Raw genomic sequence first — 71,413 nt, 5'->3', positions numbered from 1 at the left:
GTCATTTTGGGTGGCTTAAATCTATTCCCTGCTGATATTTTTCAAATCTTAAAAACAAGACAAGTGGGACATTACTACGATCAGAACCAGGCAGATGTATTGGCTTAAGGTTTGAGTAAAAACAGGATTTCTGTGGTTCTTTCTTGTTTGAGTCTTTCTTTTGGAGCTGAACAGAAAGAGGATGTGATTTATTGTGAAGGGAGGAAGTTGCTTAAACCTAAAATTGAGGCTAATGTCAAGCGTTTCTACTTCAGATAATAAATTTATCATCATAATTTTATTCATAAGAGATAATAATTTGTATTTTAATTATAAAATTGCTGGTCGTACTTAAAGAAAAATCTAATTACTAATTTACAACCATTTTTGTCATCTTGCTAGGTGCTATGTGTATCTCTCTGTATTGTTTACATGTTGAAGCCGCACGATTTTAACACCTTGTGCGTGCTGCAAGCTGTGTCATCAGTTCAAAACCACAAAGAAATAGTCTTATTTCACCTAAATAAATGATGCATATTGTGAAATCAGGGGTAACGAGTATGCTGTAATGAGCCTTCCAAAAAGCCCGGTCAAGCATTAGTGGGGTCAAAACGCCAACCCTGCGTGCTACTGCTACCGTGATAAAATTACCAAGTGCTGTAATCAGTCTAGCCAGACCAGAACATAACTGCACTTTAAGTAATTAAGTACTTTACATGTGTGCTTAGTCCAACCAGAGCTCTGCTACCAGTGCCTGTAATTACTTTCTCTTAGACTAATAACTTAAACTTATATAATATAGTCCTTTGCCTCTCAATTCTGTAAATAATTAGGCTTTATATAACATGCACTTCAGATAACTGTGCCTTCATATAGCCTATACACAGTTTACTTTTAATTAGCATACGGCATATAACTCGCCCATAAAATAGATAAAACATTTTTGTAGACTATCAGGGCTATGATCAGGACTATTATTTAAGAAGATACATATTGATATATTTTCATGTAGCTACTATTTGAAGTTCAGTTTCTGGTAATTACAGCAATTAATGGCAAAACGTTGGTCTTTAACATTGGTTTAGGTTTTTTTACTAAGCTATCCAAGGTCTGCTGCCATGCTGGCAGTAACTAAGGACGCCTTGTAGCACCTACCAAGATGGCGGCACGACTTCTGTCCTCATTCACATAGACTGTGCTAAAGTTCAGCAATTAAATTTTAGCCCTCTGGCCGACCCTCGACTCGATCCTGACCAGAGACAGGATGTTGGTTTGTTATGTTTGTCTGAACCACATGGTCGAGGAGCCGCTCTCCCTGCTGGATCTGAGCGGGGCATTTGGCGTAAGCACTGGCTGATATGCAGCTTAAAATGCTTTGGCTTGTAAATAATGTGGACCTACTCTGCTCACAGGAATGTAAATGCATTGTGATATTGAATTTTACATATATATATATATGACACTTTTTTATGCAAAGAATGGCAGTTTGATATGACACAGCCCTATTTGAAACCCATTTAACAGCTTTTAAAACACACAGGAGGCCTGATTGCTCAATGGAGGCTCGCACTCGTCGCACTTTGACAGCACGCAGTCGCATTTTAAATCAGACACACATCCCGATAATGGACGGGCGATGGATGGAATTACAGATTTGGCCTTAATGTGAGACTGTAACATCATAAAACCCTCTAATTCCTCTCTGTCTGCTCCAGTCGAGGGCTGATTATCATCAACAGTCTGCAGTCATGTGACCGACTCCGCTGCAGTCCTCTCCAGCAGCACTTTGGACAGATGTGACTCTTTCATGCAAGAGGGTTTTAAAAAGCTGCCACTCAAAAGTCACATTGTTCTCCTCTGTTTTAATACTTTCTAAAGGGTTACTTAAAATAGTGGGACAGATCTAGGCCAGCGCTAGACTCAGATAGCTCTAAGCAGATATGTTTCTTTTTAGAAAAAAAGAGGGTTAAAAGCATAAAAAACCACATTGGTTTCGGGGGAATTACTGCATTATAAGATTTTAGCCGTTATGACGCCCCAGGAAGAGCTTTGTGGATCCATTAATGTTCCTGAGATCTTGAAGGAAGAAGTGGTCCTCGAAGACACATAATCCTTGAACTAAAGCACATAAAGCAACAGCAAAACTTTGAAACTTCTGCTGCCTGTTTGTATTTTCTTTTATCAGGGCCAGTAAAACCTCTCTGAGTTTAGCGTTCCACGCTTCCACACACGATAATTGCTCGTTTCTCAGGTGATTGGTGTTATTGCCGGTGTGCTGCAGTCGTGGCTCTTTGAGGCTATTCTTGAGCTTTTTCCTCCTTTTTCTCTGGATAGCTAAGTTGCAGTGCACCCACGCCAAGCCTCGAATTGCATCTAAATAGGAGACATTACACCTACACCACACAGTGAGAGTGTGGAAAGGAAATAAAGGTTGCTCACATCTCAGCCTTAAATCCTCCCAGTAACACAACATATTAACAAAGACTAAAGTGAAATCTGTTGGTGTGACACTTATCCAAATATTCTTGTAAATAAAAAGCAGGATTTCCAAACAATGAAATATGTCTGTCGGTCCAAACCGGGGGGCTTGACATAAGCAGCATTGAAGATAAGCAGGCGAATTTGAATTTAAAAAGAGGCTCGTTAGTCTGTGTGTGATTCAGAGTGTAGGAGGAGCAGCGTCCAGTCGAGTAAGCGGCATGTAAATGGACTCACTGGGTGGACCCGATGAAGACCAGCAGATGGTTTTTCCTCACTGTTGGGGTGCTGCAAAGTGCCACCTCCCCCAAATAATACAAAAAATGCAAAAAAGCTTCTCTTAAACATCAACACGGCCCTGACGCCCTGCTTGGGCCCCATCCTCATCATCTCCACCAACACCATTAGTATGTAAATGATAGCTGGGCCCCTTTGGCCTCAGCTGTCATAGATTGCACCGTACCTCCAGCTTCTCGGCGCATTAATGTGATTTTCTGCATTGTTGTGGGATTATGGAGTGGGTGGGTGCAGGTCGCAGGGAGGTGAGGCTAGTTGGAGTCTTATATATGAACGAGGAAGATTGTATGCTCACAAAAACATGAGGAGATATGAAAGTAGCCCTAAAGCAGGATGTTATTGCAGCTTCCTTTGACTTGCTGATATAAGTTTTTTAAAATCTTTAGCTGCATCTTTGTACTGCAGAAAGATGTGCTCATGGAAATACAGAGCCTATATAAACCCGTGGCCTTCTTTAAGTGATCCTATCAGATGTTTGTTCCACATTCCGCATTGTTCCACATTTCTAGTCAGACTAAAATGTATTGCTTTAATGCACAGAAGTACATTAAAAGTTAAAGTACTTGAAGGGATTTACACTCAGAGTCACATATCCTTGATGCAGAAAGTGGGGGAAACATGACTACCTTTAGGTTTGATCAGTTTCTTTTTCAACATCTCGACAGTGAACTCAGTTTTACCTTCACGCGTCTGCTCATAGTATAATATCTGGAAGGACGCTTGCCAAAGCAGCCTTTATTCTTCACTATATATAATGTGTCCTCTAACTTGCAGCTGAAGAAATGTTCTTGTTTTGTGACTGAGGAGTTTCTAAATGCACGTTTAAACAAAGAAGTAGTGGAAAATCTTTCAAAATCCACACAGAAATTCCCATTTGATTCACACCTGTCTCCAAATTCTCCATGATCTGCAGTTTTGGATGTAAAATCTTTATTTTTCTGTGTTTAAGACCAAGACAAAAACCTTAATGCTTAGCAGTAAAACTCCGAAGCACTGTTGTCACAGTTGTCCTAATTATTTACAACTTAAATGCTTAATGATTAAATATTTAAAACAGAATTTGTAAAAATTATGTAGTTTGCAAACATGTTCAGATCTTCAGTAAAATCATTTTAATTGGGGCGTCTTTGGGGAAACTGCTGTTTCTCTCTAAATGTGATGAAATCTGCCTCAGCACCTTTAAAATGATCCCATGAAGGCATTTTATCTTCCTGGTGAAATGAAAACTCACGGTTTCGCTTTCAACCTAAAGCTTTTGTTTATTGTTTGGAGACTGGTCCTTCTTTAGTCTTCGTGCAAAATTAATGAGCTGTTTTATGTAGCTCTGCATTGCCCAGCACGAGAGGTTATTTCAGTCTGGTTTAGCTTGTGCCACATATGAAAAAAATGCATTTATTTTCCCCAAAATTCCCAGTGAACAAAGCACACATGCTTTTAAATGATCCACGTTTTTAAAACATGTTTTTAAAAACGCTTTCCGTGAATCGTCATTTTTATTGAGTTAAGGTTGTTGCATCATATCATCATTTAAGACTCAAGCTCCATAAGTGTCCTGATTAAAAACAGTTTTTGTTGTTGATTTGTTTTCTCGTGTAGATGATTTTATTGCCTTTTGTTATTTCCCGTGTCATCCCATATGCTCACTTTTTGTCTTTGTGCAGCGAACCTTGTGAGCATCATTAAAAGAAATTAGGACAAAACACTTTTTTTTTTCAAACAAACTAAAAATGCACAGAGCTACAAACACACACAAATGCACATTAAAAGAGTGCAATTAGTTTTAATAAATCTTGAACTCAGCTCTCCTGCAGTTGGAGGCCTTATCCAGGCAGCATTAGTCATCAAGTTGAACAAGTAAAATGATAAAAAGCAACATTTCATTTTGAGAGAAATGTCTCTGTGTTTAGCTCTGCTCATTGAGATTTCCCCTTGAGCTCTGCACAAACACAGATAGATGAAGCCCTGTTCCCTTCCATATGACTGTGAGGACACACATGAGGTCAGTGGTTTTATATAGCTGGATGACACAGAGCCTTTAGGTTTTTCTCAGTGCATGCTTCTGTCCTTCACTGCTCTGAGCTTGCTGGGCTTGCATTAAATTATTTAAAAGACAGCAGTCATCCCAGAGGAAAGCCAACAGACTTTGCACCGCCTCCCGTCAGCCCATGGAGATGCAGCCAGGGGAGCTGGGGGCACTGCTGCCTGAAATAACACAGCAGAGACATGTGCATGTTGTGACTTCAAAACTTGGATCTCGTTCAGAGGCAGCTGCAAACGAAGCCTGTGTGAACAGATGAGGAAGGTGCTGATACAAGAAGGTTTCTTCATAAAGAGCAGGCAACACTCAGTTCCTGTCTTTGACCACTTCAGCCTTCTGGTCCCTCCCCCTCCATCTCCCTTCTCCCCACACAGAGAGGTCTGCGCTCTGCAGGCATGACCAATCGGCTCTGAGAGGAGTGATGGATGATCACTGACTCCTGACACTTCTGCTTTCACCATCGCTTCAAAACAGTCCTTAGTTATCAACCGGAAAGTCCTCCAAACCCAAACTACACACAAACAGGTCAGAGCAGCCTTTGCATGACAATCGATAGATTCAGAGAACCTCGGAGCTTCATGAAATCGATTATATTTCAGTTTGTTTCTCTTGCTTTTTGTTTGTTTCTGTCATTCTCTCTTTTATCAAAGTCTTTGATTTTTTTATTCCATTATCTGTGTAGATAATTAAGATTATATGAATGTGCAATATTTGTAATCGCCCTTTTAATCACAAAATGACAACTTTATCAGATTTTGTCTTTACTTTTGATATATTTTGGCTCTATCCTCCCCACTTTGATTTTAAACTGGAAAAAAACAATTCTTCTATTTTGATACTATTTTTATTCAAGCATCAGCATCCTTGACAGTCCAAAGTGTTTTACCAATGTTCTCTATTCTTCTAACCACATCAAACCTCATGCACAGTTTTAACATTTGAGCTCATTTCCCAAATTATTTTGTCTGACTTTGTTGTGCTCTGCATTTTATCACATTTAAAAAGCCCCAACCTGCAGAAGTGTGTCTCCAGTTCAGTTTTCTGCTTTTGTAAAGGCAGATATGCAACCAAATCCATTTAAAAAAATGTGTCATCATATGAAAATATGGTCAATTCTGCCTTCATAAAAATAAAAGCAAACGTTCAGAACGAGACTTTAGAGTGACTGTTCCCCATCGGGTGACACTGCTGCAGCAATGTCTTCTTCTTATAAGAAAAAGCCAACTGAGGGGGTGTCAAGTGACTGCCTGGGGCCTGCTGTCATCCTTCAAACTCCACATAATCATCACCCATCAACCTTCTCTCAATTTGGATCCATCCTGTCAAATCATTTGTCTGCATTTGTGCTACCTTCAGAAGCTCGCTGCCTCGAGCTGTATGCAAGCATGCTCCAAAGTTTGCTGTGGAGCTATGAGATATTAACTCAAAATTGCTTCTGGTAGGATAAAAAAGCCCCAATAATGACTAAACTGTCAGCTTTTTGTTTTCTGAGCTTCTTTTCATTGCTAGACAATAAAGAATGCTATTCAGACATAAACAAGCGCCTTTTCTCAAGGCCTAATGTTTCTTGACGGATTGCATATCGCTTGCAAGCTTTTCATGCCAGAGTTTTAGACTAAGATTATCAAGGCAAAAGAGGGAAATGATGGAGTTGTAGTCGAACCTTAAAAATAAGTTTATGCACAATCTCACACTCCGAGTATGTGTGAATGACTCACATACTACCACATCAAATACTCGCTGATTATCTGTAAAAATGACCGAGTTACAGCCATTTCTGTGTTTGCAAATGCTGATTAGCTGTGGAGGCCATCCTGAATCAGTTTGTCTTTGACTTTTGTGGTTTACAAGATATTTTGCTAACAGGCAAACAAATACACAGACACAGGAATTTACATGATTGCCCATGTTTCATGCCAGCAGGCAATAATGATACTATGGCTGTTCTTTCTGTGCATCATGGTGCCTTTATTATGCAAATTCTAGTATAATAAGCATTTTCTGCCTGAGACTGTGGAACTGGGAAACTCACATATTTCATCATATTCCTCTGGGACAGAAGCGAGGCTTATTTTTTTCATCTAAGATACAACTAGTCAGGCTCATTTTGTGCTGTGGGTGACAGCATCGCCTTCTCTGGAACCACTGTTAGTGACTGTTCTTTCCTTTTTTGTTTCTGAAATCTCCAATTTACTCCACCGACGGGGCAGGAAGCTCAGATGGAAACAGTCACGCCTCGCAGCAGGACTTCTGCTGCCGTCGTTTGTTCTTCACACAGTCTGGTAAGAAAACTGATGCAGGATTTCAGCCGTTTATTCCCACACTCCATTAAGCAACTTGATTCCCTCCTATCCTAAGATGAATGAGTTTTGTTTTGCGTTGTGTTTTGCTCCTTCAGGAATCATTAGAGGTGGTGTAATGAACCTCAGCTCCAGCTTTCATTTACTCTCCTGTGTGTGGCTTCTGAAAATAAGTGCGTTTTTATCTGTTGCAGACACTTTTGGCAACACTGATTATTTAAAAGAGAAAGAAATGATTAGACTCCGGCTGTTCCCCTTTTCTTTTTTTTTTTCGCCACCCACAGATGTTCAGATGTTTTAGAGTCACACATCTAAGAAGAAAAGTCCAACAATTTGAAAATAAAGAAGGAAAACAACGATTCACATGGACAGGAGTCTTTTTGCTGCTTTTAAAAATCCTGACAGCATGGTGTGCTACAAAACAAATATCAGACTAAATTCTACAGCCACAATTTCACAACAGTTTCAACACCTTTAAAGAACAAATCATAAAGTGAATGTTGGATTTGTCTATTTTTGACTAATAGATAATAAAATCTGTGATGGTTTCTCCCATTTAGAACAATCCAGATGAAACATAGCAAGACAGTTTGACCACAAAGAAAACAAAATTCATTACATTGTTCAAAAACAAGCCAGCAAAGAACAGGCAAGAAGCAAAGTCTGTGAAGAGGTGGTCCTAAAAATAGCAGGAAACCAAAGAGCATAAAAATAATTAGTAAACTGATCAATCAAAACCCAAAACCAGGAAAATGACAAAAACACAAAAGACAAAAGTGCTAAAATAGTCTTGCAAAACACAAAAAATCTGCAGTGTATAGACTATCTTTAAAAATAATCAATACGATCATTGACCACATTATTAGATACACCTTGCTAGAACCAGATGAGAACCCATTTTGCCTTAATTCTTCATGGCACAAATTCATCAAGGTGTTGGAAACACTCTTCAGAGATCTCAGCCCATATTAACATGATAGCATCACACAGTTGCTGCAGATTTGCATCCATGACGTGAATCTCCTGTTCCACGTTGTCCCAAAGGAGCTCGACTGGATTGAGATCTGGTGGCTGCGGAGGCCATTAGAGTCCATTAAATCCAGACTCACCGCAGCAGGCTTTCGAACCTCTTATTGTCCAGTTTTGGTGAGCCTGTGTGAACTGTCGCCTCAGTTTCCTGTTCTCAGCTGACAGGAAAGCGGCACTCGGTGTGATCTTTCGCTGCTGTAGCCCATCTGCTTCGAGGCTGGACATCCAGAGATGGTATTCTGCTGACCTTGGTTGAAACGACTGGTTGTTTGAGCGACTGTTGCCTTCCTGTCATCTCAAACCAGTCTGCTCATTCTCCTTTGACCTCTGACATCAACGAGGCACTTTCCACCACACAACTGACACTCATGAGCTATATTCTCTTTTTTGGACCATTCTCTGTAAAGCCTAGAGATGGTTGTGTGTGAAACTCCCAGTAGATCAGCACGCTGGCACCAACAACTGTGCTGCATTCAAAGTTTCTTAAACCCCCATTCTGATGCCCAGTTTGAAGTCATCTTCATCACATCTAGTTGCCTAAAGGCACTGGGTTGCTGCCAAGTGATTAACTATGTGGGTTAACAAGCAATTAAACAGATGGACCTAATAAAGTGGATGTCACAGGGGTCAACTGAAGCTTCATTTTGACAGCAGAAAGGTTATTTTTAGTATGACAAGTTTTTACTTAAACATTCCTTTATTTCCACCTATGACAAAAATTGACAAATATTTTTATATATATTTTACCACTAAAAATGGATGAAGCATAACTCTTTTTAGAGAACTTTTCCTTCTTTTTGTTTCAGTGAAGCCTGCAGCCCTGAATGTCTCTGACTCCCAGCAGCTTATTTCTGTTTGTCTCAATAATTCAGTTCTTGTTTTTTGCTTTAATAAATGAACATCGGTTGTACCTTCCATGTCAACTAATTTGCTGTTAAAAATAAAAAAAGTTTGTTTTTGCTGGGATGACAAAAATGTGACACAATATCCTGAATCCCAAAGGGCACATTGGTCTCTGTGATTCAGTTGACAGCTTGACCTTCTGTCTTCATCAAAGGCTGGGAACTGCAATAACCGTTAATCTGTTTATGCACTTGATGAATGCCCTGTCGTGCTCACCAGAGGATAAACCCTGGACAGTGATGCCTTTTTTCCAGACTCTAAAATATTTGCTGCACCAAAGAATGGCTGTTCATTGCTTATTCAGGTGTGCATGGATGGAGCACATTCTAAATAATTTGTGATGTGTCTTACAGACTCTTTCCATCTCTTTTTGCAACAACCAGCCTCTCAAAAACTCAAGCAGGGTTTTATCCTCTAAAGCCTTTCTTTTGGCTTGCATTGTCAACATGGGTTATTTATTCTCATAACTTCACGGTGCTTTGCTTTTATCAGCCCTCCTGACGCTGCAGAACAGATGAAAAGCTTCAACCCTCAGATGTGTGTCTCCACCTGCGTGATCGGCTCTCGCAAAGGTAGATATGGAACCAAATTCTTTAAAATCCTGCGGATTAAGTGTGAATGCAAAATGACAGCATGGAAAGGTTTTCTTACTATTTACATTTTTTCAGGCATGAAAAGAAAACAAGCACAAAGCAGTGTATTCTTTAAAAATGTCAACAACAAAGAGAATATCACTTTCCATTTTCTCTGTTTTCTTGTCATTAAAAAAGATCCAATTAATTAGCAGGCTTGGTGTCTGTGTTTGTATTCAATTGCTAGCAAAATATCATGAACTATTGGATGGACTTAAATACACATCTACAGCTAATTAATGTTTCCAATCAACCTGATTCAAAAAGGTCACCACAGCTAGCTGACCATAGCCAATACAAAACTGGAGATAATGCAGTTAATTTTAAAGGTATTGAGCTAAAGTTTGGTGTTTTAATAGCTGAGAGTAATCTCTAAAACATACTCAGAGTCCTAACAGATTGTATAAGGTTTGTAGGGCAATTTTCATTCCTTTGAGGAGTGATAGTTTTATAATTTGTATGATGTAATCTCACCAGTTCCCCTGTGTTATTGAGCCCAAAAAACTAAACTGCATGAGAAAGGTGTCACAACTTATCAAGGGTAAAGTTTGGACATCCTTCATCAAATACTGCAAATACTTTTGTAAAAAAAAAAAAAATACACACACACACACACATATATATATATATATATATATATATATAATATATATATATATATATATATATATACATATATATATANTATATTAGTATTTTATTATTTGTGTCTCATAACTTTGTGTGAGAAATATTACTGAAAAGAGCAACATACAAATTTGATGGTTTGGCCATGGCCTGTTTTTAATCATTGTTGAAAAAGGTCAAGTGATTCAAATGTCAAACCTTTTTTTTTATCTGATTTGTCAAATGCTGTTCCAACAACTGACAGCAAAGGGCTCCCATAAGCAGCTGCATTATACTTTAAAATTTGTAATAAATTATTGCCAAAGACCACTGTCATTTAGTTTTTAGGTCTGGCATGCTGTCTAAATACAAATACATTTAATAAAAAATCAAATTGAGTGAATACATTTTATGTAATGGGACATGTGTGGCCCCGTGATGGACTTGAGACCTGTCCAGGGTTGTACTCCGCCTCTCCAACAATGACAGCTGGAGATATGCACCATCTCCCCCTCAAGCCTGATGGAGAAATGGGTAAAAGGATGGACGGATGAATGGATGAATGGCTGGATGGATGGGACACTTGTGAATAAAACATCCACAAAATTTGCATTCTTATAAATCAAAGGCTAAAGATGTGACTTTCATGTGTTTGTATGTGGTCAACTCAACAAGCTGCTCATTAAACATCAGCACACGCAGAAAGTAAAAGTAGTGCAGCTCAGCCTCGGTTACAAACATTAAGGGTGGTATCTCACTGGGCTCAGACTGCTGGTAGACTAGTTGGCAACTCAAAATTGGGAGAAAATATGCAAATGTTCTGTTCTAGTCTCCCTAACTGGCCAGCAAGCCATGAGGATGCATTTTAAGCAGCCAGTTTTTGAAAATCCTGGCCTTTTTTGTGTGCATGGCTTTCAAAACAGCATTCTTGGCTGCGCACATTATTTCGTTGCTCTCATCTACCCACATCATCCCAGTTCGGCTCATTTTGTACCCAATTTGCAGCTGCCCACACTTTATGATTTAATCTGCCTGATTTCACTATTGAAATGAAGATAGGCATATTTGGACCAGTTTTTCTACAATTATTTCTCATCTGTGTGCTGTTTAGACACAGATATTTGCCTTTGGTGTTTTCAGTCAGAGGAGAATCCTGCAGGAGTCAAAAAACAGCTCGGAGATGGGTTAGCAATGCCTGCGACACAATTCAGGTAAGTTTGAGACATCCACATTGACTCTGGAATTATTTTGAGAGAAGATGTGTTTCTCAATTTTTTAAAACATGTTTAAAACTCAAGACACGTGGCTGTACACTTCTGTGAATCGTGCAAGGAAGTTGAGAACTCTGTGAAAGTCACAAGGCTTTGTGGAGACTCCCTCATGGATACCGTTCGCCAACTAGTCTGAGCCCAGTGAGATACCACCTTAAAGTTTTGGTTCTGTGAACGTTTGATGAAGTTAAAGGGTGACAGTTTGCATGCTGTAACTTCTCTAATTCCTCTCTTGAGGAGTTGTAAATTGGGATGTCACTATGGTTTAGGTGCCAGGAAAGGAGTTCCTCTTTCTTGCTGTGGGGGGTTTTGAGTGTAAAAGGCTACATATAAAAGTCAAACGGAGATTTCCCAGGGCAGAGAAATGACACATTTTTACTGAAACTCTGCACCCTGTCTATTTTTAAAGTTGCAGGTGAATAATCTTCACTTGTCAAACTTTCAGGATGTCATTTCTTTTACCCTAAAAGTGACACTTTAAAGGTCTCAGCTCATTCCCCTGCAGAGTTTGGATGTTGCTGATTCATCTTGTCCCTCGGAGAGAAAATAACTGCTGTAGGACTCTTGTAGTCACAAAGTAGAGCCTTGCCTCTAAGAGCACAGCCTCTGAGTCACGGTTTAGTGCAAGCCTTTGAAGGAGATCATTAGCTGCTGCAGGAAATGCCGCACCAATACAAATGAAAATTGGCATTGTTGAAACAAGGACAAAGGAAGTGCTTGCTCCACTCTTGTGTTCTGTGTTTGGAGGGTTGGCAAAGATTATTGCAAAATAATTGGAGCTTTGTGCTCTTTTAGAAGGTTACTTTGAAATCTAGAAATTTTAAGCCTCTAACCTCTTCACCCTTTTCCCATTCCACCACATTACCACTCATAAGTGCAAAATCCAATGCTCACACTTTGCTTTGGAAGAGGAAATAGTGCAGGAAAGAAAAGCAGCGTGTATTGGCAACCAAACCTAATGGCAGAGAGGAACAGGAGGTCCCGGACGCCCCAGCCCCCTGAGCTGGCTTTGTTCCTGCATCTTCTTTGCAGCAATTCAAAAGCAGCTTGCACAAATTAGACCCATGGGGAGAGAAAGCAGACCAAGGTGCAGCAAACAACTGTCACTCAGATCACTTTCTGCTGCAGAGAGAGGGGACACCACTGCATATGCAAGGTGCTCGAACAGACGAATTGGCCACGAGGGACCAGATGTTCCTCTACCTCGTCTCACTAATAAATGCTCCTGGCGTGGCTCTGCAGCATGGCTCTTGCATCTCTGTTAATTTCAGCACAAGATGAAGTGAAGCAAGTTTGAAATTCATGTAACGTTTTCAACTTTTTCCTGCTGCTGATAAAAGTGGACACAGCAGCTTTTGTTAGCCCACACACCTGGGACACAAGGCGACAAGAGACAACAAAAAAAAAAGAAAAGAGAGCACAAAAAGCAAAGACAGAATCAAGTTTCCCCACATGACAACCACAACAGTTAAACCACAACTTTAACTTTATAGATCACAGGTGTTGTGTTCACAATCATGAGCGAGTTGGAAATGCAACATTTTCTCCCAGCTGTAGACGTACAGCCAATGATTACTTTCTGAAAGTTTCATTAAAATCCATTTAGTTGTTCAGGAGTTATTTTGTTAACGGTACAAACACAAGCACGAGCAGAAACATCTCCAGCTCCACCTTGACCAGATTATCCCTTTAACGTGCTGATTCATTTCCTGCTATGATCCTGGCTCAGAAGTAAAACCTTTGTGGTATTTAGTTCATCGGACTCGCTTCGTTTCTTTTGCTGGAGGTTGTGATGTTTTTGGATAGTTAAACCGATCCCTGTGACGGTGTTTTATCATCTAAAGATGGGCATCATGGAAAGAAGAAAGTGTTGCTGCGTGCATCCGCCTCTCCCCACGCCGCCCCGCCTGCCTCCAGCAACAAAGACCGACAGTCGGACCGTTTGATGCTGCCTCCTGGATGAAAGGCCACTGTAATTGGTTGCCATTACAAACTGTAGACCGTCCTCGACAATGGCAGTGGGCAGAAAGATAAGAAACATGTTACCACCATTTTTTGAAATCCAGTTTCTGCCAAACGAACAAGTCCTTTGTTGTTTAAATATGAACCGTGAATGTTTTTAATGTGTTAATTTTGCACTCTGTATGCACTGACTAATTACTTCTATCTATGCCACACAGCAGTTTTCATTTCGTCGCCGGGTGAAGAATTTGTCTACTGAAGTGTTCAAAAAGCTCTTTTTAAGGAGCTCCCTTTTATGTTGGTGATTTATGTACTTTCAGGTTGCTACACAATAATACATTTACAGTTCAAGTATTAAATGCTTAATTCCTTTCACTGGATAAAGTACAGATTGTGACTAACAACCATGGAAAATCCAGTTCATGCAGGGACATGAATCCCAACACAACCCAGTAAAGGACAGACACAATCCTTCAGTGAAAGCGGCTGATAATGTTTTTGCCTGCATGTGTGTTTGAGTGCCTGACTTTTACCAAAATGCCTCACGAACAGCTGGACAGATTGTAATGAAACTCTCAGGACGTAATCACTGGATGAACATCTACAACTGATTACCTTTTGGACTCAACCCAATTCAAGAGGCACACTGTGTTGGCTGAAGGCCAACACATTGATGGCTACAACTCAGTTGATTTTATAGATACTGAGCTAAGATTTGGTGTTTTAGCAGCTGAGAGTCATTCAAAATAAGGAATCCAAGCACTAAGAAATCCTGCGAGATATCTGGTTTATGTATTACATAATGTTACTTTCAAGGTTTGCCCAAAGTTTGCCTGATCAGCACATCCAGTCAGTCCATAAATTTACTGAACTCCTGGCAGACTGATCAAAAAGGGGCCTTAACCATCAGCCTAGGCTGCTCTGTGCCATGGCTGATAAGGTACTTAACTATTGATAACTACTTGACAACACATCCCTTCAGAAATGTGCAGACTATTCCTTTAAGTGAAAAGCATGCTTGTTGACTGGAGAGGTTGTTAACCGAGTGTGTTTATCAGCTCATTGTTGCCACCTGAGAGGCTTTCCTGAGCTGCCCTCCTCCTGGGATTTGACAGACACAACAGATGAAGCTTTGGAGCAATAAAAAACAAACCTCTCAGGTTTGCCTCAGATACACAACGCATTCACACAAGTGCACAGATGTAAAGACAGCAAGGGACAGATCCTGCCCAGGAGGGGGTAAATTTAGAGTCTTGCGTAATGTGCTTTTAACACAACACAGAGTGGATGAATTTTTAATGCCTGACCAGAGAGAGAGAGAGGAGGAGAGACAGGAAGAGGAAAAACTGAATAAAGTTAAGCATTTAATCTGTGCTGTTGCTCAGGGGTGAGACAGAGATCTGAAAGCAGCCTATCAGCATCAGGCGCGGCGCAGACTGGCCGCCAATGTAGCAGCCACGGATGGCTGCATCTGCAGAACAGGCAGCAAAGAGGAGAGAGGATGTGAGGGGGGGCTGCAGGAAGAATACTGTGAGATGCATGAGGCAGAGGAGTGAGGAGAGTTTGCATGAATGAGTGAGCAGGAATAACTATGAGCCATGTCAGTGCTGGTTTTCCCAGCGGGAGCAAGAGTACCGCAGTTTCTCCAGCGAAGCCCCTCCACTCAGATGTTTACAATGCAAAGACAAGAACAAACATGTCTACCATACTGTCTGGCTGAAAAAGAATGACTGAATAAAATCATCAATGAAGCTGCTTTTCCTCAGCTCCTCTCTTCCTTTGTACTGTGCTCATAAGTTGTTGTCTTCGCTGAGAAAATAAGCAAAATAAGAATAAAAAACAACATCAGATGCTGAGGAGAAGTGCATCAAAACCACATAAAAATAGCAACAGTACAGTTTCTTCTCGCAGTCTCACACTCTTAGTATCCAACTGCAAATAAATATATAAAAAAATAAAATGTTCTGCATACTGCTTGACAAAATCTGATTCATTTTTGAGAGGATTTTTTGTTGAAGATGTATATTTATTTTTTTATTTTTTAACCAGTTTTTCCTCCCAGGAAAGTTCAGACAAGATAATACTGAGGGCATAATAATTACATAAATCACCAGACCATAACAGATTAAGACAAAAGTTTTACAAATAATGATTTGTGTGCAAGTCTGGTTTAATTATGTTGTTGGAACCGCTGCTGAACCACAAAAAGACAAAATTAACAATATAACAATCAGCCTAAATCACACACAGACACCCAACAACAGGCTTAAAGCAGGTTCTACAAAATGTAACGAATAGATTTTTGATTTGAAACATGAACATTTGCCATCTTAACCTAAACACAAGAACACTTAGTTACATGTGAAATGAGCATTTAAAGAAACTGTGAAGAGATATGTGAAAAAGCCTATTTGGTGGTTGGAAAATGAAGCACTTAATTATGTGTCATCCATGAAATCAGAATTTTCTGTGGTCCAGCTGAAAGCTTTATATAACCTTCAATATCTACTATATTAGAAAACCAAGATTTAATAATGTCCAAAATGATTTGAACATTACCTGAAAAAAATACAGATATAGTAGAAAAAGAAATAAAGTTATTCTCTCACGTCTCTAAACAAAACACAGTTTCTGTCCTGTTGTATAAATGCTCTGATTTTTATTTATTTATTTGTCTGTTTTCCATTTTAATCCTTGACAGGACTGGGACACCAAAGGAAAACAAAATGCCTGTTTTCTCCTGCATTAGAGAGCAGGAGATTCTGTATGAGGCGCACACTTTCTGTTGAAAATCTCACGCTGTGACACCTGGGTGGAGTCCACAGGAGGTGAGACGGGATGCAAAGACAACCCTGCAGGAGTCACAGTGTGGTGGAAGAGGCGCTCGACTCATCTGTAATAATGTCACTTTTTCGTGTTGATATCCGCAAGAAGCAAGGCATCTGCACCACTGTCAAAAACGAGAGGAAAGCAAAACACGGGGAAACAGAAAGGAACATGAAACTGCGAGTGTTATTAGTGCCCCTGCTGGGAATTCTCAGGAGAATAACATGTTCTGTTCACACAGTGGCACATTTGGACATTTTCTGGACCATAAAAGCTCAATTGTTTTAAAAAAAAAAGGATTAAACACATAATTCTCCAAAACTGATTCAGCTGTAAATTAAAGGTTGGGAGGGCAGGAATGTGGCAACATTTTATTTTTTACTCCTCCTGCTATGTGAGCACGAGTATTTTCAGCTCATGAAAATGAGTTCCCTGCATGCTCTTTGTTGCTTTTATTGCCTAACGGCCTGTAGTCTTCTGCTACGCATCTAGATTTTCTAAAGTCTGTAAAAATATGCAAGTGGAAAAGCAGAAATCCAGCATCCTTACTGAATTGCAACATGCTGAAACAAATCATAGAATTTCTACAAATAATGACAAAATATAACCGGAGAAGGCACTATATCAAAAAAAATGTATCATTATTGCAGTGTCAACATGCACAAAATCCCAAAGGGCTGCAACAAATGGCAGAGACGAACTGCATGCCTGTAATATATTTGTCAATCAAATGAATCCCCACTGCTCTTTTCACACACAACCAATTTATATAATAGTGACCAAAATGCTGAAGCACACAGAGAGTGTTGTGAGAATCATGATGCCCACAAAAAGAGGGAGAAAAGGGAAATTAAAGGCAGCTAATATGTAATCTCAATATTCAGAAATATTACAATTGGATGTTTTTGTTCTAATTCACAAATTTGATCCAGAGTTGGGGCCCTAATGGCTTCATGACGACAGAATAATGGCCGTGTGTTTGTGTGATCGGGAGGTTGAGTCGCAATAAAACCAGTTACTTTTCTTAAGTATTTTCTAGCCTTTAATGAGGTTACACTTGTGAGGTTAATTATTTTTGCATTTGAAGGAAGAAGACTCAACAACTGAGCTGCAGGAGTCAGGTATATTTAAATTAAAAAAAATTAATAAAATTGTTTTTTTTTAACTGTTATTCCTTATCAAAGGGCTGCATGGTGGAGTAGTTGGTTTGCACTGTTGATTTTCAGCAGGGAAGTTGCAGGTTTGACTCCTGGCTGCAGCTTTTCTGCAGAAAATCTGCACATTCTCCTCGTGGGTTTTCTCCAGGTGCTTACCTTTTTAACCCACAGTCCAAGAAACTACCATGTTAGGTGAACTGGTGACTAAATCATCAGGTGTGAGTGTGACTGAGAGCTATCGGCTGGTCTGAAAGAGACCAAAACTAAAATGGTTGTCTTAAAACAACTTCAATCTCAAAAATAAAATATTAAAAAAGGAGAAACGTGCATTCATCCAACAGTGTCTGAGCACAAGCATTAATATTACCTACTTGTGCTTCAGGCTGCATGATTGACACACTGACTCACTGACATAAGTTTTCAAAGTTGTGCCGAGACTAAATTAGCAACACATTTCTCTGCCGTTGGCTTGGAAACAAAAAGAAAAAGGAATAAAGCTTACATGAGTTGTGAGATTTCTTGGAAACATCTGCCTTGAAAGAGTGGTGTACAGGTTCCTTTGGGAGCTCCACCACCTACAGTATGACTCACTACATGCTTTTCCTCTCAGCCTTGCTGCTTTCCTCAGGAGGATAACACTCAGGAGAGAGAAAGTTGACAGAAAACACAACACAAAGGCTGTTTGGCCTTTCTGCCTGTTTGCCTGAAAACAGTGTGACAGCAAGTATCACTGAATTTCACGTGAAAAAGCATCGTTATTTACTGCGAGCTCAGATTGTTTGGTGCTGGAAATGACAGATGGAGGGTCAAAAACTGGCTATCCATCATCTCACAAAGCTTTACTACGAAGGAATCTGAATAGACAAAAGATCTGCGTGGTTGATCAGCAGATTTATAAACTCACTTCTAATAACCATGCCCATATGTTCAGATCTCCTAGGAGTCACAAAAGTGGCATGGCAGTGAAAAATAGTCCAAATACATCATCTGAGGGCGACGTAGTGAAAAGAATCTCAGTGGAAGCTGCAGCAGATACAGGAAACGGGTCAAACAAGATGTCACACCTTCAGCACCACTATAAAACCATCATCTTTTCGGCATTACTCATCTGTTTTGTCCTTTCTGTCTCCCAGTAAAGCAAAAAAAATTTTAAAAAAATAAGCCTGCAATCATTTTCTATGCACACGGCAGCTCTGCAGCAGAAAACCAGCCTCTGAGCTGTTTTCACCCTGTGGGAAAAATCCTGTCATGTATTGATTACTTCTTAGAAAATCCTTCTGTTCTGAATAACTCGTGGAGTTTTCTCGGTCTGAGCATCGAGTTGTTAAACTGTTCAGAACATGAAAAGGTAGACATCTCACTCCATCATTCCATATCACGTGCAAAATAAAAAGGCGAGCTCCATTTGTTGATGGAGACCCAAAGCTCGGCAGCACATCCCGTTTCTCTCCCTTTGAGAAAGACTCAGAGCTGAATTCAACATTTGCAATTTTTATGCCTCATATTTATCCACATTTTTTAGTTATAAACTCGTCCAGAGGTGCAAAAGTACCCCTTATAGGACAGACAGCGTGATAAATTCATATGAAATTGTAATAAAATAGATAAATGAACTCAATGAGCCCAACTGCTGGATTAAAATGTTGTCATGCTAAATTCCTGGAAATAAGAGTTGAATACAGTCTCAGCTTTTCTCAAATAAAGCCTCCTTTGTCACTCTCATTTTGTCATTTTTGTAAAGATTATTCAAAGCTCTATTTTACACCAAATCATGGCGTTTTAGAACCCCCTCTGAGTCCAAGAGTATAAAGTTAAAATAACAACATCCCACTGCTGTTTAGCCTGGGTCTCAGATGAAACTCAACAGATTTATTCCACTGCTGCCCTTTATGAGCTTCAAATGAAGGCTCATATTTGATTTCATAGAAATATTAACACTGGATGGCATTGAAATGCCAAATGCAGTCCTTAAATGATGCAAACAGAAAGTCAAGCTTCAGGTTAGTTACAGTAAATAGATGAACAAGTCATGGTCAAGGACTGTCTGCACTTAATAAAGACAAGTTGTTTTTCTGTGCATGATAATCAATCTTCTTTGTAATGATTTTGTTTATTGTTGTTTAGGCTTTTAAACCCCGTGGCACAGACTGTATGTCATCACTACATCACATCCTTGAGCCACAAAGCCAGCTTTTCTTTTCACATGTCCACTCTTATGGCTCTGTTACGACGCCACTTGGCGGCAAAAAGGTGCAAAACAGCTGGACTGACCTCAACCTCTCCGCCTCCGCCTCGGCCCGTTCAGAAATCACACAGAGACGACCAGAAGTAGTCTTGGTTCTATCGGCTGTACGTCTACAACTTTTGGAGTCAATCCAGTCCAACACAAAATGGCTCCAACTCTTTCAACATTACAGATATTGAGGTAAAATTTGGTGTGGTAGTAGCTGAGAGTTATTACTGCATGTGTGCAGGAATTAGCTCTAACAGGTTGCATCATAAAATTACACATAATGTAATTTTCAAGATCTGACCCAATCAAGTTTAAATCCAAAACTGCAGCATGAAAGGGCAATGGGCGATATGCATTCCTTCACAGAACGCTAGGCCTTTAATCTCTGTAGCGTTAATCATCTTGTTCCCACTCTGTAAGGACCTGACGTGTCACTAAATGTCTTACAGTCTAAGTACTCAAACTGAAGCCTCAGCCCTGTCTTACTGTCGGATAAAACTGTTTTCATGTTTATGAGAAGAGACTGAAAAGGCAAAGCGAAAAGTGATGTTGGAGCTCACTTGCTTCCTTACTCTGAGCTATTTCTTGACTTGGTGAAACAGGTTCCTTAGCTGAACTCTTGTTCAGTCTCTTACCATTTGAATTTCAATGAATTGCTGCACTTAAGCTGCTCAGGTCAACAGGTTTCTCCTTCACAAAATAAAAGAAATAACACGGCCTGTCCAATTGGAGTAATTCTGTAGTAGTAGTACAAATCACGGTGAACAGTGACAGTAAGTGGGCTAGAGTTTGTAAAATAAGCTTCAGAAACAAAGACCTTATAGTTTGTTTTGTTCTCTCTCCCGCTTGTCATGTTTGAATTTGTAACTCGGAGTTAATTACTCGCCCAGATGGGAGCAACAATCACCTCACTCGATCGTGGCAGCTGTCCTGACAAAGCCTTTGCCCCGACAAACAAGATTCACTCACCGCATTACGAGCACTCCTGTGTTTTATTTCATTAGAAAGAAGCAGGGAGGTGATTGCTTTTGTTTCATCAAGTCAATCACAAACATTGATTTGATGCGTTTTTTTTTTCCTTTTTCATCTCTCGTGGCCCGTTAAACCGTTTGTCGTCAAATGACATCAGTGCCGCCTGCCTCCGGATACGGTTTAATTTGATTATTTTACAGCAACATCGTGAAACGAGCTGTCACCCACCGCTTAAGGCGAAGCGGTGATAAGCAGTGACATCTTGCAAGATCTCACATCATCGCACAAGATCAAGTAATTTACAAGGTTTGACCAGAACGGCTACAGCTCCGTTTTCCCTCAACATGATGATCTCAGTTTAAAACTCAGTTTACCATAAAAGGTGGCTGTCGATATGCATTCTGCCAATTAATTCTAGGTCTTTAATTATAAGGAGTCCCCACACTTTAAGTTAATGTTCTTTTGTAATATCAAGCAATCATGCTCCAAGATTTTGCAAATACTCCCCAGCATCATGTTGCATCAGCTAATTGGTTTCAAATATGTCTGACTCATTTAAGTCCTCCTGACTAATGTCCGCACATCTGTCCACTTAAATTCAAACGCAAAGTAAAAAACTTATTTCAGTACTGGCCTCAAGACATTAAGATCAAACAAACGGACCTAAATTTAGCAGCATAGTTCGCCGCTGACCCCTCAGCTGAATCCAGAGAAGCTCTTCTTGCAGGAGTTTCTGCCACGAGCCATTTGTTTGACTGACTTTGAAGGGCTTTGCTTGAATTTGGTTGTTAAAGTGATCCTACAGGCTTCAGTGGGAAAATATAAAACAATTTCCCTACCTTTCAGTGCTGATGTGGATTTGGAAGGAAAAAAAGACACTTATCATCTTCCCTGGTGGACTGTGGTTAATCTCTCCCAGGTAATGAGAGACACGGTGGATTTTAAGATACAATGGCGCTGAAGATTAGCCCCCATTAGTGAATCTTAAGCAGGGAAACACGGTGTACGCCTCATTAAAGAAGAACTCCATTTGTTGTGTTTATTTTTGCAAAAACCTTCCTCCAACCAGCTTAAAGCTAAGGCCCAAAGGACATTAGTCTCATTATTCAAAAACAAATTTATGAAAATCCCAGTTGGTTTTTAGCGAAACAACAAATATCCCGACTGCTTTTTTTATTCTGCAGGGTTAACAATATTATAAATATTGTTTAGTCTGGATATGATTTTTCCATTAAAACTGAGGGCAGCAGCATCTTGTTTTGATTTAACAAGAGCCCCAAGATTCAAGCTAACTCGTCGAAACAGCGTCAACATACCAAGGCGTCACAGGAGGTCCGAAGGGCTCCTCTGGAAGGAACCACCAAGATATTAGCTGCACGCTGACGCCATCACACCCACCTGTCCATATGATGTGAAAAGAAAACAGGATTTCTCAGGCCAGGCCACTTTCCTTCAGGTTATATTTGCTCTCGCTTTCAGCAACAGACAAACATCAGAATGAGCAATGATTTACTGTCTGCAACTGTTTTAAAACAAATTTTTAAATATAATCAGCATTAAAGTAGTTTATAGTTTGCGTTTGAAAGGACTTTACTGTGGAATCAAACCTTAAACACAACCTTAACTTTGAAATGGATGAAATAAAGGTGCCCATATCAGTTTTCAGCCACCTTTTCATGTCTAATGAAATGTACAAATGTCATGTTTCACGCTGAACGCTCACAAAAATGACACCATAATCAAAAGGTTTTTCCTTCATTTTTGTAGTAATAATCAAAAAATAAAAACGTACTTTAAGTTTTTTACCTAATTGTGATTCTACATTCACGTCTTTAATTAAAAAGACACATCAAGAAGATGAAAAACACTGAAAAGTTATATCGCTACTTTCAGACACATTAGAAATTTACTCAATGGGATGTATTTGAACATAATAATATGTCTTAGATCTTTCATACAACTTTAAAACCAGTCGGATCACATTAATATGGATCATAAGTCACAACAGGCTTCATCATTATAATAAGCACTGAATATAAGATGGTGAGTTTTAATAATCTAATCATGCACTCAGATGTTTGACTTGTCTTTAAAGCAGGTCATAACTTTGCACCCCTACCTGTGAAAATGAGAGCATCTCTGAAAAAGGTTCAGCTTTTAGTCGGGCCACATTCCTGTTCAGGTCCATCAAAGAATAAAACACACCTTTTGTAAGGATTGGGTTTTGTTTTGTTTTCTTTTGGATTTATTTTGCTCTTGTTTTCTTGTCTGTGTCTTGTTCCTTGTGCTTCATTCATTATTCACTTCCTCTCTGTTTGCCCCTGCTTGTCTGCCACACCCATCTCCACCTGCCAGCTATCATAATCACTCACCTGTGCCCACTTCCCATAATCACCCTGTGTTTAAAACCTGGTCATTTTCTTCACCAACCCACTGGATCATTGTTGTGCTTTTCGTCTGCTCATGGGCTCGTCTTGCCATGCCGTTTTCCTTTGTTTGGATTTTTGTTATTGTTACTTTTGCTGCCACGTCAGCCCTTTTGTTTTATCTTTTGTTTAAGTAATAAATTAGTTTCTTTTAAAGATGATTTTGCGTTCTGGGTTCGCCTCTGTCTCCCCTCGCCTTGACATCTTTCTATGATTTTAGCATGTTATGTTTTTGTTTTTTCCAGGAGACTAAAAAAACTGAGTTTAGTAAAAACTATTGCCAACAGTGATGAATAGACTCTAATAGATATCGGTTGTTTTTAATATTATTGAAACTTTCAAATCTTAACTTATAAATGGAATCATTTCATGACTGAATTAGGATATTTCAAGTGTTATTAACAAGAATCATTTAATCTACTTAAGGCAAAAATCTTGCATTTAGCTTCAAACAGCTGATAGAAAAGTCAGTAACTTATTTTAAAAAGTCATATTTTCTGTATTCGTGAATCTATAATGACACTCTGACACCAAAGGATGTTCTTTAAGAGTAAACACTAGAGTTTTAAAAAATAAAAACCCACATACTGTAGCTCATATTTGGTGATTAAACAGATGACTATCCACCAGCAAAGGTTGAGGCATCTCTGAGGGTTTAATAGCATAAAAATCAGTTTGCTGGTTGAATTCTTATCAGCTCCTTCAGGCCTGAAACTTTCATGCAGCAGCTGAATACAGAGCAGCTTAATTTCTCCTGGCATGGTCTATAATATTAAGTACTGTTGAACTGTAAGAATGACAAATACTATTTCTGCTCACTTTGTTTAGCTTTGCTTTACTGAACGTGATGACAGACAGATACAGTTTTAGACCCGTCAGTATTTCTCTAGGCCAACTTTCTCCGTGTCTCGTCTGCATTAAGCGACCACGGTTTATTCATATGGTCGCTTCAGTCTGACAGAGCTGGTTCGGTCTCTTTTCGCTGCATTAATGGAGACTTTAAAGCAAACGAGTTGGAAATCGGGCGAGCCACAGGAGGTGGTGTAGTCTGTCTGTCTCATATACGAACAGGCTGTGGCGGTGATTAACTGTCGTCTGTAAAAACAGGAGGGAGCCTCTTTCTCTTCTCCCTGACGGGTGGCTGTAACACTGACAGAGGAAGCCACCATGGAGAGGAAGTCATCTGCATCTAAATAAAGACCGCCAATGGCTTTGTCAGAGTCCATTAAGCAAATTGCCATATTTGATAAATGCATCTCTTTTTGTCCTCTCATACAAACCAGCCTCAAGCCATAAAAAAAAGGTTTTTGTTTTTGTTCCTGAACAGGAAGTCAACAAAGAAACCCCTTTTTTTTTCGTTTTTACTGAAATTTTATTTTGATGCAAATGACAAATGACGCAGGAGATGAGTTGCCTCATCACTTAAAGCCATATACCTGCTTAGAAGGACATAATTACCTTTGCAATACTGCCAAATTATTGTTTTTCCTTTTTAAAATGATCCCTTTTGTTTATTCGCAGAAACAGTAAAGTAACAGCTGATTGCCCTGCATTGTGGCTTGAATGGATTTAATTTGCAATCTTTCTCCACAAAATGAGGCAGCTAGATGATTCCTGTGACTGTGCAGCATCATTAGAGGCATGTCTCTGTTATCTGTCAAAGCTGAAACTGCTCCAGGTTAATAGCTGCATGCAGTCACTCAGTCTCCATACTCAGCTCTGCTGCTTCCAGAAAGCCTCATTTCCACGAGCTGCAGCTCATTTAGCCTCTCCTTCTTTGCCATAATGTGTTTGGTCTGAGTGAGAACCAGAGATGACATTTCTGTATCAACAAAAGCTTTTCCAGCAGTGAGTTTTTGACTCGTGTCACAGAAAAGAAATACGGAAAATGATTTACAGCAAAGATGAAGCAGTAATTTGAAAAGAGATGGTCAGATATCTTATTACCAGCTGTTCAGTTACATTTTTTTAAACAAAAATGACAAGTTACAATATAATGAACTGACTGGATATTGTAATTTTGCATTTAAAATTAGATCATGATCAAATGAGAATCACAATGCAATAAAAAAAGAGTAATTATAAACAAAACTTCTGAAAAAACAAGCTATTATATCTAAGACATGTTTATCTCTTATTCCTACTGGCACTGGATCCTTACATACAGTGTTTTGGTAAAAGTTTGTGATTTATATATTTGAATATTGATTTAAGAAGTATCATCTGTGTGGATTCTTTAGTTTGTCAGCTTTAGGATGTTTCTAACTTCATCACAGGGATGAGAAAATAACTATTAGAAACTGAGTTACAGGACATACCCTCTAAGACGGGTGGGAAATCCTGGTCCTAAAGGCATGTTTTACTTGTTTCTCTGCTCCAACACACCTGATTTGAGTCAGTGGGTGATTAACAGGCTTCTATAGAACATGAAGAGGTGATTTAACCACTGAATCAGGTGTGTTGGAGCAGGGAAACAAGTAAAATATGCAGGATCGAGGCACTCGAGGACCAGGATTGCCCTCCCCTGCTCTAAGATCATCATAGAGTCTAAAAATGTCTAATTATTGTCCCCCTCCAGCATGAAAGGCAGGTGGTAACACTTGCCTGTGTGTGTTTGTGTGCTTGTTTGTCATGTTAGCCAAATACCTCATGAACAGATTCTAAGATCATCTCATTTTGGGCATGAAGGATTCATTTTCACACATTTTTGTTGCTGTGTGAACGTGGTAGAAATATCTGAAAGGAATGTTGGAGTTTTTGACTGAATTAGTTTAGATAATGTGTAAAATTCAAGATTCATTTAAACAAAAACTGTAAACTACAAACACTTGACACAGTTTGCCAACATAAAATAAGATGGGCTGATAATAAAATCCCTTATAAACAACAGAACCAGTAAAGTAGCTGCTTGTTGTGGTTCACCAGAAGATTAAAGCTGTCTATAAGAGATGTGTTTCTCCTATTATGTGTCAGGGTAAAAAAAGAGGCACATACAGATAACTTGTGATAAAGAGAAAGCTGTGAAGAAGACAATGGTTTGTGGTTCTTTCTTTCAGACCACAGATTGACCTTTGATCATCTCACCTCCAAAGATGTCATCAACACCTCCTACACGGTCAGATAAACACTGCTGTGGCCTCCAGGAGATTGGCCGACCTGTTATCTCCTCTGTGCTTTCAGAACTGATTATTCAAAGTGATACCTCGTCCTGGTGGGAGAACAAAAAGCCCCGAGGCGGCGGTGATGGAAAGGGAATAGGAGAAAAAGAAGCAGTCAAATCAGACCTATTTAGTAGATTAGGAGTTATCTGCAGCACAGCATGTAATTGGTTTTGTGTTATCGTTGGAAAGTCTGATAGGTGCTAATTGAAAAGCCAGTTTATTAGTGAGCTGACAGTCTTCAGAGGATCAAGTTGTGGTTTAAAGGTCTTGTTTTGGACAGCCTCACAAATGATTATAGATAATAGACTGTTTCTCCTGCAGCTTGCACTTCTCTCAGATCTAATTCTTCGACCAATTTCTGCTGTTTTCATTCTCCTTCGCCTCCAAGACTTAAAGAGTCTTAGACGAACTTAATGCATGCTTTATCTGAAGTTAAGACTTCTTCTATCCCACACTTCAGCATTTTTATTGTTCTGCAGCACTCTTGCAATAGCTCAGCCACAGAGTCTGGGAGTTACAAAGCAGAACAAGAAACCACTGGAGTTCCTGCCATCTAATTTGTGGGGGCTTTTTGTAAAATGCGGAGGTCGATAATGAAGCTTTGCTGCAGAAATTGTGCTATTATTTTTGATTTTATGTCTGCTCTTTGAAAGTCGTATTGATGCGGCTGTGGAGTTTAAACAATGGCTCTGATCATTCGAGAGTGCAGACTTCAGACGTGACATTGTTGATGCCAAACTCTGTGATTTTTGGCAGACGGGTCTTACGAGGCAACAGCTTATTCAGAAGTGACAAAAAGACATATTAATAATAAAAAATAAAGGCCTGGCATATGTTTCATGTTAGAGTTTTTAACTAATGTTATCTTGGGGGACAGAGATAAAGCTGTTTTGGTCAAATGTGATCTGTCAGTGCTTACAGTATGCTTTGGGAATGATTCTCAGCTACTACCACAGCAAACTTTAGCCCAGTATCTGTAAAACTGATTCAGTAGTAGCCTTTTTAATGCTAGCTTGTGACGGCCATCTTAAATTGGAGTGACTCTAAATATTAAACCATTATTGTCTTAGCTTTTGCCTGTGGGTGATAAAGACAAATAAAGATTTTAAAAAGTCTTTGCTCAGGTTGTATAATTATAAATTGGGGAAATAAATCAAATCATTTGGCTGCAAACAGTCCAGAGCCCCTGCCTCACATTTTTAAAGCACAGAAATTCTTCTCTGCCATCCTCTTCATAATGAGGAGCTGCATTAAGCTATAGGCGCCCACATAGGGGTTTCTCAGAGGTCGTTTAAAGTCACGGTAAAGCCTCTCATGTGGCGCCTGTGTCCTCTGAGAGCTGCAGATAGCACAAAATGAGCTGTGAAAATGGAGCATAGAGCTGTGATCTTTGGCATCCAAACACTGATAAAGTTAAGGTGCTGAACCTCCAGCTTTGCCTCGGGCAGGCATTCAGGCATCCCTCGCTGTCAAAAAATTCTCCCCAAACCAGAAGTGTTTAGTTTGTGTCAGAACTGCTGCTGGCTGCTTTCCCCGCTGCTGATGGGTGCAGATGGGCTGCTTGCAGTTTTGACTGTAGGGAGAAGAAATGCCACAGAGGCAGCTGATGCATGTGGCAAACCTGCATGCATTATTCAGAGACTGAATGCAGAAAAGATGATGTGCCTGACTCTCGCAGAAAGATGGCCTGCCACTGCGAGTTCTCGTAGTCAGCTGTTTGCGTCAGCGCTGCTCAATCAGCAAAAGAAGGGCTTTCGTTTAAAGCTTCACCCAGCCTGTGACAAACGTCAGTATGCTCTCTGAAATAGTGTCATCGGTTTGAAAACCAAATAAACATGAAGCTAAACATATGTTTCTGTGTAATTTTCTTGCTTTAGGCAGCTGCGTGTCTCCGTGCTCACACCCTCTGCAGTGGATTTAGTGAAAACATGCTGAAAATGAAAGTTAATTGAATTAGCCTTGTCTGTAAAAGTGAATTGAAATTGATTGCCACATTCACTGTGATTCTGCTGGATATGCTTTTATCTGCAAACCGTGTTAGCAGCTAACCCGAGGATCTGTAGGCTGAGCTAATCTTCTTTGCCTCGGTGCTGAAAGGCGTCCTCAACACTTTGTAGCATTACACTCACAGTGATGCTCATTTAAATTATGACATTTACCAAAAGACGGATTTGACCAAACCAAAGGTAACAAGCAGCTCCTAGTAGAGTTTGTGATGATGTTTTTGCCTCTGTCTGTGCATGTGTGTGTGTGTCTGCTGGCAGAAAATATTATGAACCGCTGGTATCATGAAACTTTCAGAAAGTATTTATTGGGTATGCATCCACAACTGTTTATCATTTAGAGTCAATTGAATTCCAGATGCTGCCACAGTTAATCGACCTTAACAGCTACAAAAATGGGTATAAGTTAATCAGCTTGACACATTTTGTCCTAAAATTTGATGTAGTAGTGCTTAAGAGTCCTTCACGACACATACTTTGAGCTTGAAATCCTGTGAGATTGTGCATAAAGTTATTTTCCAGGTTTGATCAAAATGTATAATATTTCTACACAAGATGATCTTTAAAACTTTGGCATGTCAGTAGGCAGGCAATATGCCTTCCTTCAAGGAATACTAGGCCTTTAATTTTTGTGTGAATTCACTAAATAAACAACCTGTCAGCTTGCTTCTGAGTGTTGGTTCATGCTGTTAAAGAAACGAGACAACACATCCAAATAAGGAGCGTAAATTGCCTCTTTCCTGCTCAGACAGACCGGGTACTTCTGACTCCTGTTACCCTCAGCAGGAATAAATGTGTATATTCCAGTAAAAGCTGTCCACACAGTATTGATCTGCACTATGATCACTCCATAAAGCTGATATTGCAGCATGTTTAGCAAATATTATGTCTTCACACATTTACTTTATGCCCGTTCACCTGGAAAATGTAAACCCGTCCTCTAATAGCCACGAATCGGTCACGCAGAAACGGACCTGTGAAGGATGTGTCTGGCTCTTCAGGAGGTAAAAACCTCCACCAGCCCTTCGTTATTCTCCTGTCTGCCGTGGGCAGGCCATGCAGGTTTATCAGAGTTTGTTTTCTGGTGCAAAGCCTGCTGTGGGAAATAAAATGGTGCTGAGATAATGAAGAAATTGATTTAAAACTCCATATTTCTGTGGAGCTGTGGGAAAATGGCAGTCAGACGGTGTTTTTCTGTGTTTTATCATTTTAGGTGAGACCTCTCAGTCTTCTCATATTTTATTGATTTTTTTTCACCTAAATTGTTCATTAGAAGAGCTTTTAGGCCATGCCTGTCACACTAATAGATTGTTAATTTTTGCATGAGCTGCATAATACTGGATTACATAAGGCTGAGGTAATAGAGTGGTTCTTCACTAATTTGGTGTTTCGGTCCCCAGCCCCTCCTCTTTCCAAAATGTTCTTTGGAGAACATTAAACACCTCATGTTCTCATGAGATAAAGTGCTCCATGAAGAGAATAGGAAACATTTTAAAATATATGTGAATGCATGAATGAAATGACTTTTTAGCCAAGGCTAAAAGGCGTAACGTAAGTGTAGGTTTCCCATGAGCTATATATCCCCACAGCACGGCAAAGTGCCTTCGCAAAGATCCGTATAAGAAACAAAATAGATTTCAATTTTCATGTTTTATTCAAACCTTTATCAGACGGTGACAGTTTCGGTGCACTGGAGGTTAAACTGAAACAACTCTGGAGCTAATTTGTTCCACAGCAGACTATTAAACAAGGAGGACCTCAAGGGCAGAAAGCTTGAAATAAAGCAAAAATATTAAAGGTTTCACGACAGGAAGCTGTGCGTCAGGTACAATAAAAATCATTTCAAAAACATTCACTTCTTTCTGAAACACCTTTTATAAGCGAATGTAGACAAAACGTTTAAATAATAATAAAATGCCAAAGAAGCTGTTTCAGAGCCTTGGCTCATTTTAAAGGGGCAGTTCAGGTATTACTTTAGATAACCTTTTGAATGACCTTAATTTAAAGAAATGAGTTTAAATCTGATCAGACAGACAATGAGGTACCTTGTTTGAGCGTGATCAAGATCAAAGTGTCTTGAAATAATTTCAATCTCAAAAATTTCATAGCTCACACAACTTTATAAACTCTTACATCACCAACAGAAATGTAATGATATCCCTGCTGGAAGTGCCTTGGGCTGTACTATATATGCTACAGCTATTAATGCTCGAAAATAAGCATTAAATTTGATACAAATAGCTGTGTCATGCTAAGCTGACAATGATGTAAAGGATTGCTTAAATATTATTGTATGTAATATTATTGTATATGTATATTATTAAAATACATTATTTTAAATCTCTGAGACTTGAGTTGCAATCAAGTTTAAACTCTTCAAACTGAGTTTTTATTTTCCAAAGAGCTATCTACTACAGGTAAGATATTTGTTCATAGCCTTTCCACTTCAGTTTGAACAGTTTTTTTTTTAATATTTTGCTTCAAAACAACTTTTGTCAAATCATGCAGGATGCTCTGAAAGCTCTGGGTCACAGTGAACTTTGTGTTTCAGGATTAAGAGCTAAAACCTTGTTTTAAAGATTACAGGGCTGTTTATCATCATAAAGAACAATCAACCATTTTTAAGCTGATTGTTTGATTATTACTGAACCTTTCTGGGCTAAAGAGCTTGTCCTCCTTGAGCCCAGCATGCTCCTTCCCAGCCCTTCCTCCTCCTCCTCCTCCTTTCCAGCCACCGCAGTCGCCTCCAGCACTCTGAACTCTGCATCACCACGAGATCAAGGGGAAATCAACCACCATCAGTCATTCATGCAAATGAGAGGAGCAAGTTCTCTTGAGCTGCTCTGCCTGTTGAACATCAGACGGCACAATTAAAACGCCTGAATGCAAATCATCTTCAGTGGAGCACTGAAAGAAAAGAGCCTTTCCTTTCAAGAGGCAGGCTTTTTCTAATGCCTCTGGCCCATGTGTGCAGATTCATGATGAAAGTCAGGGAAGAGGACTCTCCTCCCCGCACGGCAGGGCTGTTACCATGACATTTCGCAATGATATCAAACTCGTGATGATGCTGCAACATGGTATTTCAATTAGTTCCCAGCGCTACCTTGTCATTCATGTTTGGATATTCATACACGCCGCTGCCCTGCATCCTCTGTTACTGTTTCAAAGCGGAGCACCGCAGGTAAAACATGACTAATTGGGATAAGTGCCTGCTGGGATCTACGTTTGTTAATTTTAAGTGTTTGACCTTACTGCCTCTGCAGCAAACTTTTGGAGCAAGGTGAAACGCTCCTTGTAGGACTCTGGCCATTACTAAGTAATTAAAAAGTGCTCCACTTGGCTTTAACCTTATTATTCCAGCCTTTGAGGAGTTCCTAAGAACCCCTCAGTGGGTCTGGCTACAAAGGGCTATTTCAGAGGGAGGTGTCTGAATAAATTTTACACGTTCTGTGACATTTTAAAGCCTAAAAGTCGTTCTTTTTAAGGCTGCCGTTGCTGAGCACACAGCTTTGTTTTCCGTGGCTCCAGAGAGCCGCATGTTTTCACACTGACTTGCACACGGTTGCAAGATGCATGAGACGCAGTGGGCAAAGATGTTGGCTTTGCATAGACGACAGTCCTGTGTTTTATTATTAATAGATCACACAGACAACAGGAAACACGCTTGGCCCACATTCCTCACAGTGGGAGGTGTAGGTGTTTAATTGTCTCAGCCGATGGTGAGAAAAGTTTATTTATAGAACACATTTTATTAGACAAAGGCCATTTAAATGCTCAATATAAATTAGGTTAAAATGAACTATTTAGATTTCTCATGATATATACATGTTTTATTCAGTTTATAAATATTTTATGATTTCTTTTACATTTTCTCCATTGCATCATTACATCATCATGTTATGTAAATTTAATAAAAAAGATTCCCTACTTTCAGATGTTTTTTGGTTCTAAATTATTTTATGGAGCTGCTTCAGTATGATGGTAGGTGACAACAGTTTATTCTTTAAATGATAGTTTGAGTTAAGAGCTTGTAAAGTGTTTTATACCATAAACCTGCCTCTGGTCAGATGTTGTTGTTTGAAATCTGTATGAATTTTACACCAGTGAACACCAAATAATCTCCATCAAACATAGACCTAAACCTGTATCATATCTACAGTACAGAAACCTAAAAGATTATCTTCTTAAGACTAATAAAAACAGAGAATAAAATGATGGCTTTGGGCCACAGAATCAGAAAGGTGAACCTAGAAATTCTGATCGTGGATCACCAATTAATGTGATTGGATTATGTTTTTTGTTAAAATGATGTTACAAATCCTAACTACTGCAATTCTACGTTTGTAGAAAAAAAGAGAAGAAGAAGACTATGTGAATAATTTGTCTTTATTTTGAGGGCGACTGTGCTTTGACCGTTGCCTTATTCAGCAAAATATTTCCTTTATTTTGCTGTTTCTCAGGGTGAGGCACAAATTTTGTTCTGATGTGAGAACACAACCGCTGCGTGTTAGACTGGATATGTGTAGACGGAGAATGTCACTGAGATGAATGAGTGAATCTGATTAAAAGTGATACAGTTTCAGTGAAATAGTATTACCCTAATATGAGACTTTGCCTTGGAGGTGAAATATAAAGAAATTGAAAGCCTACCATTCCTTGAAAGCATGCACATCATCCACCTCAGCTTAAAGCTAATCTTATAATAAGAAGGAACAGAGTTATAGCTGCTTTGGTCAATCTTGTAAAGGATGTTTTGTGTAATCTCACGTGAGATCTTGTGTTAAAGCTTGAAGATTGTGTTGAGGATGACTTTCAGTTTCAGCCACACCAAATTTTAGCTCTACACCCTGAGTTGTAGCCATTTCTGTGTTTGCTAATGCCAATTAGCTGCTTATCCATCTTGAATCAGGTTGACTCCAAAAGTTCAACAGTGGCAGATGTACATTCAATGATTACTTTCTGACAGTTTTCATTAAAATCTATCCAGTGGTTTATAAGATATTTTGCAAACATTACAGACAAATGAATGCCAACATGCACACACACACACACACATACACAGACATGGGCAAAAACATTTTTTCTGTTTCACCTTCGGCACAGCATTGTAAATAGCTGTTTTATTTATTTATAAAATATATCTTCAGTTCTCATTGAGTTTCCATTATGTTCACATGTATTGTCTATTGAAACAGTAAAAACTGTGTCACCTTTGTAGCAACATTTTCAGGGAGTTATAAAAAAAACCCACAAAGCCCTGTGGACTTCACATCTTTTAACTAATCACCAGAATGTGAAAGATGGTATAAATCCTAGTAATGAGGCCACCCGGTGAAATATGGATTTTAATGAGGATAAAGCACAAAGTCTCCAACACAGCTGAGGACGGCTGGAAATCGATCACCTGTAGATTTCCTGTAGAGAGAGGGGAGATTGTGACTCCCACAGCATCCATTCATCAGGAGGTACAATGCTGCTAATTGGTGTGCATGTTTTGTTTTTTTTTATTTTTGTGAGTGTGCATGCCATTAAGATTGACATTAATTAAAATTGTTTGCCGCCTTCCTGGCAATCAGTGTTCAGAAAGCTTCGCGGCATCTTCCCAAACTGGGTTTATTAAAGGCAAAAGACAGGAAGTGAAACACGATAGTGTTGATAACTCCCTCTGTGCTTTCAGAACATCACATGACGCGTGTCAAACCTGGTTATTACTCCGCAGTTCTGCTGGAGAAAAAAGTTGGGATGCTGCATAAAAAAACAAAAGGCAATCATTTGAAGCCATGCATTTAGATCCAAAAGGTAAACAAAATTTTAAAAAGGCAAGTAAGTTGAATGGTGGGGTTGTTTACTGTTGTGTTGCATCACCTCATCCTTTAAAAACATTCCCAAAAGGTTTGGAAACTGAAGTGAACCGCTGATGTAATTTTGAAGGACAAAAACAATTTCCTGTTCTTATTTGAATACTGAATTTCAGAAGCTCATCAGGCCTATTTTTAAATCATTTTATTTTTTTAATAAACTTGAGACATCTGAACTGCACACAGGTGAGTTTAGCTCCTTGTTTTTGTAACACTACATGCACAAAATGGAGTTAGACATTGCCTTGTTAAGATAAGCGAGAATTATTTATTTATTCCTTTAATATACTTTTATCTGGCTCTGAGTAAATGTTGCTTCAGCATTCATTTTTCCTTCCCAGATGTGTAGTTTACTCACACAAAGGACAGTAACGTGCACCAACGTCAGAGTCTCCGGCCTTTATTATGCAACTGATAACAACTCAGATAATCTTTCTTTTCTTAAGCTTGAAAGGAAAGATGCATTGTTTAAGACTTCTTACAAAAAATATCTTAATTGAGTTTTTTCCCAAAGAGGGTATGTTTTTAATCTTACAGAATTTAAAAAAGATGGATAAAGTAACACCCCTAATTTCTGTTAGTTGGTCCCACTTTGGGTCTGTTCTTGATTTTGTGTCACGAGAAAAGACAAACCTATTCGCCATTTGGTAGTGTTTTTTAATTCTCTGTAGAGATTCTCTGAGTCTGTTCATGGCGCTGTAAATAAAAAACCCACAGCTCTTTTGAAATTTCACAGTAAGAACTTTATTATGAACTTGTTGCAGTCTTTCCCACAGTTAACCCCTCTGCATCTTTACTTCTGCAGCCTCTCAGGGGTTACACCCAATCATGTTTCTGTCCTGTTATCCATGAAGCTAACTGGTTGGGAGATTTTCCACCGCAGCATTTTTAATAATACTCAGTATTCAAACCCTTTTTATGATCTCAACCATTTTTCAGGGTGTTGCAGCATTGAATCATAAGAGAGCAGAAACCTTTTCAAAAAGCAGCAACATTCATTAAAACTGTTTGCATTGAAGCAATCCTCTGCAAATAGCAGACTGAGAGCGTGTTTCCACCTCCACTGATGCTCTCTACCTGAACCTAAAGTGCTTCAGTTTGGATATCAGAGACAACAAATCAATACATCAGCTGCCTGAAGGCCGGCTTTTCTGCAAAGACAGATCACTGATGAGCATCAGAAAGCCTTCATCCAACAGACCATCTGCTCATAAAGAGGAAAGGCTGCATGGTGAATCAGATGCTCCCCTCACCTTCACCGTGCCCTTCATCTCTTCCAGCCCGGAGGTGAAAAGGTTTGAAGTTGTGGTCCAATAGCTTTGGTTTTATCTGACCTTCATCTGTGTCAGTTAGCATTTATGAAATCTAAAGTGCTGATGGAGACAGGAAGAGATAAACCGTTTCTCGTTCTTATTTTCTTTCTTTTCCCTCCAGGCAACAAACTATTTAACTCTGCGGAGATGTGGCAAGCAGCTCCATAAACCCACACCTTCAGCAAAGACCAGAGAGCAGAAAGATTCACTTGAGGTTCATGTGACCTGGTTAATAAGAGTCCAATATTCACCCCTCATCCTTCTTCCTCGGCCTCCGCTCACCCCTGAAGAAAAATGTGTCTTTTAATGCTCTTCACCATCTAAAGTCTGTCTTTAAAAGTGTTAAATCTGTTTCGTACAAAAGCAACACAGTGAGGCAAAAAAAGAGCTCCAACACCTCCCAAAAAGATTGATAAATTCCGTTCTCTGTCGTCAGTCTCGTTATTCACATACAGTAAGTGCATCTTTCACTGAACAATGTGCAATCAGTCTTGTTTTTTATTGTGTTTTCTTTGCTCCGTCAGAGTTATTTTTCTGTACTTTCTGCCTCTCAGTCGATCCCTGTCGCTTTCACTTTTTTTTTTTTCATGCGGCCACTTTACTCCCACCTGAGGCAAAAGTGAGTCGGTGCTTTGTGAGAATTGTTGATAAATGAGAAACTCGAACTCTTAAGGGACACAACACAATTCAAACAAGTACAACAATGTGGCTGCTCACCTGTTTATTACCTCTGGGCTCAGGGACAGGCTCGTCTCCAAGACGGCACCTATTACGTAGACGGTACCTTTTCTTTTCATGAAAACACGATTACATATACGATTAAAACTCAATTAATGTACATCTTCACATTAAAAATGGATTAACTTTCCAAAAAAAAAGGGATTCATAGCATATTGAATCATTTAGTCCTTTTTATAACTCGACAATGCTCTGTTAGAAAAGTTTTAAATCCCCTATGCTTTCTATAATTCCATGCCTTCACAGATAAAAAAGTAATATTAAAGAAAGTTAACTTATTATTTGCTTTCTATGTGATGAACAGTTCGAAAAGGGTCAGTGTAGGTTCATGTGAAGAGTGACGAAACCCTTGTAAAGGAATTGTTTCGGTAAAGCGGGGTTTTGGATTAGAAATGGACCTTCAGCTTCAACAATAACTTCTTTAGGGTTATGATAACAGCAGGTTACGTCTTTCAAGGTAACACGGCTTGAAAGAATGCTTGAAACCTCAACGCTGGAACCTGAGAAAGCTGATCGATATGTGCAAGAGTGCTTCCTGCTGACCAATCGATTCTCTCGGACAATGGCATTTGTAGAGCTTCCTGTGGACCTCGGCGCGTCTCAGGAAGTGAGAACTCAATGAGAGATATTTAATCTCTGAGAAAAGAAGAGCTTATCTAAAACACAGACTGATTAAAGCACTAAAGCCTTGCGCTTGTTGACCTTTATGAGCTTAGCAAGTAAGCCTGCTTACAGGTTTGAATGATGTTTTAATATTTGTTAGAAGATTGTTTAACACAGCTGAATCTGCAGCTTAATAACAAGTCTAAAATGTGCTTACATGTTTTACAAATACATCCACAGAATATTATTTTAATGGAATAAATCATGTTATGTATGTTGACATTACTCATTATTCTGAAAGAGCTTTATCTCAGGCTGGTGAACCCCTGCCCATTTTTACTTCTGGGACATTCAGCCTCTCTAAAATGTTCTTTTTCTACCCAGTCCTCTGACTGACCTGTTTCCGATTCACCCACTTAGTTGCAAATTTTCCTCCAGTTGTTTTTTTTCAGTACCGCTTGCTTTTACAGCCTTTCATTGCCCGTGTCACAACTTTTATGAGACGTTTAAAATGACCTAGTTTTTTGTCTTAGTTTAAACATTTGATATGTTTACTATCTTCCATTGTGAATACAATATGTTTTTTGAGATTTGCAAATCGTTGCATTCTGTTTTTGTTTATATTTTACATGACGTCTGAACTTTTTTTTGGAACTGGGGTTGAATTATGTCTGTCTGACACCAGAGAGAACTATTGCCAGCACACAGATATTTTTTATGAAAATAATTAGGCAACCATCCTATTCATTTCTGCTCTCAGCTGAGTGAACTGATTGTGTATTTTTGTGATGATATTGATGTTTCAGCTGCAATATGAGAGGTTAAAAAAGGCTGTGAATCACCCATATATATTGGTGCTAAATCCCCCATTGGTGCACGCAGGTATTTTTGCATGATTTACAGACTTAAGGTTGTGTGTCTTATATATTTTTAGCTGTTTGTGTGGTATATAAATGAAGCTATAAAGACTAAAGCACTTGATCTAGCTGCAGTCTAAATTTATCCTGAAAGATTCAGGTCTGAATGGGAGCTACAGCTTGACTCAAAACTGAAAAAAAATGCATCTTTGCAGCAGCTGTCACTGAGAATTAAACATTAAAAACAATTAATAAATGTCTGACTTACAGCTGTTTTTTTGTATGTGTTGTTTAGTTATTTCACTCAAAGCTGTTTAAAGCTGAAGTGAAAAAAGACCAGTCAACATTTTTATAATCACTGCATAAATAATTATCTGACTAGTATATTGTAAACACTGAAATGTGTGCGTCTCATGTTAAACACATTCAAGGGTTTGTTAAAGATGTGATCATGTCTTAATAAAGATGGCCAAGAATCAGGTCTGTGGCTGAGATTCCTCAGTGTGTCCATAAATAAATACACGCTCATTAACTACCATTATTTACTATGCTTGATAATCCCTTCAGCATTTTACTTAATGACTCAAATATTCACTGCATCATTACAATAACTACAGTCATAAGAGTCACAAGTCCTAATTGTGTTGCAGCTGAAGAAATTAGCATATTTTGTTACACATAAAATGTATTTTTGTTTAATTTATTCAAACTGAATAATGATTTTTTTTTGCTTCTCTTATGTGAATAGAGGTAGTAATTACTTTCACAAATCTTGGAGAGCAAATATGAAACATTGCCAAGGCTACCAGCTTTTCCGCTGCTGGACATTATTTTTGTCCCTTTTCTGTGTTTTCTTTCCCCGTGTCTTTGCTTCCTGCATACATATTCATCCAAGGCTGCTGTGCTCATTAGTGTTGCCGTAAAAAGCTGTAAAATGCCTGCGTTTAGTGACAGCCCAGCCTCTCTGACTCCTCTCTATTTAAAGAAGGCATGATGTGAAAATAAGAAGGCAGTGATCTTTAAACAGATGTTTTTACTCGCAGAGCTCAAAAATTCACCTAGAAAAAAAAATCAAAAATAGAAATTCTCCCACCCACCCAAGATCAGATGTATTGATTTTTCATAAGGGAAATAAAAAAAACCACACACACACTGGCAGCTCAGTGTTCCTCCCACACAAACAAATTAGCTGTCACCAAGGACATGAAGCTGTCATCTTCTGATCCTTGTTGAGGATTAGGGATATTGTTGTGTGTGTTTGCTTAAACAAGCGCCAATACAGAGAAATAAATGTGTTTAATAGAGTTTGTTGCAGCCTGCTGTCCCTGAGAGTGGAGGAAAACAGCATCTGCCCTTACAGTCCTTGTTACACAACACCATTATAGGGCCAGCGCTTGAAGATAATTTTCTCCCTGCGTGCAGAAATGAAGCGCACCACAATGTGCATACTAATAGCCCACATTCAAAATGACAGAATACTTTTGTTGTGCAAATGACAATCGAAGCTTAAAAACATTTCACTTTGTAGGCACCTCTCTTCCGTCGTGGGGCTCGCAGTTATCGTACAAATTGATAAACAAAGCCAATTTGCTCTCAGTGGGTAAAAAAAAAAAAGATGCTTTTTCTGGCTACACAAACAACATGGGTGTTTCACTGCAGAGGGGTTTTTATTCTGTGCAACAGCTGGTAAAAATGTTGTCATATCAATCCTCATAATCTGAACTCATCAAGACTGAAATGTTTACAGTCATCTCAAGACTGATGGCAGAACAGATGGTTTCCTGCTGCTGCTCGGGTCTCATCTGCTGGAACTTTTGTTATTCTGGCCTCTCAAGCAAATGTTCAGCAGTGCACAAACAGCAATCACAGGTGGTGTTCACACTTGGTTTGAGCCCCCGGGTTCACAGACTTCTAAAAGCAGCGCCGATAATGTTTCCAGCTGGCAACTGAAGTGTGAGGATGAGTGTATGACAGCGTGATGGGTAGTCCTAAGTGCTTGAATGGAGGGCAACCGGACCCGCTTTCTTTAAGTTTGAAAACCTTTCACCTCTCATCTGAAAGGTTTTCTCCAGCTCTGCCTGACTGGTAGGAAATTCAAGAACAAAGGAAGAAAGTCTAGTTGGCTTTTATTCGGTTGTTTAGAAATGTTCAGCGACAGTAAAACTGTGTAATTAAAAGGTGGCTGCAGAGTGGTAACCACAGTCGCTAATCGACTGCCCTTAAGTTTCGTACAGGATTGGTGTTCGAGTGTGTGTTTGTGAATGCATAAATGAGAGACACATTAAAAAATAAAGCCACTTGTAATCCAGTCAACTTAAAAGCACAAACCTTTTTCCAGCAACAGTCTGAAGACAAAGACGTCTATTAACATCTATTGAAACTCCAGCATGTTCATAATTCATGAAAATGTTTAAACATATAAATATCTTCATGATGACATGTAATTGGTTGGTCATTCTTTGTGTTTGACTCTTCATTCATCAGTTCAGTTTGGTTAATCTCAGTAAAATCCACCATTAATGACTTTCCCTTCGAACACAAGTTTGCATTAGACGTCTTTTATCTGTCATGCTAGCAGCTAGTTAGTTTCCCCATTCATCCATCCATCCATCCATCCATCCATCCATCCATCCATCCATCCATCCATCCATCCATCCATCCATCCATCCATCCATCTTCTCCATTACTCATCCGTGGTCAGGTCACAGAAGCAACAGGTCCAGGAGAGAAGCCCAGACCTCCCTCTCCTCAGCGACACTCTCCAGCTCCTCCTGATGGATCTCATAGCGTTCCCAGACCAGAGAGGATACATGATCCCTCCAGCAAGTTCTGAGTCTGCCCCGAGGTCTCTTGCCCACTGGGAAGAGTTGGTTTATAGTTAGTTTATTTTAAATCAAATGTCTGGCATACAAATGATACTGACCTTCTCACCTTAACGAGCAGGAATGTTTGCTACTGTCTACACGTCCACAAGATTTCTGTCTGTAAACAACTTAAAAGATAGTTCAGGTCTGCTGAAGTAGGGTTTGGTGTAAAAGAGTATAAGCCATTAATATCTTACCACTTGTATTTCACACTTTAAACAACCTCAGTTATGAAAGAGAATTTAATTCTGAGGGGAGCGATGAGTTAATGACTAGTCAGAGTGAGGCCAAGACCAACGTGACTTACTGCCATTTTAAAACATCTCCAGTCTGAAAAATTCATAGTGGTTCAATCAAACATCATTTCATAAACCTTTACGCTGCTGTCAGGTTTGAATTACATGATTATTCCTGATGAGTTATGATAATATTCCAGCTGGAAGTGCCCCAGGCTGCAACAGAAGTGCTACAGCTAGCTGCTGCCACTGTTTGTGTTTGCAAATTGCCACAGAATTATAAATAAATTGTAAATAACTATAATGCAAAACAGACATCATTGTAAAAGTTTATAAATAGCATTTGCACAAACTTCTATTAAATGTTTCAGTCATTTTAGGTTGGTAACAATGAACCTTTCAACAGAACCTGATTTCAAAAGGTCTAAACTATCATTTATAAGAATTATTTAATTATTTTGACTTTTTTTTTTGGGGGGGGGGGGGGTATAACTCAAACATAAAACATAAAACAAACATAAAACAGAAAATTTGCTGTCAAATTTGAATTATTAATAAAGATTGTTATTTTGTTGTTGTAGAAAGAACAATAGGATGAAGAAAGGGGAACCATCTTCTTAAATTACCTGCTGATGATATGAAACCACATATGAATAACAAAGCAGGGTTCATATTTTCAGATAATCGCTCTGATGTAGTGTTCTGACTTAAAAGTTCAGCAATAAGGTTGAGTTACAGAGCCTCCTTTTCCCATGTCTGCAATTTTTCACTTACTGGAAATGATATACAATATCTATGACTTCTCATCTCTAGTGACAATATTGTGTGAAGGTCCTGGTCGTTTATCTTGTGAGCAGGTGGGAAAAGGTCACAGAAGTTGTGCTGGCGGCTCTGTTTGTGTCAGGGTGAGGACTCTGATCTGATAATGTCCTCATTAGCTGGCCCCGGCTCATCAGAAAACTCAGCCAGGAGCAGGAAGTCTGCTCCGATGATGACAGCTGCTGCCTCAGGGCCATCGGAGGCCAGATGAGCCCCGGATGGCATCTTATACACTCTGGGCTCCACCAACCCCAACTCATCTGCGAGAGAGTCTGCAAGGGACAAAGATATGGAGGGGGAAATGTTCAAGAATGAGTTTCTTTTTTCTGCAAATTAGTGTCAAGATCTGCAGCACATGTGTTGTGTGGTAATGGATCAGCTGCTTTAATGTTATATAAAATCTTTTTCCTTTCAGAATGAAAATACCAACCCACTTTCCTCCCCTTCCCTTCTTCTAATGAAGCATCTGAACAGGAAATGACAGCGGCACATCTGGTGCTTCATCATCAAGTTGCAGACAGAATATTATCCCAATAGAAAGCTGCAGTGTGGTAATAACCCTGCTTTCTGTGTGCTGCAGCTGCATGTGCACCTTCCGCTCGGGGCTGCTTTGTTCTTCTTGCAGCAGAGATCAGTTTTTAGAGCCTCGGAGTGGAGCTGTGGAGGAAGGAGGTTCACTCCAGTCTTCCTGATGGATGGGCCTGAATTTAATTCTGCTATCAGCGAAGTCAGCGTGAAAAGGTGGCCTCTTAGTGAGTGTACAAACATGTTAGACGCCACAGAAACGAGCTGCCACCCTTTAGAGAAGAGAAGCAAAACAATAAAGCAGATGGTACAGCGTTTTAAAGAAATTAACCGAAACAACAGGGTGTTTTTTACAAATTAGTTTCTGTTATTTGCTAAAGAACAGAATCGCATGGTAATAGTCAATCAAATTAAGCATTTTGTTTGTTTTGTTCTGTTGTATTTTAGGGGGAAAATGCTGAATATTTTCTCTCTGATTTCACCCTCTCAGAATATTCTGTAAACTTTGCAGGGGTTTATTTTATCTCAATTATAAAAATTATCCACATTATTTTATAGATAAATCATAAAAAGAGCTTGTTTGAACAGTTCATTTTTTGGGGTCTTTGTCTCAGTTTTGTGCCTTAAATTAATCTTTGTTTAATATTCCTAAATGAATCATTTGGCGCCACAAAAGGCGGACGATCATGTAATTGCCTTTGTCTGTTTGTGTGCATGTGTTTGTCTGTCTGTTAGCAAAATATCCCATGACCTATAGGAGGGATTTTAATGAAACTCCCAGAAAGTAATCATTGAATGACTGCATTTCTTTCTACTGACCACAATTTATGACACCGCTGTATGTCAGCATTATCGCAGTAGGCACTCTACCTTCTTGCACAATATTGCCAACCATTTATTAAACAAACCAAATGTCATTTGAAATTTGGGTGAGCAAAAAGTTATTTAAATTGGGTTTTTGTAAAGCAAAACAGTTTCCCTGTTACCAGACCTCGGTAGTGTCATGTGACCCACAAGAATAGTGATATTCTGAGTTATAATTAAAAGCAACAGATAAATTAATTCTTAAAGTTTCTGTTATTCTTCAGATTAAAACACTAACCTGGTCTCATAAAAGTATAAAAGAAAGAGTTTTGATGTGGAAGTCATGTAATGCATTGTGATTGTGCTTCAGTATCACAGAAAGCAACAAGCTTTCTGGTTTCCTGATTGGGTTACCATGGTGACGAGTCATTGTGAAATGGCCAGAGACTTTTACATAGATTAAAATTAGAACAGTGGAAAATCTGATTCCTTTGCATTGACAGATAATGTAGAGCTGCCCGAATAATAAAAATAAATAAATAAATAAATAAAAAATTTAAATACAAGCTAAAAATGAACGGATTAGCATTCTTTGAGGAAATGTGCATCACATAACGTGTGATGTGACCTGATGTTGTGAGGCAGGGGTAGGCAACCCTGGTCCTGGAGGGCCACCATCCTGCATGTTTTCCTTGTTTCTCTGCTCCAACACACCTGATTTGAATCAATGGGTGATTATCAGGCTTCTGCAGAACATGAAGAGGTGATTTAACCACTGAATCAGGTGTGTTGGAGCAGAGAAACAAGGAAAACATGCAGGATGGTGGCCCTCCAGGACCAGGGTTGCCTACCCCTATTGTAAGGTATAAGCTGAGGTGTAAGCACTTAAAGTACCTGCTGTTAATGACTTTGTAAAATTAGCCGGGTTTGGCACATTTGTGTTGGCTGCAGTGGTTCATAAGATATTTTGCTAACAGGCAGGCAAACTTGTGCGCACAGGCAACAAACATGATGAAATCTAAAGCAGGAGGGTCTAGCATGCAGATCAAAAACATGTGATTTACATCTCTATCGGTCCAAATAGGGCGTTTAGACGAAGGTTAAAGGGTTAGGGTGGAGATCGACATCACGTAGATCTTGTCATGGCATATTACCATAAAAAAGAATGGATGTTGTGTTTTTGGGAGTGATTCTCTTTCTCCTCTTTTCTTTTCAGATCTTATTGTGATTTCCCCTGCACAATAAAAAAACCCTGCAAAGTGAACATTTCTTAACAAATCTGTGCTCGAAGCGTACTCAGAAATATTCCTTTTCTAATCCACAAAGTTTCCTTGCAGCACGAGAAAAAGACTACCTGAACTTCAGGCCTTACTTTGTCTGGAGCTAAAACACTTTCAGTGCTATAAATTAAGTTTCTGTTTGTTCCCTTTCATCTGATAATGACTCATCTTTTTTTTTTCTCCAGATGCAGCTGAGTAATTTTGTGAAACTCTGCAGTCAATCATGGTTATCTAACCACTTATTATGTTGCACTTAATTACTACTTTGATGATTGTTCGTCTTCGCGTGAAAACCTGAATCAGTTTATGTCGAACACTTTATGTACAATTAAAAAAAAGAATATTCGTTTGCAAGCCCAAGGTGACATCTTCAAATGTCTAGTGGTTCAACCTTCAAAGGTTTCTACTTTCTGAAATGTTGAAAATGCAGAAAGCAGTGAACCAGGTGGCTTGTTTCAGGTTTTTTGCTGTTGTTTTTTAAAGTGAAATATAAACTGCCTTGTGAAGCTCTCTGTAACTGATGGTACTTGGAGAAGTCATGGTACAAACTCACCTCCAGGGCCAGCACACTGTCTGCATCACAACAGATGGTTTAGGTGGGAAAAAAAATGGTGTTCCTTTTTTGTTTTTGTTTTTTAAATATCTTAGCAAGTAACACACCAGAGTTTGAACTATTTAACAGATTTCTGTATTTGTGTTTCATTTATAAAGCTGGATTTGAAAAGGTGATGTTTACAGTAATTATGTGAAAAGGAAGAGCTCCAAGCACAAATGCACCTTTTTTAATTTTACTTCCTAACTGATGTGTAGTTTCTGTAAGCAAAATGCTTTTTTATGTAGGTATTTAGCATCTGTGCAAGCAAATGCGTACATATTTACAATTTGGGAGGAATACATTGTAAAAAGTAAATAATTATTACCCACCACCAAAGGCAAAGGTGATAATGATTTTGCCTGTTGTGTGGCGCAAACTAATAGAGTTAGCCTCGTTTAAGATGGCCGCCACAGCAAACACAAAATGAGCTATAGATCAACAGACATTGAGCTAAAATTTGATGTGAGGCAACACATTTGCTGACCACTAACTGGTTGCATGAGAAATGTTTTTAAAACTTTTTTTAAAACCCTTTTTTTTACTTTTGGAGTCAATCCTGCCTGACTTTTAGCTAATTTCTTCATGAGCCACTGGATGGATTTTAATGAAACTTTCATAAGACAATCATTAGATGAACGTCCACAACTCATTAACTTTTGAAGTCAACCCAATTCAAGACGGTCTCCACAGCTAATCAACCTTAAAAACCATAAGTATGGCTATAATTAAACTAGTTAAATAGATATTAAGCTAAAATTTGGTGCGGTAGAAGCTGTGCGTCAACCCCAACACATACTTAAAGAGCTACTCATCTTTGGTTGATTGGCTGCAAAATATCTCATGAACCTCTGGGCAAATTTTAGAGAAACTCTCAGAAAGTAATTATTGGATGTGCATCAACAACTGATTAACTTTTGAAGTCAACCCAAAACAACCAGCCTCAGTAACTCAGTCAGTTTTACAGACGTTGAGCTCAGTTTGGTGTGGTAGTGGCTGAACATTATCCAGTAAACATCATCTTCAAGGAATGCTAGTTCTCTCATTTTTGTCTTCTTCTTTTGTTGCTGCATAGTGACTCCTATTACTTCTAACCATACAGGCTTTTAGTTGTAAACTCTTATAAATATTTATAGCATGCTCCACTAACAACAAGCAGAGCTTATTTTGATCTCACTGGTGCTTGTTTCCTCCCTGATCATTTATGAGATGCCTGTACTTGACAGCCTGGACAATCTTTATCTTCCTGCTCTTACCTTCCAGTGTGGCTACTCTTTCATGCAAATGCAGATATAAGACAACTTAGCAAACACAGCTAAGTCCAATGTGTTTTGTTTTGGTCGCAACACAATGCTTTTCTTATGAGGAGAAATTATTTTAACATAGAGATAAACAGAAGCTTTGTTTTTTTATTTAAATGGTTGGACAACAGCGACTCCTGGCGGACTTGGAGAGTCACAGCAGAAGTTGACTGGAGTTACATCCGGTTAAAGCTGTTGCTTAGCAACCAGGGACCAAACAAGCGCGAGCACCAAGAGGCTCGGCACTTTAGCATTTTTTTAGCTCGCTTAGCTAAACAAAAATTAGCAACTTTAGTCTATCTCTGCACACAATCCTTTAAAAAAAAAAAGATATCTTGATTTCATTTGTAATTTCCTGGTGAAATGGCGGGGAAGAAGAAAGAGGCGAGCCTACAGGTCGGACGGGGAGCACAGATTCTGTGAAACGATTCTTTTATTTAAATAAATGTGAAATATCTGTGTTAGATCTTAATTGAATTTGGCTTTTCTTTATTCAGGCGTCTGTCACAAACCAAGAACAATGGGAGGAAGTGCTTGCTGTTAGAGGTTTAACAGGTGAGATTAAAGGGGTTGTTTTATTTCTCCTTTCTAAGATTAATCCTGTTGTTGAACAGATGTTACTGATAATTCAGACTGTGTGAGTTGATAACAGGTAAGTAGGTACAGGTTGTGTTTTGCTGCCCCTCTGTGTTCATGTGGATAACTGCATCACTCTGCCTCCCTTCGTTTTTGTTTTTTCTAAGCCAGGAGGGCCACCATCCTGCATGTTTTAGGTGTTTCTCTGCTTTGACACACCTGATTTGAATGACTGAGTGATTAACAGGTTTTTGCAGAACCTGAAGACCTGCTGAAGAGCAGAGAAACACCTAAAACATGCAGGATAGTGGCCCTCCAGGACCAGGATGGGACACCGCTGGACCTAAGCTTTCTCTCATGATGTCAACAAACCGTCTCTGTCTTTTGTCCCCGCAGTTGTAGATGTGCACCAACAGTGGTGTGGGCCCTGCCGAGCTGTGGTCAGCCTCCTGCGAAAAATAAAGAACGAGCTGGGGGATGACCTGTTACATTTTGCCACAGTGAGTCCCGTGTGAGTTTAAAGTGTATACATAGATATATTTGTAGAGAGGAGGAGCAGCATTTGGCTTGTATCTGTGTGTTGCAGGCTGAGGCAGACGGCGTTGATGCTTTGGAGAGATACAGAGGAAAATGTGAACCCACCTTCCTCTTCTATGGTGTGAGTGTAACTAAAAACACTTACATGTTTGAGCAATTTCATTTTATAATACAACCTGTAATCATTACTGCCTTATTATCAGCTTAAACCAGTTAATGCGTAGTTAGTTTTTGATTCATACAGGAAAAATCTACTTAATAATTGTCTTTTTTATAAGGCGTTTTTCATTTCCTATGTATGTTGAAGGTCTTTTTCCTATTTTGTTGTGTTTATTTATTAAAGCAAGGGTCTGCAACCTTTCTGCCCCTTCTCCCGCTAAATATTCAGAGCCACGAAATGTACTTGAAGCTTCAAATAAAGATAATGAAACTCATTAAGTGTTTAAAAAGAAAACTACTACATATAAAAACTGCTGTTTATTTATTGGCTGTTTTATGTGTTCGAAATAAGAAAAAGCCAAACTGCTGTTCATAAATTGGAAACACTGAACTGTGCTGTCCATATGTTTATGGAAAAACTGATAATAAAAGTATCTCACCTAGAAAAAATAAAGCATAAACTTGCACTCTAATAAAATGTTAGAGTAATGAGATCAATTTATTGGGCAATAAATTAAATAAACACCTAATTTCAGTGACGCGTAAGATAGTAGTTTATAAAATATGTGCAAAAACTGCACTTTCTCTTCTCTTCCCTCAGCAGCTTGCTTCAAAATTGTTAAAAAAGGTTACATTTTTAGAGAAAAATCACCCTGACTGGAAGTTGGAAATAAGGAAATAGCTAATAGGTTCACAAACTACTAACCCGAACTGATTTATACGTTTTTGTCCTTGGATTATTAGTACCATTTTGTGGCAGGTATTTTATTCACATATTTGCTTTAAATTAGACAAAAAACTGCTAAAACTAGCCTGTTCTATTCTAAAAATAATATTGTTTTCCGTGTTAGTTTTGATTTAGAGGTAATAATGTTTCCCCTCAGCTAGTGTCATGACACCCCTTGTTTCGTTTTGCTTCTTTACTCTCTTTAGTTAAAATTACACTGACTTCTGAGGTTTTGGTTCCTAGTTGTCCGAGTTGAATCTCATTGTGTGTTTCAGATCGGATCACAAACTGCTGAATGACTGAGTTTGTGTCTCTGAACAGGGCGGAGAGCTGGTGGCTGTGCTGCGAGGGGCCAACGCTCCAATGCTGCAGAGGATGATTGTGGAGGAGCTGTCCAAAGAGAAACTGGTTCTGGACAAAGGTGGTGGGCGCAAAGTGGTGAGCAGTGAGACACGCATGGGCACAAATAACAATAACATTTACACAATGTGCATACTGACTTGACAAAAGCACAGGTGTTACTAATAATATTAGCAACATGTTTGGACTGAACAATAAACCCCAACAGCACTTTTTCTTCTCATCCTTATCTTCTTTGATGGAAAATCATTGAGTTGTTGCAGATTACTGAAGAGTTTGAGTTGCCAGGAGACCATTTTTCACGGCGGTTTAATGCTTTTAATTGCCAAATAATTAATAATTAGTCTGTAACTCTAAAAGGGCACTCAAAAAGAAGCATATCTTTCAAAGGGAATGTAGCCTCTGTGCACTTTGAAGGAACTAGTTACTGATCTTTTAATCAGGTTCTGTTGTGTCTTTCAGGTGAAAGATGATGGTCTGTTGGATGATGAGAAGAAAGAAGAAGAGGAGATGCTTCATCCATCAGAAAAGGAAGAAAGTATAAATGGTACTGCGTAAACTATATAGTTAAATTTTATAGCCACTTGATAGCAGATTTACTGTTGCTGTGATTGTTGTTTACAGGTAATTCTGTGCGCTGTTTGCATTTTTACATCACTGATAATCGTAAATCTCTTGTCTCTCTCTGTAGTTCCTGCCAGTAAATCCTACACGGTTGCCATCATTAAACCAGATGCTGTTGCTCATGGCAAGGCAGATGAGATCATCACGAAGGTACGCAGACGAATCATGTTCCCATTTTGAGAAGACAGGATTGTCTCGGGCCTTCCAGCTGGCACTCATTTATTCCTTTAACATCGCCACCCTGGACAGGTTCAGGACGCTGGCTTTGAGATCCTCGCGCACGAGGAACGCACGCTGACAGAGGCTGAGGCTCGAGATTTTTACCAACACAAAGCAGCAGAGGTAGAGCAAGGAAAACACTGACATGAAACAGATTAGGAAAGTGTGGAATATGTGAGAAGTGCAATGATAACACTGATATCCATTCCTAAAGTCGAGCCGGAGAAAACTGATGACGGTGCAGTGAAGGTTTGTGAGGATACATTGATATTCTGAGTCAACATACTAATGTGAGCGGAAAAAAATAATAATTTCTGTTACTCCGCAATACGTTTGACATCCATCTGCATCTCCACACAGGGCTCAAAATAGAGTTGCTGTGTAAGCAGCTTTTTTTTTTTTTTTGCTTATCGTGCTGTTTGTTACGAAACCAGACTGTTTGAGATTCAGCCAAGCAGTGCATGTAAGAAAATGTTGGCAGGTAAATAATAATGTTCGGCATGGTGAAAAATTATACATGACTGTTCATTACGTTTATGTCTTACACAACAATATATTAAGTCAAATTAAAAATATCGTAGAAGCGTGAATTTAGAAGGAGGAAAGGCATCCAGTTTGATCTGCTCGTGGATCTTCTCTGTGGTTTGCAGACTTGCTTTGAGGACTTGGTGCAGTTTATGTCCAGCGGTCCCTCCCATATTCTGGTCCTTTCTCAAACAGAGAGCTCAGCCAACGTTATACCAGCATGGCGTGAGTTCATTGGCCCGGCAGACGTAGAGGAAGCCAGGAGAGAAAAGCCAGAAAGGTTTGTTAAAGGATAAATTAAAGGTGTGACATGCTACAAAAGAAAACTAAGAATAATTAGCACAATATCTGTTATATTGGCTAAGTTATAGTCATTTTTGTAGGCTAAGGTCAATTGACTGTGGCGACCATCGTGGACTGGATTAACTCCAAAGAATAATCACTAGTAGATTATAATACCTTCAGTTATCACATTCTGAGAGTTTCAGTAAAATTGATTTGGTGACAGACGCACACACAGGCAAAAACATTGTTGTCCACTTTCACCTTTCAGCAGCAGGCAGCACCAACAACTGCGAGTTTAGATTTGATGAATTGTTTGTAAGGAAAGGTATTTGTTCAAAGTGCAGATATCTCTGCACTGTTAATCCCAACATATGGAAGCAGTCTCAGCTCAGAGTCTGGAACAGGGAACGAACAGCACATTCTCGCCTGCTTGATCAGACACACCCAAACATTATGCTTCTCTTTGGTCGAGCACCAGCCGAGCAACCATCTGGTCCTACCCTCCTTCCTCCCCCACCCGGCTTCCTACAGCTTGCGGGCACACTACGGCACAGAGACTCTGTTCAACGCCGTGCACGGCAGCGAGGACAGCGACCGGGCCAGCAGGGAGCTCGCCTTCTTCTTCCCCAACTTCAGGACGACCTCGGTAGTGAAGCAGGATGGAGAGGAAGAGCGTGTGGAGAGGACACTGGCTCTTATCCGACCCAATGTTGCCAGGGAGAACAGAGGTGGGGTTCAAGCCAAATGCACAAGCACAAACGCTCCTGAGTGAGAGCTCGCACACAGATACACAACCACCGTCCCTTTGTAACCCTACAGGCTAGTAATGTTGACGGATGCAGGCAGTTTTCTTACTACTGCTTGAAATATGTCAGCTTTTGATTGTATTTTTCCAGGTAAAATAAAATGTTTATTCGTAGCCTGATTGTTCTTTTGCAGATGAGATCCTGGCCCAGATTCACAAATCAGGCTTCACAGTTGCCCTCCAAAGAGAGGTGATGCTGACGGAGGAGCAGGTCCGACAGTTTTACTCCCAACATGCTGATGAAGACTACTTCCCTGCTCTGCTGAGAAGCATGACCAGGTAAATGTGACCTTTTCTATAATCAATCTAAAGATCTTGAAGCCACTGCAGGCATTTATTCCACCTCTCTGTAATTACAGTGGGCCAGTGCTCGCTTTGGCTCTGGCCAGAAAAGGGGCCATCCTCCACTGGAGGAGCGTTCTTGGTCCTCCTGACCTTGATAAGGCCAAAGAGGAGAGTCCTGAGTGGTGAGTGATGACTTCCTCTTTTCATTCAGCAGCTGAAAAAAGAGCAAAGGGTCACCGTGGTGTAATTAGGAGGAGAAAGGCAGAGGACCTTGCACTGCAAATCTGCGTGACAGCTTGTTAAATAAAACTCTCCTCTTGACCTTTCACTTTCACCTTGTCAAGTTCTGATAAGAAGAAGAAAGTAATTTCGTGCTGTTGTTCTCTAATTAAACAAGAAAAAAAATCTGTTCCTCACGAGCCGTTTTTCCGAGAGCAAGGCCATTATATGACAAAATCGTTGTCTCTTCCTACGTGCAAAGCAACATATCCACTGCAGCTGCTGTGGTTTGTCAAAAGGCAGATTCAGAAATGTAAAAATTACCAGAAGCCGAGATGACAGGATGAGCAGAGGTACAGCAAATTGCGCAATTTTCCTCCAAAAAACATCAGATTTTTGAAATTACACTCTTTCATCTTGAAATAAAATTCAGAAAACCATCAAATGTTTAATGCTTAATGTGGATGGTGCCTAACGGTGTGATCACACTGACAGCGCAGGGTTCTGTGTCCCTCATTACACAGTCTAAGGGCCCGGTTTGCTGCTGAAAGTGAGCCCATCAACCAGCTTCACGGCAGCTCGAGCCCCGAAGACGCAGAACGAGAGATCAGCTTTTTCTTCCCTAAACAACACACGCTGGCAGTAATCAAACCGGATGCCATGGAGGAACACAGAGGTGCTTCCTGGTATTTCAGTACAGCACAGAAATATTTGAGCTCGTTTCAGGCTGCGGAGATTATTGGTAGTCACATAATTTTTTTGCTCTCTCAACTCTAACAGACACAATCTTGGAGGAGATTCGTGGAAGAGGCTTCACCGTAACACAGCTGAAGGAGACTGTGCTGTCTAGAGAAATGGCTGAAGAGTTTTACAGAGAGCACAGAGAGAAGCCTTTCTTCGATCAGCTGGTGGATTTTATGAGCCGGTTAGTTTGTCTCCACACACAACCACAGGAGCAGGACAAAGTGACCGCAGTAGACCTGTCCACAAGTGTTAACTTCACCTTTAAGTTTAACCTTTTAAGATCAGTTTCACACATCTAATTTCAAGAGTTATTCTGCTTAGATTATCCCTTCTTTAGATTGTTACACAACCACCTGGATACAGTCAAGAGGAGAGATTATTATGATAGCTTTAGATGGAATTGGTCATTTACACTTTGACTTTCTGAGAGGTCCAGTTTTGTTCACTGTAGGTAAAAAGGTAACTTACTATAACGCCACTGACGTTGCTAAAACTGTATTTTTCTAAATATTTTGTTTTGCCAACATTAGAAAATGATAAATAATATGACATCACTGAAAATCTGAGCACTTTTTAAGCGCTTGGCAAAGAACAGTTCAGCCTAAAAAGCACAGCGATTGTACTATTACTTCAGTATGTCATGGAAGTAACTAATAACAGTTTAAAAAAAACTCATAAAGGCTCCCAAAACTGCAAAGCTGGAAAGGAAAAAACTTTTTAATATAAAAACTACAACATTAACATACAGTTTACACACTGCTGCTTTCATATTATTAATCTAAAAATGTCATATAATAACATATTAATATAAAATAATCAAATCAGAACTGTATTTTACTGTAGATATACAGGTTTTACTTGTAATTCAATATCTTTGCTTTGCTGAATTCTTTACTATAAAATCTAAATAATTTGTTAGTAAATCATGGATCTGTAGGTCGGTAAAAACATTTAACCTGCAGGGTGGCAAAGTCCCCTAAATGTACCCTGGTGTGAGATTTACTTAATCTTTCACATTATTAAGTCTTTTAGATGAACATCCTGTTCCTGTTTTGTTCAGAGGCCCCAGTCTGATGCTCGTCCTGACCAAGGAAAATGCTGTAGAGCAGTGGAGGGCAATGATGGGCCCCGCCGACCCAGAGGAGGCCAAGGAAACGTCCCCAAACACTCTGAGGGCCCGATTCGCTGCCGACATCCTCCACAACTCAGTTCACGGCTCCTCCAACGAGCAACACGCGGAGGAGAAGATCCGCTTTGTCTTCGGCGACATCAGCACCGACGCAGCAGCGCTCGGCAGTGACGGAGAGGCCGACAGAAACGTTTCAGGTGATCTAATGATGCAATGTGAACGTTATTTCCATCTGTCACACCGCCTGGTTTCATGTGAGGAACTGTCCTGATCTGCTGTTTTGTTTTTTCTTACAAACAATACTTCTGTCAGCAATGTGTTTTTCATAGATTGAAATAAAGTCATCCAAGTTTGAATTTAAAATAAACATTTCTTTTTATTTCAGCCAAAGCGCTGGAGAGTTCTGGAGACGAAAACAAGGAAACATCGAGATCTTCAAATGAAAACATTTCTAATAACTCATCAAAGTGAAGGTAGAAACTTCCTGTAAGAAGAAAACATTTTTAAGGAGAACCTTAAAAATCTGATCTTAGAAGGAGTCATCTGTGAAATGTATACATGTTGTTGTTTTAGCAAGAGTAGTATTATCTGTTCTGGTTTGGTGCAGGGTTAGAAAGAAAAGAAATTTGAGCTCTCTGATATCAATTTTATTTTATTTTTTTAAACTTATCTCATCAGCAATTATGTGCTCATCCACACAGTTTACAATAATTCTAAAAACTGAAATGATCTTGTCCTACAGGACAGGAAATAGAGATATAAATAAAATATTGTCACATAATCATTGACTAAGTTTATCATTTTATTAAAAAACAACAATCAATAAGAAGAGCTGAGGGCAAGTTGAGGTTGTGAATGCATGAAAAACATTCAGTATAAGAGCTCTAATAATTTGTAAAAAGTAAATCCACAAAAAAACAGACCAGGCTCTGGTCTTCTGTGCAGCTAAATATGTAAAAATCTGAAATATATATATATATATATATAACCTGCGTCCACACAGCTTCAAAGTTTGTGAAGTAACATCTAAACATGCCTGAAATATTACAGAAAGGACTCCCATGGAGGATGAAGAGGAAAAATAAGTTTTTGGTCGGCGTAAACAAAGACATGTTTGATTCAAAACAATCAACGATTACTCACCAAACTGTAAAGCAGAGAAATGACTCAGCAGCCAGTGACAGACTGATAAATGGAGACACGGTTTTATTAAATGTTAACAGAATGATATTAAGTATACCTCAAATCTCACGTTCCCTTAAAGAAAACATCAAATCTGTTAATACACCTGTAACAGCAGAACATGCAGACTAGATGAGGAATCTTACAGAACTGCAAGTTTTTTTTGATGAGCTAGAAATGTTAAAAAGACAAAATGAAAGAATCTCAGCTGGCAACAAAAAGCTCCATAAAGTGGTCATGCTGTGATACTCGCTGTAGGGGTGACTTAACTTTTCCTTTTTCTTTTGAAACTGTAATCATCTCAGCTATTAAATGCTGAAGATAAATTCTGATGGAAACATAAACGGGCTACATTTTCTTTTCCCCGTTTGAAGGAGTTATTAATCAGTTAACTTGATCTCTTCCTCCCCCTCCACATCATATGATCTGCGTATTTTATTTATTTTTGTATAGCTATATTTATTCAGAAGGTTCAGGTTCAGCCATACAAAATCTACACCAAGTGTACAATACTACCTTCTTTTTGTGAAAACACTCAAAAATAGCAGCAGCCAATGATCTGCGTGTTTTAAATTCCTGCCGTCCAACAAGAAGAGACGAAACAAACCACTCTGGTTACATCAGCAGCCTTTTCTTCCTTCATATTTTAATGTGAAACATCATGGAAACAGCCTGTCATTGTATGAATCATGCAACAAACAGGACGAATATATCCCAAATTTACACCTTTTGTGGGTGGTGTTTAAAGGCCACACTTGGAAAAAATATCAGTCCACAATGCATTCAAAGGCTGGTTTGATGGCTGTTCCAAACATTTCCGCAGGGTACAAAATTATAAATCTGTTCATATATCGACAAGTTATTCGTGTTTAGAGATTCCCAATGAATCATAAGAACAGCGTTCAAACACAGAAGTGCAGATTTTCTACAAAAACAATAAAAGTAAATAAAGTTCTGCTTCAATAATGAGAGTGGAACTAAGAGTTTTAGTCCCCAAAATATCAATACGAAGGAATATAACCTACTTGTCATTATATTGAGCACAACATACAATAAAAAAAACATTAGGTGTTTGTGTGGCAATATTTCAGTAAAGCAATTGAAAGATTTTGTAAAACTGTAGTAACCATTTCTGTAAGTTTACAGTAAATTTTCCAATAATACTCATGAGTCAGTTACTAAAACAGCTTGGAGATGACACCTTTATTTGGTTTCCTTTAATTAAAAACAAAACAAAAATAAATATATACATTAGATAAACTGTAGCACTTATAATATACGAAAAGCAGTGAAGTGCTGTATTTAACTCAGTTCTGTCATGATAGGCTGGAACGAATACAGAGAACAAACAAAAAAATGTTAGTTAAAATAACATCTTAACATTTTCTGAAGCCCTCTGCTGAAACAGCATCTGAGGCTCTTTTTGTTCTGGTTCTGGATGTGTTTTCAAGCAGCGGCATCCTCCTCCCAGTCGTTGGCAGCCTCCATCAGGACGGCCTCGTCCAAGTCGTCATCTTCAGAGAAAGATCTCTGGAACATCTCCATGATGCTCTTCTGCTCGGGGTCCTGAACAAACCCAAATCAAATACAGATCACACATGGCTGCTCTCCTGCGCAAGTGTCTCAAACGATTAATGAATATGAACGCATGAAACGGACCTTGGACCGGAAGCTGGCGTTCACAGCGTTGTCTGAGAGGTTTGACTCAGATAAACCCACTTTCTCCAGGACATTCATCTTTGACTGGATCATTGGCCTGAATCAACACATAAATAAACAAAATACAGCAGAGAATAATCAATTTGATGCTATTCACAACATCTGCATCAGTCAGCCCTCCTATTGTTTCAGTTTGGGAACAAACAAAAGTGTAAAACTCATTATTTTGATAGAAATATCTTTGAATTTATATAACATTTCGTTTGTTTCATTTATACATTACTTCCACCTGACTGACACATACCAAAGGTGATCATCAGAAGTTCCCTTGGCAACCAGGTAGTGAATATTCACGTTGCTAGTTTGGCCGATTCGATGAACCCTGTCCTCCGCCTGAACGAGAACCTGCAGAAAATACGCAACATTTTCCACCTTTAATTACCTGCAAAGAACCCCTAAAGCTTCAAGACCATTTTAGAACAATATTAGGATGGAAAAAAGTTGATAAAGATTACAATTTATCAGCTTAAATAAAATAATTAACTTTCTTTGTGGAACCCAAACTGAATACTGGCACAAGTTATAGGTTCATCAAGGGTTCATAACAAAAAGAGTTTCCCTTTATTGTTGAATTTCTTTGACTACACAAGAACTGAATAGCCCTTAAAAGTGACCTCAGCACCCCATTCTACCACAGAACGCTTCAGGAAACACAATCACAAGTCTTCTACAAATCCTCAAAACATGTGTAGACTGGAGAGTCAAACTCCCCTGATCCTTTTAACAACTCCACAAGGTTAAAGACGTGGTCCAGTGTCCCACAGCCAGGACAAAAGCCATACTGCTCCTGAGTCAGAGATTCAACAATCTGTTGGAGCCTCCCATCCAACACCTCGGAGTAAACTTTACACACTCACCTCTTCCCCCTCTTTTTAAACGTAACACAAGCAGACCTTTTGAGGTTAAAAATGTCAAAACCCCACAAATTTACATCTGAACATCTGCAGGTAACTCTTACAGCTGTTGCTGCAGCATTGGGAAATTATAAAACCAGTAGTTGGCAAATAAAACAGAGCAAAATACAGACACAACGAGCCAATACTAACCTCTGAAGTGAAGTGTGGTATTACTTTTCCCACTGAAAAGCACTTACTTGTATTGATCATTTCTTTAGTTAAATAATTTATAAGAAAAGTTAATGCTTCAGTGGTTCTGTTAAAATACATCCACCTTTTTTAACAAGGACTGTTTTAAAGGCTAAATTGTTTGCTAGTCCATGAGAAGTGCTGCTGCTGCTCTTTTGTTCTCCGTTTCCGCCCTTCTAATATTTTATCACAAAATAATGTCTGAGTATTGACTTTTTAAAGGAATGTTTATCTATTTTTATGACCACAACACAGTAAAGTGTTTAAATATTTCCTAATTTATGTTCTGTAGATGATTTGTAAAACTGTTGTGGATATGGTAGCAAATATTTTGGACTGAGGTGACCGGAGAAGCCAAGCATTTATTATTTGAATACAACCTGAAGAAAAGAATCTTTGATTTTGTTCTACATCTGTCAGCTTAAAAAGAAAAACACAAACGTAAAACAACAGAGAGGTCTCAAGACTTACCCCTGGGTTCCAGAAAAGCTCAGCGAAGATCACCAGGTCTGCAGAGTGCAGAGTGACACCCATGTTCGCCGCCGTTATGGACAGCAAAGCCACGCAAGTGCCGGACGAGAACTGAAACTTTTCACACAACTGCTGTCGCTCGGCCGACGGGGTCGTCCCGTCGATGCGGATGAAGCTGACGCCCTGCTCAGAAAAGAGAGCAACTAAGACCTCCGAAATACAGCGGTTTCAGGGAGTAGAATGAGGTTAAACAACATGAGTACATCTTACCTTTTTAACCAGTTCGGCGGTGATATGATCCAGGACTAATTTATGATGGGCAAACACGAGGAACTTCTCCCTCCCACACTCCAGCATGTCTGTTATATACTCCCTGACAGTGACAGAACCACAAACTGCAATGTTTCGCAGACAGAAACCGGAATATTTATACGTGTGAAGCCTTTAGATTATCTCAAACCCACTGCGAGCCCATTGTTCTCACAAAAGATCGTTTCAGCTTCTATTTTAATCTGAATTCCCATCAAACATGAGCGGATCTGACTCCCCGATCTCCAACATTAGGAGGTCTGCACTTACATAATGGCTTGGAGCTTGGCTTCAGCTGTGTGGTTATAAAAGACGAGGAGGGCTGCCTTCTCCTCCATTTTCTGAAAACAAGATAAGGAGCAGCGCAAGATAAGAAATGACAGCAGATTCTGTTTGAAGATTTGATACGACTGCCATTACTCTGATGAGTGCTGTGATTATGCACAATCATGCTCAGCAACTCGCTCCCATTAGGGTGAAATAAGGCCGGACTGATTCCGAGTCGTTTTAAGGCATTTTTGCATTTGAGGTCTGAATCAAATCACTCGTGTGAAGAGAACAAAATCATTTGCCTAAAGAAAAGAATTTACCTAATGTATTTTTAGTCACAGAGTTCTAATTATGACATTATGAATAAATAATACTGTTGTACTTTGGCATCAGGCCATTAAATCCGGAAATATTTAAACATTTCTTTTAATTTAGCTGTTAACAAAACACATTCAAGGTGCCGTCGTATACAGTAAACATGAGCATGAGCAGAAACCAGACCGTTCGTTTTGCGTTCCAGATCCAAAGCATTTGTCATTTTCTGCAAAGGACTTTTCACAAAGTGGTAACAGTGAATAACTTACTGAGATTGTGTTGAGTTGTTCAGATAAACGAGTGCTCATTATACAAAGGAGATGTAATGCAAATAAGAGCAGATATTCCCAAATTTTCAATTGAAACTTTTAAAATAAAGCCAAGACTCTGCACCTAAAGCCCATATTGACTGTATAACACCTTGGTGAGTAGATAAAAAAATAAACATTCATCTAAAGTTAGGGATAGTGCAACTCAAACCTGGTGTTTAATTCAGTTTTTTAGTGTCTGTGCGTCACTTTCATGGTAATATTTGACACCATCAGTAAGAAACCTCTCTTCTCCTCATCAGGTTCAATAGTTCATGTGTTTTTGTTTTTATTATTATGAACTCTTTTCAGCTTTCAGTCCTCGTGCTCCTGCAAGATTCTGTAATCTATGTGACAAATTTTCCCTCTCGGATCAGCAAAGCTTATAAAACTGAATATGAGTCATTTTGCATCTTTTGCTTTGACTTGCAATGACACAAGAAATATAGAAGCGCTTGAATTTTTTTCTAAAAGACTGCAAGGTAATCTCTGCCAAAAAAAAAAACAGAAGTTAACATCTGTTGCTTACGCTGCGATGATTCTTGGCCAGCTCCTTGGCTGCGGCTGAGAGAGCAGCTTTTGTGCGAGTATTGATCCCGTCTATGGTGACTGTGACCACCTTGCGTTGTTTAGCAGGAAGCTGAGAGAGGACATCGGATTTAAGGCGGCGCAACATCAGGCACTCGTCCAGCAACAGCTTCAGCTCTCCAAGGTTAGACGAGCCCGAGTAGTCCCAGCCCCAGTTTTTCTGAGAGGAATGGAAGCAGAAAAACGTTAATCATAGGAAGGTATCACGGACTGAATGCATATGATGAGCAAATTAGCTTTAATTTAGTTCTCTAAAATATTCTGTTAACCACTGAATGGAAGTTTCATGCCGACAAAGATTGGAGTTACCTCTCTGGCGTCACAGTAGCGCAGCCCAAACTCGTGGAAGCGAGGGAAGAGTGAAGGTCTGACAGCCAGAATCTGGGTGTAGAGCTCACAGGGTCTGGACATCGCAGGGGTCCCAGACAGAAGAATCACCCTCTTTGCTGCCTAAAAATTACATTAAAAAAGCAGCACAGATCAGACCACTGTTAAATACACTCGGAGTTATCTATTACATGTTAAAGTGTGTTTTCTAGCTGGAAAACGTCTTCTAATTTGAGATATTTTCATTTTGTATCAATTTACTTTTGGTGTTAATATTGTTAGAGTAGGTATAGCTAATATTTGTATGGATACTTTATTTTCTTTAAATTGAGCACAAGTTGCTCATATAGTTATAGTTAATTTTAGAAACAAAAGCTGACCTTTGCTAAAAGAAATCTAATTATGATTTGTGATAAATGTGGAATCAATATAAACTATTCAGCTTAAAGAATTTGGACATTTTACTTAAAACTGAGCATTTATTAGTTTAAACTAAACAGTGCATCTTTCTTTTAAAGCTTAACTTAATCTACCCCTAAAAAGATCTGATTTGTAGGTTGATGTAAAGTTTGAAAATACAGTATAAGACCTTAAAAGTTCAGTTTGTATTACCTTTAGCAGAGGTAAGGCTGCTTTACAGCGAGCGGTCTTCATGTTCTTCAGAAAGTGACACTCATCCTGCACATTTTAAAAAGACAAAATTAAAATGATTGACTTTAGGATCCCAAACTTGAAACATTCCTGCTTGATGAACGGCTCACCATAATGAGGACACCGAAGGAGTTTTGTTGGTGCTGCTTTTCCGTCCTGCTCAGCAGGTCATAGCTGATGATGTTGACCAAACCAGATCGCATATCATCTTTGGCCTTCACCGCCACGTTGATGCTGCCGGGACTCAGAGAGGGAAGCCAACGTCTAAAGGCCTACAGGCAAGAAGAACAGGAAGACACTGAAACAAAACATTGAATTTATCTACTTCTACTTTCACTGCTGGGTTTACTCAAGTTCCTAAATTCGACGAGTTAGTGATCATTTTGAGACTAACAGATGGTAAATAATCAAGACCACAATTAGAACAATGTTCACACTGATGTCCATTTTGGTCCAAATTGTCTTTACAGCTCATTTTCTTACTTCCCATTTGCTGGTCAGCTTAGTTTAAAGCCGCTGAGTTATACTTCCTAAGCTATGCTATACCAAAAAGATAAGAGTTACAGTCCAGATAAGAAAAAGGTGTCCTCCGTAACGGGACGACATCCAGTGCTGAACTCCTATGTGATCTCAGCTCCTGATTGGAGGACAGGGTTTGATCCCTGGGACTTAAGGGACAAACCATCTCATCAAAATATAGATGTGCTGACACAAGTGAAGAAAAAAAAGAAAAAGCTGCAAAACTACACTTGAGATGAGGCCTAAAATCAAACAAAACCTTGATTTTAACACCATTAGGTATTACAATTTGTAAACAAGAACATGTGTCAAACACGCTCAGGTTCCCCCTTTTGTTGTCAAACATAACTGCAAATTTAAAAGCAGCAGGCTGCCGGTCTAAACAACACGATTAGAGTCTTGCAAAATTATTTTATAAAAGTGACAGATTAAATATGAAAGTGATGTTCACACAGTCTGTACCAATAAATGAGAAATAACCCCATAATCAGTACCTCAGTAATGAGACGTTCTACAGCTGATTGTTTTTACCTCGGCCCACGTGAACCGGACAGAGGACGGAGTCACCACTAACAAAGGCCACTCGTCCTTGTAATAAGCTGCTATACAGATGGCCTGCACCGTCTTGCCCAAACCCATGTCATCAGCCAGGAGGAGGCGGCCTTGTTTAGACACTGCAAAGCTGAAACCATGCAAAAAATAAATAAATAATAACTTCACATGAGTACAGACTCGTTTTAATTTGCAGAAGACTGAGAAGATTATAAGTAACGTGGCGTGTCTTGGTATTGAGTTATTGGCTACACAATGCAGAGAGAGCAGTAATGGCTGCCCAGAGACACCTACTTGACTCCCTCCCTCTGGAAGGGCATCAGGCTGGAGGTGAGTGAGGGGTCGATGCTAGAAAGGTCTGCCTCAGGGACAGCTAAAGACCTGGCTTCAGTCCCATCAAACCTGGCAGAGAAAGCCTGGATTATCGCCCTGGGAAGAGGCTCCACCTCCACTGCTGCTATGCTGCTGAGCAGATCCACTGAGCACGGAGCACAGCGCGGTGAGACAAGATGGCAAATGACAAAAAGAAATGATAAAAGGACGTCACTCACTCAGTTTCTTGTAATCCTCAAGCAAAAAGCTCCACTTCCTTGTGGCCACATCTGCAACACAAGCAAAAAAAAAGTTGCTCATATAGTAAGCAAAAAAAAAAAACACAATACGAGTAAAAAAAAAAAAGGAGCGTCTGTTACCATAGCTTTTTGTTGGCATTTGCTTAAAAGCCGCAATGACATCAGCGTGGTAAAGGATGTCAACCTCAAACTTTGTTCGGGACACCAGGATGCACTGCCCCCGCAAAGTGGCCTTAGGCTTCTGCCAGCTGCTACAGAGCTTCAGCAGCGCCGACAGGGCGGCGCCGTCACGAGGTCGGTTGGAGGACACATCGTCCAACGCTTCCACTCCCTCCAGAGGCCTCAAAGACACGGAGGGAACGGCAGCGGCCTGCTTCACTGAAACATGAGGTCAAACAGAGGAACATCCCAGCTGATGCGATCAAGCTGGCTTCAAAAGGGCGCAAGAGTTTTACTGGCGGTTCTTCGTACTTAGCTGTCCGTAGTCATCCAGACTGAAGTTCCACGTTTTTGTTGTTGGGTCTAAAGCAGAGAAAATATTCTTATTCCAAGAGATAATTTAAACTAAGCATACAGAAAACAAACTGCAATATTTTATAATTTTAGATCCCTAACTTCATGTTGATTAGGATAAATAAATGAAGAGTTATTGTCGTAGTTTACATGCATGATCTTTTTGTTTGACATTATCCATCTCAGCTTAATTAGGTTTAAATTTTAGCTTAGAATGTGCTTTCTGTCCCGACACTTACGATGACTGGGCTTCTGCGATCAACACAAAAACAATGAATGTTGCTCGGCTGAATCTTTACACATTTTGATTGTCTTCTCTGAGGGCCATGCCTAGAAGACTCGTTGACCTGGCAGGAACCTACCATAGTTCCTCGAGGAGATGGACTTGAAAATAGAAATGAGCTCCACGTGGTAGCCTACTTCCACTCGGAAACGGTTGTCTGAATGAGGCACACACTTCCCCCTGATGGCGACGGCGGGCTTTTTCGCAGGTACAGCAGTCAGGGAGGCGGAGGGCGAAGGTTGCTGCGGCGCAGGAGCTTGTGCCGGTTTGCTGGCTTGCCTGTAAAACGAGCCAACCACGCTTCCAGAGCTGCTGGAGGTGGCATTAGATTTAGGCTGGGCTCCACCACACAAGGCGGGATTGTTCAGGTGTTGATTGGAATGAAGATGAGGGCCAGTGACCTGAAAATACAATAAACATCATGCAAATCTTTATGATGAAGTAAACAATCCCGTTCACTTCACTTTAAAGCACAAAGCTCACCTGTGTGGACTTGTTTTGGTTGATTTGACCGCCTGTCCCAGGCTGCAGCTGGGGTTGCTGGACTTGCTTACTGAAGCTCTGAGGGTCTTTTTTAAAGGTTGGAGGTCCAAAAGGTTTGGGTGCAGAGCTGGAATTCGTGTGATCAGCAGGAACCAGTGAAACGCCCTGTCTGGGAGGCTGTGCTCGGACTGCAGCACCACCGGAGCCCGCTGAAGGCTGCTTACCGGAGCCGATGGTTCCTCCAAGCCTCTGGGCTCTGCGCTCCAAAGCTCTCCGTCGGTTCTCCTCTATCTTCCGCTGCTGCTCCGCGGTCAGCTGGTTGGGCATATTTACCGCCGAAAACAACCAGCACACCTCAAAAACCCGAGCCAACCCTTAGGTGAAATTATCAATAAGCGACCGATCCATGTAGCGTTGAGTTCGACGCCTGCAAACACACGAAGTTAGCCTGCCTTTAGCTAACGAGGCTAAACCAGTGGTCAAACAGTCAGATTTGGCAACAAAGCATTTCCGGTTGCGTAAATTCAATATTACATACAGCGAGCGTCTAAGCTTGGCAGGTCATGTGAGTAAATACATCACCTAAAGGCCGCAGAAACTGTTGGATTTGTACAACCGAAGCAGGATGGAACACCGTACAACAAGCTGCTAATTTTCAGGATCTACCGCGCAGTAAGTGACGTAGGAAAACAAGTCGGCACGTGTGAGCAACGGTTGAGAACTAACGTTAATATTGAGTTAATATTATTAAAGCCTTTTTTTACAGTCAGTTCATTCATTTCTACGTAGTTAGATTTTTTTGTCAGTTTGGAGTTTCTTATCGCCAAAAGTTTCTGTTTCTCGACAATTCGTTTTTTTTTTTAAATTTCATTATTTTTTCGTCAAAAACTTCATAAAAAGGGCTAAACGTCGACACAGTACGGATATAATCACATTTGTTAATAAGTTAAACGTGACTAATGAAATTTTACAAACTGCCAAAACTTTTAACTATGATAAATACAGGGGTCGCATAGTCTTTATGCGCATGCGCGAACTAAATAGACACACTGGTCAAATCTTGGTGTTCTTGTTTATTGTTTAGTTATTATTTCAGTTTTTTTAACATAACTGGTAGGTTAGATATTCAAGAGTATTTCGGAGCATAGCAGTGTTGTATTTCTTTGAATATATACATGCTTCAGTGCTTCCTTAAAGTATTTTAATCTATTTTTATTGATGAAAAAAGAGGTATATAATCTTGACAACAGCTAGGCAACTATTTCAAGAAACTTTGTTGGGTCAGCAGGCTTTACAGTACAGTTTTTCACATAATAAAATGGAGAAAGAGCGCACTCTGAGACTGGAAGTTTTATTAATGAAGCAGCTAAAAGACCAGCATCCGGTGTAACCGAATCAACATGTTTCTCTCCTTGTACAGTATTTGTGTCATTCTGTCGCATTTGCTCCTTTTGGTAAAGATTAGGCAGGAAAACTAGCCCTTTTTTGCAGTTATTAATGTCAGTGACATTCATTTTTATGTTATTTTTGGTCAAAGCGACAAAGAGCCACATCCTGAATGTCTCCTTTAGAGATGCTCTGTTAAATCCACTGCACCTGTAATCTGTAAACTCCATTTTTGGTCCATAAGTGGCACAACTTTCACATATTTTAAAATCAGATATAATATGAGCGCAGAAGAGCTCTTTTGAAAAAAGTATCCAAGTTGCATTAACTGGAACTCGTTTTTTTCAATGGGCAAAGGACATTAAATCAAAAGTGCTGAATCTTTATTTCACCACGCTGAAAGCTATACTATAACAGTGTGTGACATTTTTCCACAATCCTCTCAAGCTGTCTTGGTTGGCTTATTTTCAGTGCCTCTTTAATCAGGCGTACTTTGCACTCGAGATGCTATGTAAGAGCAATCAGTTGCAATTTGCTGCCAGAATAGAAAAGCAGCAGGAGTGAGAGCTCGATGTGGCAGCTTAAAGTTGGCAATTCATTAATGCTCGCCCCATGATCACTAACCTGACTGCAATCATATATGACTTCTTAGAAAAAATGGAGCGACTTCAGGTGTTCAGATCCAAACTGCTGCTCTCGAAACAGTAGATTTGTCTCCTTCTGTTTGCCCATTCTACTCCGTTATCCCTAAAATGTAATTTTTTTTTCAATTAGCCATGTCATTCTTACAAAACGTCAGCAAACTCGTCATACGAACCCTATTTACTGAAAGGTTTGGAGGTTTATTTAAAAGACAAAAACACTGAAAAGGGTGTGGAGTCCTAATGTTCCAGTTTAATCAAATTAATTCAGTTTATTCTTCAATTTACAGACTGGACTGTTAAAATTTGTAACTGCTGATACACACGATTGATGTATCGCTGTGGGAGTTTGCTCTGCTCCTAATTATGCAAATCTTTTTAATCGGAGGAGTGATAATGTTTTTGCTCCTGTCTGATGAATTTTAATGACAATTTCAGGAAATTACCACCGGATGTACCTCTACGGCCGATTAACATTTGGAGCCAATGCAATTCACCTCAGCCAAATCAACTTGGAAAACACAAAGAAATGGCTACAGCTGTGTCCATTTACAAAATACTGAGCTAAGATTTGACGTGGTAGTAGCTGAGAGTCATTGGCAACACATATATTGCATAAAATTGCACATAAAGATGTCAATCTTTGGACAAAACAGCTACAACATATAATTTCTCAACATAAGATGCTCTTTAATGGTTAATGCTGTTTTCTTTGGTGCCCATGGTTGTGTAATCTGCTTAGATATAACTAAGTAATGTAACTATAATCAGCCTAGATTAAAAAATAAGCCAAATGTATGATATTAAATCAAATATATGATATATATGTTTTCATTTTGAGGTGATCAGATTATTCAGTTTGTTCAGCAGCCTGTTTTACCCCTCGGTGTGGGGTGTAGGTATGAAGCACCTCCCCTCCTCACATAAACCTGGCGTTTTGAAGCCAGGCCGTCTAATGAACCCCGTCCCTGTGTGTGTTTGTGCACAGTTGTAGCGATGGTTCGCCTGCTTGCATCACCGTGCGCTTGGTGACGTGCAGCGTCTGGGAGCTGTCCCAGGAATCATGGTGCTGAAGCTGCAGCGCCGACCCAGCAGCCAATGATCGCGGGACAATCCGGGTCCACGGACGCTTCCAGCCGGAGCAGGACGGTCCGACAGCCGCGCCGGATCTCACCGGATGGATCTGAACCCTCCCTGCTGGACAGCCGGACGCGGAGATCCGATGGTTTGGGAATGAAAGCTTCACGGAGAGACACGTAAACGAGCCGCAGTCTGGGCTAGGGAGGGAAAAGGGGAAAAAAAATCTGTGGAGCAAAATAAATCCTGAAATTGTATAGAAATCGTTGTAGCTAAGCAGTTAAGGCAGAATCCGCTTCCCAATATGGCACCATCGATTGACTTAATTACAGCAACCTGAGCTTTTAAAACGCGCCTCTCGCTGCTGCTGAAATGTTGATTTTACAGATTTGTGTTTGAGCCATTGTGCAGGCAGGTTTAAATGTTGGCTTGTCGTTGTGAAATTGAAGGGAGAAGCCTGTCTGGATAGTTTATGTTGTAGCTGGCAGACCATTAAGGCCATAAAATGACAGTGGACACTGAGTGATCAACCTATAGCCTTATTACACGAATTTATATTCCCACCAGTCTAACATCTGACTTTCCTCTTTTAGCTGCTTCGTTTAGTGAACTTAATGGCTTCAGACACTTGTTTGCATCCATGGGATTTATTTTACATCTTCTTGGGAAGGAAATAAAACTCGCACGGTTGGAATAAAGACACCCTCGGGCGTAAAATCAACTAAAAAGCAGCTGTAAAAAAATAATAAACCCAACAGACGCTGGAAAACGCCCACAGTTGCACCCAGCGACACATGAAGAGGTGTTTTCTTATGACAGCACACGTCTTCCAGCACCTTTGTGTGGTGCTGTGATCTTGTGGCCCGGATCCAGCCCGATGCTGCGCAGCCGGGGCATGCTGAAGAGCCGCTGCTGCGTCCTGCTTGGTGACCTGAGGGTGCTGCTTCTCGGGCCACCGGCGCCGCCGCTGACCCCCATGAGCGGCCAAGCTTCGGATGAGGCGAGCGTCCCCGTCCCCGACAACAACAACACGCTGACGCGGAGCCGCGCGGCGGACCGAGGCGCGGCGTCCGCGGCCGGAGCCGCCGGGGCCCCGGGCGGAGAGCGGCCGGTGGCGGGCTGGGTGGACGCGGCGGAGCTGTCGGCGGCTCTGCGCGGCTGCAGCAGCTCCTCTGATGACTGCTCGAAGGGCAAGCTGGAGGAGAGGTTCTCTCTGACCAGCTACACGGAAAGTGGCTTCAGGACGCCTGTGTGCAGGATCTGCTTCCAGGGACCAGAACATGTAAGTAAAAGATTCATTTGAAAGGTTGAAATAAGAACAAGCCATTTCTGCCCAATGCTCCAAACAGCAATCACATGTCTGACTCACTTACATGTGTTTGAGTAAGTGGTTTTAAGTGGTTCCCAGTGGCAGATCTAGGGATTTCTTCTCTCCAGCAGGAGGGCAAATTGTATTGTTGCTGGAAAAGTTTTACTTTTTGGCTTCAATTTCTGCTTTCAGGTTACTTGTCCATGGCTGCGAATTACACAAATTACATAAAACAACAGCAGCAACTTCATGTTTTTAAAGAAGGCTCACAATCAGTTGTTTCTGTCAAACAATGGCATGATGGTTAGATGGTTGGGAGGTCTTAAAAGCCTTGTTGGAGGGTAGAAACATTTTGAAACTCAAGAGGCATGTGTGCAACTTCCAACTCAGTGAGTTAGGATAGAGATTAAACCTCAGTGGAGATGTCCCAGACTTTCAGCATTGGGCAAAATGTACAAAAATGTACTAACTAACACACTGATGGGGTGGCAACATGTTTTTTGGTTCAGAAACTTTAGCTTCCAACCCACAAAATGATTGTGACAAAGGCTGGTGACCCAGGGGCGCCACCAAGGGGGGTTCAAGGGGGGCAATGGCTACCACTATAAATTTGCTGACCCCCCCTTTTCAGTCTTATCTTCTTGAGTCCTGTTCTTTTATTTGGTGTGGATTTTTATTTACCTTAGATAGATATCTGGGATTATTAAAACCTCATGAACAGAAAAAACAGTATTTTTGAACAACTAGTAGTTAAAAAAATTAAGTAAAAAAACCCTTAAAAGACACAAGGTGGATTTTCACTGGGCTGCGACTGTTGGAGAGTAGTTGGCAACTCAAAATTGCATGACAGTTGCAATTCTCAGTGTTTGCAGCCAAACAACCAGCAAGTCACATGGCAACGTTTTAAACACCAGTCCTTTTACTTTTTTAAATTTTTGTTTACACGGCTTACAAAACTGCATTCTCACCTGTTTGCATTTGTCTGTTGTCCAGCTGCATCACACCCACCTCCACTGCTTTGTACCCACCTTGGCTGCTGCCCAATATTTCTGATTAGTTTGCTGAAGTACAGATTTGAAACATTTTTTATAAAAATAATTTTTACTTATCATCAGCGTAGTTTTTAGACCTGGACATCAGCCTCTCGTGTTTTTCTGTCAGAATACAACTCTAGTGCTCTTGAGACTGGTTGAAGACTTCAAAGACAAAATGAAGAGGGTTTGAGACGTCCATGACACATCTGTGACTATTTTGAGAGCAAATCTGTCACACAGATTTTTTGAACATTTTTAAAAGTCAAGTGAGAAGAAAGTGTGACCGCAAACGTCACAAGACTTCCTGGAGACTCCCTCACGAAAACCGTTCGCCAACAAGTCACAGTCCAGTGAGATACTACCTTAACACAAACAAAACTGTTCACAAGATTCATATTTCCTTCACTGAAACGTCTAACTCACATATTGTAAATTAAACTAATCTTACAGCGTAAAAACATTTATAAAAAAAAGTATTTTGACTCACCCACTTAAAATGAATTACACTCAGTCTAAAAGATGATGTTTACCAAATCCAGAACAAATTAAAACAACTTGATTGCTTCATCTAGACAGAAACATATTTTATGTTCATTCAGCACGTAATTCTTTTGAGTGTAACTTTAAATTGGTAATCGCCCTTCATCTTTGGCCTTCAGAAGGAATGAAATAACCAAACTATTTCCTCTTTTGGGAGCATCAAAAGATCAACGAGTTCATGCGGGTTCTCGTTACACTCACTGGTCAAGCCTGTTTTCCATTTAGAAAAAAAAAGCCAAACTCTCTCAGTGTCTTGTTAGGGCGGCCGCACAGAGGAAGAGTTGGACTCTTCCTCCCTTTATCCCACTGCATAAAAGACAGCAGTGGAGGGATAATGAAAGAGCTCGTCCTGGTGGCTGACAAGTGTGGAAGACACACAGATATGCAGAAACAACTCATTACAGTCAAACACTTCAAAGCATTACATGCATGACAAAATCAAATAATACACCTCTGGCACCGCCGCTCGTGCACGCCACCTGGAAACGGACAAAAATATTAATAACAACGACGGCGTGCAGAACAAAACGGAGCCTTCAGGTTAATGACACTTGGGAGCCATATTAATGTCACACCACATCAACCAGGAGAGGAAATTGTGACGAAGACGGTTACAATACGAACATTAAATTTTAGATTTGCAGACACGTTGTTGTCTCATACAGATTTGACAAAAGTGTCCCACCTCACCAGTTGGTTCTGGAGATCCTAAACCAATCAGGCAAAATAACTGAAGTGAAGATAACTTTTAATCCAGCTGTCTGTTGCGTTTCCTTTAACTCAGCAGCAGATTCGCTGTGTCGTTTCATGGCTTTTACATTGTGTGCAGTCCATAATCTCTCCATGTTTCATCTACTAATTACTCCAACAGCAATTTAGCGTATCAGTCCACCTCTGGGCTCAGACTTTGTAATTATTACTGACATGGGGTCCATTATGACACTAAAAGACAAGGCGTGTTCATTGTTTTCTCAAAAACTCCACAGATAGTCAGAACACTCTGCAGTGCATACAAAGCACCACCTTGGAAAGAAAAAAAAAGGGAAAAAGAAATCGCGATATTTCCCATGCCTTCCTCCAGCACATCTCATTAATGCTCCAGCAAGTCAATAGCACTTGATTTTATCCTCTCTTATCGATATGCTTGTTTTTATCCTTCACCAGCCTTCCTTTGTCCTGTGGTCTGTGAGTTGTTGGTTTGGGTGGAGTCCAGATATGGATCTGCTGAGGTGTAAATGGGAACGAGGAGAATGAGGCTCCATTTGGACAGAGAAATGAGTGTATCTCTGTATGTTATAGGCCGTCTGGACATTAGTTATCCTCTGTTCTCTTTTAGCCTCTGGGCTGTCACATAGAACGAGTCAGTCAGGATCTGATCTGACAGTCCACCTCCAAAACACTTCCATCCCCACGGCTGAGATAGTCGAGACAGAGGAAAGAAGGGAGGGGAAAAAGGCAGAGCTTTTTCCTCAAGCATCCCTCTGAAAAACAGGGCCTTGAATGTCTGAGAGAGGCAGCCGCTGAGAGACAATTGTATTCTAATTCAATATGACTCCACACGAGGAAAGACGACGGTGTAATTGAATCCTTGTGAGTGAATTTGGTCCTCCTTTTTTTTAAAGGGATGATTTTGAAATGGGGTTCCGGTTATGAACAATTAATTGGATGAATGGAGTTGAGTTTTTCCTAGATTGACAAGCTAACGCAGTGGTCTTCAATTACAACTCATCAAGGTCCAGCTAAAGATTTATTTATTATTCCCAGTAAAGGTTCAGAGTATATATTTAAATCCTCATTTAGTGAGAGCTGTGCTAGTTTTTTTCACTCTACAAATTGTTGTGAGAGAGGAGCAGAGAAAAACGTGAGCCACACATGGGAATTACCGTAAAGGCTAGAAAAGAAGCGCCAACAAAAAGGAATTACCATAAATGCTAAAAGAAATCGGAGCCATCTAAAATGGATTACAAAAAAGACGGGAGAACGTGCTGCCAAAAAGAAAACATGTACTACCTAAATTACAAT

General features: G+C 39.8%; 3 protein-coding genes and 1 long non-coding RNA gene across 6 annotated transcripts in view; 2 read left to right on the top strand and 2 right to left on the bottom strand.

Moving 5' to 3' along the window:
- Positions 1 to 4,538: 4,538 nt before the first annotated feature.
- Positions 4,539 to 22,953, bottom strand: LOC112450782. Of its 2 annotated transcripts, none has more exons than XR_003039467.1 (3): positions 22,803 to 22,953; positions 22,000 to 22,081; positions 4,539 to 4,956 (listed from the first exon to the last, which is right to left on the bottom strand). It is a non-coding gene; the product is annotated as an uncharacterized LOC112450782 (long non-coding RNA). The 2 variants fall into 2 exon arrangements; XR_003039468.1 differs by lacking the exon at positions 4,539 to 4,956 and adding an exon at positions 15,830 to 16,445.
- A 23,326-nt stretch (positions 22,954 to 46,279) lies between these two features.
- nme9 (NME/NM23 family member 9) lies at positions 46,280 to 54,038 on the top strand. Its single transcript, XM_017424428.3, has 16 exons — positions 46,280 to 46,459; positions 46,561 to 46,618; positions 47,036 to 47,139; positions 47,226 to 47,297; positions 48,384 to 48,500; positions 48,885 to 48,969; positions 49,114 to 49,196; positions 49,296 to 49,388; positions 49,916 to 50,070; positions 50,607 to 50,803; positions 51,015 to 51,159; positions 51,240 to 51,347; positions 51,909 to 52,060; positions 52,165 to 52,309; positions 53,189 to 53,454; positions 53,643 to 54,038. Exons 1-16 carry the CDS (start codon positions 46,427 to 46,429, stop codon positions 53,726 to 53,728), a joined length of 1,899 nt encoding a protein of 632 aa, XP_017279917.1. The 5' UTR covers positions 46,280 to 46,426; the 3' UTR covers positions 53,729 to 54,038.
- A 1,029-nt stretch (positions 54,039 to 55,067) lies between these two features.
- Positions 55,068 to 64,099, bottom strand: smarcal1 (SWI/SNF related, matrix associated, actin dependent regulator of chromatin, subfamily a-like 1). Of its 2 annotated transcripts, XM_017424381.2 has the most exons (18): positions 63,987 to 64,099; positions 63,405 to 63,831; positions 63,001 to 63,322; positions 62,597 to 62,647; positions 62,246 to 62,503; positions 62,105 to 62,155; positions 61,848 to 62,031; positions 61,533 to 61,683; positions 60,593 to 60,754; positions 60,444 to 60,509; positions 59,814 to 59,954; positions 59,446 to 59,664; positions 58,294 to 58,364; positions 57,985 to 58,087; positions 57,715 to 57,897; positions 56,403 to 56,503; positions 56,099 to 56,195; positions 55,068 to 56,005 (listed from the first exon to the last, which is right to left on the bottom strand). In XM_017424381.2, exons 2-18 carry the CDS (start codon positions 63,729 to 63,731, stop codon positions 55,886 to 55,888), a joined length of 2,607 nt encoding a protein of 868 aa, XP_017279870.1. In that variant the 5' UTR covers positions 63,732 to 63,831; positions 63,987 to 64,099; the 3' UTR covers positions 55,068 to 55,885. The 2 variants fall into 2 exon arrangements, with proteins under 2 accessions (XP_017279870.1, XP_017279869.1); XM_017424380.3 differs by having other exon boundaries at positions 63,405 to 64,068.
- Positions 64,100 to 66,422: 2,323 nt separating this feature from the next.
- The window catches only part of marchf4 (membrane associated ring-CH-type finger 4), a 15,091-nt gene continuing 10,100 nt past the window's right edge, over positions 66,423 to 71,413 (top strand). Inside the window, exon 1 of the mRNA XM_017424422.3 lies at positions 66,423 to 67,790. Within this exon, the coding sequence (XP_017279911.1) occupies positions 67,386 to 67,790 (405 nt within the window). The 5' untranslated portion in view covers positions 66,423 to 67,385. The remainder of the gene's footprint in view (positions 67,791 to 71,413) is intronic.

The sequence above is a fragment of the Kryptolebias marmoratus genome, linkage group LG6 (assembly GCF_001649575.2).
Source record: "Kryptolebias marmoratus isolate JLee-2015 linkage group LG6, ASM164957v2, whole genome shotgun sequence".
NCBI lineage: Eukaryota > Metazoa > Chordata > Actinopteri > Cyprinodontiformes > Rivulidae > Kryptolebias > Kryptolebias marmoratus.
This window is presented reverse-complemented; position numbering and strand designations above follow the sequence as displayed.

Bases quoted from the DNA above. Each gene is read 5' to 3' on its own strand.
- nme9 (XM_017424428.3), top strand. From the start codon at position 46,427: ATGGCGGGGAAGAAGAAAGAGGCGAGCCTACAG. The intron at 52,061-52,164 runs GTGCTTCCTGGT...CAACTCTAACAG, and splicing joins TGCCATGGAGGAACACAGAG to ACACAATCTTGGAGGAGATT. The intron at 53,455-53,642 runs GTGATCTAATGA...TTTTTATTTCAG, and splicing joins GGCCGACAGAAACGTTTCAG to CCAAAGCGCTGGAGAGTTCT.
- smarcal1 (XM_017424381.2), bottom strand. From the start codon at position 63,731: ATGCCCAACCAGCTGACCGCGGAGCAGCAGCGGAAGATAGAGGAGAAC. The intron at 61,684-61,847 runs GTAGGTGTCTCT...GCATGGTTTCAG, and splicing joins TTCCAGAGGGAGGGAGTCAA to CTTTGCAGTGTCTAAACAAG. The intron at 56,006-56,098 runs GTCCGTTTCATG...GGGTTTGTTCAG, and splicing joins ACGCCAGCTTCCGGTCCAAG to GACCCCGAGCAGAAGAGCAT.